Here is a 72,089-nt window from a genome sequence, read left to right on the forward strand (position 1 = left end):
CAGTAGCAAACATAGATTTCTTACACTCTCCATTTTGGGTTCAGGTATGGGGCTTACCTTTTGAAAATATGTCTGAGGAAACTGGGAAGGATATTGGAAGTAAAATAGGTAACTACATTGAAATTGATATGAGAGCATGGCAGTCTGATCAAGCCAAGTCTATGAGAATTAGAGTAGAATTGCAGGTGGACAAACCTCTTTGGAGGGGAGGACGAGTAGCAAACTTGGATGGTGAAAGGTCATGAGTTACATTTAAATATGAAAGGCTCCCAACAATTTGTTTTCTCTGTGGAAGAATTGGACACGATGATAGACATTTTCCAACATATTCTAATGGGCAACAAAGGAAGCACCAGTATGGGGATTGGATCAGAGCAAACGGAAACTATAAAGGAAGTGCAGAAAAAGTAAAACCCAGGAATGAGAGTAGCAACCAATCAAATGATGGAAAGGAAAAGACAAGGTCTCAAACACCATCGGAAGATACAAGTGGTCCAATGGTGGAGTACAGCGGAGGAACCCAGAAATCCGATGGCCAATATGGAGTTGGGAATAGTGAAAAGTGGGGGGCTAGAGGCAAGGAAGCGGGGTCAGGTGGTCAGGTGGCTTGTTAGTTGCCAAGATGGGACAATTCTGAAAAGGCGACATCAAGTACACAAAGCGAAGAATATGCACGTGACTTCCGGAAAGCTCTTAGGTTTGACTTGACAAAAGAGAAGGATATGATATAGGCTGATGAAAGTTCAAAAGTGGGCCAACCAAAGAAAAAACAAGGGGATGAGCCAGAGATAACAAGCCCAATGAAGCCTAATACAGCCATACAGAAGTCTGAAGATATAGGGTATTTGGATGTGGCCCAAAACAAAGAAAGGAAGCAAAAAGTAAAAGGGAGTTTGAAGAAAATGGCAAGAGAGCAAGGCCAGCAGGAGATACTATTATGAAGGTCCAAGAATATGATGTTGGGTCTAAAAGAACAAATAAAGAGGAAAGCTAGGAGATAGAAGAAGAAAAAAGGTAGAAGAGAGCCAGAGAAGGACCTTACACAGGTAATACCTTTCTGACTAATGAAACGGCGGTGGCTACTGGCCAGCACCGCAGAGCGCCATGAATCTCTTAAGATGGAACTGCCAGAAAATTGGGAACCCCCAGACAGTTGGAGCGCTGCGTGAATATGTGCGGCGGTGGGATCCTAAAGTTGTCTTCTTATCTGAGACAAAGATGAAAATTAATAGAATGAAGAGAGTGAAGGAAAAAATTAATTTTGCAAATGGGTTTTATGTTCACATAATTAATGGAATGCTTATAATATCCCCCTTATTTACCTTGCCCGATAAAAGTATCTTGTCAGCATCGGTAGAAATGATATTTCCCTCGTGGTCAGCCTAGTAGCCGACTCACCTCTTTCAAATTGTTTCTCATTATTAAGAAAGTTTAACAAAGATAAAATACAAGCTTGCTTGATAGCAATAGTAATTAATCATTGTTGTTTTAAGTTTAATCGATTCACCCGTCTAGATAATATCTTTCCTTGTTCACTAATAAATCGACTAATTAAACTCATGTTTCCATAATCAATTCGATCCCTCGAGAGAAGGAAAGGGTGGGGGATTGGCAATGTTTTGGAGAAAGGAAATGAATTTGGAAATCAAAAGTTTTTCAAGGCACCATATTGATGCTATGGTAATAGAGGAAGGAACTGGCTTTAGGTCGAGAATAACTGGATTTTATGGGCATCCGAAAACTTATCGAAGAAAGGAGTCATGGGACTTTTTGGAAACTCTAAACTGGCAATACAAGCTTCCATAGTTATGTTTTGGAGACTTTAATGAGATTCTCTCAAGAAAGAAAAAATTGGGAGGTGCCTCAAAGCCTCAACAACAAATGGATAGTTTTCGCAATGCGGTTGACAAATGTATCTTTAAGAATATGAGTTATTGTGGTCTAGATTTTACTTTGTGTAACCAACAGGAAGGGGGCAATAGAATTTATTTGAGGATTGATCGAGCTTTTGCAACAGTCGACTAGCTTGACCACTTTAGCAGTATCAAGGTACGCCACCTACTTGACACAACATCTAATCACTGTCCACTTTTATTAACTGAGTCCATAACCAATGGACAACGTAGAGGACGTAGGTTCCATTTCGAAGCCATGTGGACTAGAAGAGCTAATTGTAAAGAGTTAATTGAAGAAAATTGGAATGAAAGTTTGGAACCAAGCACACCAGGAGGTATTGAAGCTAAGATTACGCAGTGTGCATCCACCCTAACAAATTAGAGCAACTCAGTTTTTGGCCACACTTCTAAACAGATTAAGGAGAAGAAGAAGAAGGTCCTTAGTAATTTGATTATCCAAGATAAGAAGGGACAGAATGGAGCAGAAATAAATCAACTAAGGCGCGAAATTAATGAACTTCTTGACAGGGAAGAGATTTGGTGGGCACAAAGGTCAAGAGTCCAATGGCTTAGTGAAGGAGAATGAAACACAAAGTATTTCCACCATCGTGCCTCAGAACGACGGAGAAAGAAAACTATCACTGGCTTATGGAGTGAAAATGGAACTTGGTGTGATGATAGAGCCAGCATAGCAACCACTACCATATCATACTTTAAGGACATCTACACCACCATACGTCCTAGTCGAGTTAAAGAAGTGACCAGCCTTATCCATCCTAAGGTAACCTATGATATGAATGAGAACCTCATCAAGGCATTCACAGCAGAAGAGGTCAAATCAGGTCTCCAACAGATGCATCCAACAAAAGCCCCTAGACCGGATGGTATGTCTGCTATAATTTTCCAAAAATTCTAGAATGTTGTTGGCTCAAATGTTACTAAATGGTGCTCAATGTGCTGAACTCTAATATGCATATGGATGAGATTAATAAAACAAATATAACCCTGGTGCAAAAAATTAAAAACCCGACTAGAATGAAGGAATTTCATCCTATTAGCCTTAGCAATGTTACTTACAAGTTGATTTCAAGGTGCTGGCTAATCGTCTCAAAGCAATGCTTCCTAAGATTATTTCAAAAAATCAGAGTGTCTTTTTGTCGGAACGGTTGATTACGGATAATATCCTTGTTGCTTTTGAAGTAATGCACTATCTAGAGCACAAGAAGGAAGGCAAAGAAAGCTATATGGTGATTAAACTGGACATGAGCAAAGCCTACGACAGAGTAGAGTGGGTTTTTGTGGAAAAAGTAATGAAGAAGGTGGGTTTGCATGAAAAATGGATTGCTTGGATCATGAAATGTATCTCAATTGTTTCCTACTCGGTCCTAATCAATGGGGAAGTACATGGCAACAGAATTCCATCTAGGGGACTACGGCAGGGTGACCCCCTATCATCCTATCTATTTCTCTTATGCACTAAAGCTTTTTCAGCTCTTATTGTGGATGCTAATAACAAAAATGGGCTCAGTGGTATCTCTATTTGCAAGGGCTGTCCAAAAGTCACTCATCTGTTCTTTGCAGATGATAGTCTTTTGTTCTGTAATGTAGATAGCCAAGAACGTCACAAGCTTGTAGAAATACTAGAGCACTATGAAGCGGCATCGGGGCAGAAAATTAATGCAGATAAATCATCAGTTTTCTTTAGCCAGAACACAACCAGTGAGAAAATGGGTGAAGTTCTTAGCATTCTTGGGCCTATGCAGGACTCCAGGCATGGTAAATACCTTGGCCTCCCATCTGTGATTGGAAAATCCAAGATTCAAGTTTTTGCAGAAATCAAAGAAAAGGTGGCTAAGAAACTATCGGGTTGGAAGGAAAAAATGTTGTCTTTGGGTGGTAAGGAAATCCTAATCAAGGCGGTTGCACAAGCGATCCTAACGTATACAATGAGTTGCTTCCTTTTACCAAAGGGATTATGTGAAGACTTGGAAAGGATGGCTAGAAATTTCTGGTGGGAGCAGAAAGGTGAAGAAGCAAAAATAACTTGGGTTGGGTGGAAAAGAATGTGTACGTCAAAGTTAGAGGGTGGTATGGGGTTCTGAAATCTACAAGCTTTCAATCATGCAATGTTAGCTAAACAAGGATGACGACTCCTCACAAATAAAATCTCACTTGTGGCTCGTATATACAAAGCCAAGTATTATCCTAATGGAGATGTCTTAGAAGCAAAATTAGGCAGCAACCCATCTTATGCTTGGCGAAGTATTCACAGCAGTTTGGAAGTCATTAGGAGAGTTACAAGATGGAATATGGGTAATGGAAAGTTAATCCACATTTGGGAGGACAAATGGCTACCCACACCAACCACATACAGAGTATGCTCACCCCCACAGACTTTTGATGATTTCCCCATGGTCTCCTCACTCATTGATGAAGATTAGGAAATTGATCTGGTGCAGGCCCTCTTTCTTCCCTTTGAGGCAGACACCATCCTCCAAATTCCATTAAGCTATTCCCTCCCGGATTATAAAATTGTTTCGGTTGGAAATAGGCGAGGTGTCTTCTCGGTCAAAAGTGCTTATTATGTCGCCATTCTGGCTAACTGACAAGATAGAGAGGGGTGAAAGCTCTGATGGGGACTACAGAACCCTGTTATGGAAAAAAAATGTGGCAACTTAAGATTCCCCCCAAAGTCAAAAAATTTTCATGGAGAGCATGTATAAATGGCCTACCAACATGTGTAAACCTGAGCAATTGGGGAATCGGGACTAATGCTTTGTGCCCCTTATGTGGAAAAGCCCCTAAAAGCACCCAACATGCCTTGATTTTATGTGAAAAAATTTGGGAAGTATGGTGGCATTGGCAAGCCTATCCTATAAGCTTGTTGGTTGAAAACCATGCTTTCATAGATGTTGCAATGCAAATCTTGGAGAAGGGCACCTCTCATGACTTGGAGTTATTTTTTGTCACTGCTTGGTCCATATGGTACAACCTTAACTAGGTAGTTCATGAGGCTGTGGAGCTTCCATCAGCGCAAATTTAGGGATATGCTCAAAGATTAATGAGTGATTTCAGGGGGGCCATCTCAGCAACTCTTCTTAGTCAACAGTCTCTTGAGGTGGGATGGGCAGCTCCTCCTCCAAATATATATATATATATATATATAAGATTAATGGAGATGGAGAAACATTAGAGAATGGAAAGCCTTCTAGTGTTGGAGTTGTAATTAGGGACTGCAGAGGTTGTGTGGTTGCAGCAAGAGGGAAATTTCTACCTGCTACCTACTCAGCGGAAGTAACTAAAGCTTTTGCCATTAAAGAAGGGGTTGTGTTGGCTTGTGAATTGAAGCTGTCAAATGTAATTTTAGAATCTAACTCTACTATTGTTGTCCAAGCCTTAGTTTCAAAATCAGGCTTTGGAGACATTGGCCCCATTATACAAGGCTCTCTCGCCACGTTAGATTCCTTCAGTAGTTGGAATGCAAGACATCTGAAAAGAGACTACAACAGAGTTGTGCACGATTTAGCCAAGGTAACCAGATCTGCAGAAACCTCTCAAACTTGGTTCGGGATAGACTCTCCTTTTCTGCAGCAAACTCTTCTGCTTGATCGGTCTAAGTGTTAAAGGCCCTTTTGGGATTTCTTGTTTCTTTGGCTTTCTCTCTGCTTGTATTTCATTTTCATTTTCTTTGGTGAAATATATCAAAGTTTCCTTTCAAAAAAAAAAAAAAAAATATATATATATATATATATATAGGGACAATACGCAGGCAATTATTGTTCAATCTGCTAGGGACAATACATGGGCAATTTTGGTTTTTCAAAACTTTGATTGATTCAACCCCATCAATGTCAAGAGTCAATGTTGGGGTCAATGGCAGTGGAGTAATGCTAGGAATACATAATTTTTCACATATTTGTGCCACAATTCGTTACGTGGCAAATTATAATTGGTAAAGGTGTGATGGTGAGCCATGTGAGGACACACATCTATCCATCAGAACACACACGTGATGAGTTGTGGCACAAAATTATGAAAAATTATGTATTCCTAACATTTCTCCACCATCATTGACCCCAACATTGACTCCTAACATTGACGGGGATGAATCAATCAAAGTTTTGAAAAACCAAATAAGCAAAAAATAAAAATAAAAATATTTTTTGGAACTTTTAATTTAAAAATGCTAGATTAGTGGTGCCACCATGACACATTTTTAAGAAACTTGATTGGTTAGAACTCGAATTACATGTAAAATTTGAGTTTTATGAACTCGAGTTATAAGAGAGTAATGAATTGTTAAATATTTCATTAGGGTTTATTTGGGATTCACTTATTTTGCTGAAACTAAAAACTTTTTGCTAAAAGTACCATAGATAAAAGTAAAAGTTAATTAAAATAGTATAGTGTGATCCATAAATAGTACAAAAAAGTGCAGTAGGGTCATGAATAGTAGCAAAAATAAGCTGAATAGTAAAATGGTCATTCTAACGAGTACCTTTAGGGCAATGGTTAACAATCTATTTTAGGAAAGTTTTGACACCACTTTTATGGAAAATGAAAAAAATTGTCAAAATATTGATTGTTTTTTTTTCTTATAAAAAATTTCTTTAAATAAATTATTAACTATTGATCTGAGAGCAACCTTTAGTATTTTTTATAGTAAAATAAGTTCGTCTTTTAATGTAGAATCAAACGTATACTATTTAATTAGCTGTAAGTTCGTAGCTTTACCTTTTTACGAAAAATAGGTACATATAAGTTATTACTTCACCACACCTCCCAAAATATTGCGTAACTAACAACCAAAATATGTGACCCTTTGTTGAACAATACTAAAGATAGAAATTCTTTTATAAACTGTTGATGTGGTGACTAGTTTTTTATAAGCAAAAAAAATAAACCACTCACATCAATAGATTATGAAAATATTTAAATATAGTTTATAGATCTAAGTACCTAACATTACTCTTTGTTGTTTTTTTTATTCTCTTCATGTCACATAGGAAAACAACATTTTTAGTTTTTAACCTTAAATGTACTATTTCAAAAATTTTAGAAAAACTACTCTTAATAATCAAAGATCTCTAGGAGTTTAATAGAAATTTTGAGTATTATTTTTTAATCGTATATTAGCATAAGTAATGTTGTTATAATAATAAAAGTTGGCGGCTTCAAAAAAAAAAAAAAATACTCCCTCCGTCCCAATTTATTTGTCATGTTTGAAAAGTCAAATTTTTTAAGGGAACATCATTTATTGTCTTGTCAACCTTATAAATATGTATAAGTTTACAAAACCACCCTGAAATAAATTTATCAGTTTTTTTTAAAAAAAGAGTTATTCTTAATGAGGCAATTAAAAAGATGCCCCAATTAGATTATTTTTTAAATATTTGTTAGTTTTTTTTTTTCAAATAGTTTTGAAATAAAGTAGGGGTATAATAGGAACATTAGTAAACTAATAACTTTTATTTTTAGAAATAGGACAATATTTTGAAACATCCCAAAATGGAATAAAGGACAAACAAACTAAAACGGATGGAGTAATAATAATAAAAGTTGGCTAATAAACGTGCTTGTACAACATAGCTCAATGTTTTTAACACGTACCTAATACTATTAAAAATATAACTTATTTTTTAGAAATTGTTTCTCACTAAGATTTCTAGAAAATAACTCTATCTCATGCCACTCTAAATAAAGAAAGTTAAGAGGCAATTCAGAAACTATTAAAAACAACTCAATTTCATTTTTAAGGACATTACCAAACAAAGGAAAATGAAATAATTTTCCATAAATATATATATATATATAATAAATGACTCATTTTTTAGAAAATGTTAATTTCTTTGATATTTATATTATTTTAATGTGTTGTATGTTAAAATAGAACATTTGATATTGGGTGTATTGTAAAGTGAGATAGTAAAATAAATAAAAAATAACTCTTTGTATTTTTAAAAGATAAAATTTTAGCACCATCACTATAAATTCTCATTATATACTTTTATTTTTTTAATTGCAACTTAGTATATGCTTAATCAGTTATTTCTTATACTTATCATTTGATTTTTTATATTAAAAGAATTGTGGTTCAATTAAGAAGTATTTCATTTATTTTTTTTGTACAGAGTATTGATTATTCCTAGAAGACCATTATGGGTATTGCTAGAGGTGGCAAACTTAGACACAACCCATGACACGACATAACACAAAATCAACAGGTTATAGGTTGAGGCTTAATGCGTTAGTGTCATATTCTAGTTGACATGACTGACCCGTTTAATAAACAGGTTGGATTATTGTCTAATCCATGGAAACTGTTCCGTTTAATTAAATAAAAATTTACCAATATACCCTTCAAATTCTAGGTATATAAACTTATTAGTTGTTATGTTTTATTTTCTTTGACATATTATGATTGATTATTTGTGATATTGAGATATGCCTTAATTTTGAATTATTATTTTTGATGTAGTTACTTGTTAGTTTTGAATTTTATAAAAAAAAAAATTATTTCATAATTCAATTTGGTTAATACTATTTTTCTTATTTTAATAAAATCTAATAAATAGGTCGACTCGATTGACTCATTTAATAAATTAGTCATGTTAGGGTTGAGGAATCTTGACCGGTTTAATAAATATGTCAAGTTAGTGTTGACCTATACAATTGCCACGATACGATACGAATTGCCACCCCTAAGTATTACCATGTCTTTCAAAAAAATAAAAATGCAACTTGGGTGGGATTCTTGAAAACAATGCATAGTTTCCATTTTATTTCTTTCTAGATAAAACTTCTAAATTTTTTTTGTGGTTCTTGTTTATAAAATAGCAATTAAATTATTGTAACCTAAGTTTTGTTCTAAATTCATTCAAAAATATTATACAAGTTATAATTGTGCTTTGTTTTTTTTTTTATCCCCGAGTGTAATTGTGATAATTATATGCAACTATTGCAATACTTTTACTTTTGCAATAAATAGATTTTTCCAATGGGAGAGTGCTTTCTGCTTAATGTGAAAAGTCATTGTAAATTGTATTGGTATATAATCTAGGTGGAAATGCATTTTTCGTCCCTATATTTTGCCCCGGTTCTCATTTTGGTCCTTACATTTTATTTTTATCACATTTAGTACTTTTTAGAAAAACGCCGTCCATTATAGTCATTTCTGTCAGTGCCCTAACGGTAAATTCCTATGTGGCAAATGGAACTATCAAAATAATAATAATAAATTTTATTTTAGCATTAAAAAATACGATGTCAGCATTTAATTTTTAAAAAATTAATTTATTAATTTTAACTAAATAAAAAAATTAAAAAAGAAAAATCATATGAATTGAGATTTAAGTGTGTCTTGAAAAAGAACAACAAGAACACAAATTTAATTTTAACTCACAAAGTTAAAACTTTTCTTGGCAAATTAAAACTTTCTTGGCGAACAAACACATTAAAAAAATAGACATTGAATATAGACACAAATTTGAAACCCACAAACCCAAATCAAAATCCCAACCCAGTTTTATCAACCAAAAAAAAAAAATATCCCAAACCAGTTCAGACTCTCTCAAGCTATCTTTCTTCAAAATGCAATTTCAGACTCTCTCTCTCTCTCTCTCTCTCTCTCTCTCATTGGTGAACGAAAATGGGCATTAATGGTGGAGTCATCCCACAACGAGGAGATGAAGGAGTAGCGGCGAACGGGGTTGTAGTCGACGGACTGGACCTTGCGAGAGTGTTCGTGGAGGGAGTGGATTGGGTTGGAGATTGTGGGAAGAGATAGATTGTAGATCTAGAGAGAGCCATTAGCTATGGCAGCGAAAAAGAGAAAATTGTTGTAGACAATGTCAAAGAAGGCGAGTTCTACAAAAGGGGAGGAAGGAGTGGGAGTAAGGTCGAGGATGTAGACGCGGTTGGGTTTTTTTGGGTTGTTGCTCAAATTAGATTAGGTTTTTTTGGGTTTTTTTTATTCTTCGGGTTTTCTGTATATATATTATATGTTTGATTTCAATTTTACAGATTTGGATAACTACTGTATATAGAGAGAGAAGAAAATAGAAGAAAAGAAAGAGTCTAAGTAGTTAAGAGAGAGAGAGGGAGAGAGAGAGAGAGAGATATATATATATATAAAGAATTTACACGAGAGAGAGAGAGAGAGAGAGAGAGAGAGAGAGAAGGAGTGTTGTGTTGGTTTTATTTTAATTTTTTGGGTTCGTGAATGATTAATTTTGTGTTTTTTCTAAGAAAAAATGTCAAATAAAGGAAAATGTTCTTCTTGTTCTTAAATTTGGGTTTGTGTTCTTGTTGTTCTTGTTCAAGACACACTTAGATTTCATTTCATGTGATTTTTTGTTTTTAATTCTTTTTTTTTATTTAGTTAAAATTAATAAATTAATTTTTTAAATTTAGATGATGATGTGCCATTTTTTAATACCAAAATAATTTTTTATTATTATTTTAATAGTTTCGTTTGCCACCTAAGATTTTGCTGTTAGGGCATTGACAGAAATGACTAAAATGGACGGTTTTTTTCTAAAAATGGAATAATGTAGTAAAAATAAAATGTAAGGACCAAAATGGGAATCGGGGAAAAATGTAGAGACGAAAAGTACATTTCCACCTATAATTTATAATCTATAACGTGAGTTTTTATTAGTTCAATTGGTAAAGTTGTTTGTCATCAAATAAGAAATTTTAGGGTTCGCTCCCCATCTATACTAAAACCAATTGGTGTCTTGGTTTGATTATAAAAAACAATCATTAGAAGTACTGGATGTCATAAATTTAAAATTATCTCGTAAAAAATACTATAATCTATAATTTATGTAAAAACAAATTTCATATTTAGATTTTAAAAAAAAGTTAAGAAATCTTGTGTTAAACTTTTCAGTGCAATGCATGGTTTCTCACTAATTTATAATTTAAATGCATCCATGAACCTTATTACTTTTTTATTTAATAATTTCTTTGTGGCCTTTTTGTTGACTATTTTCTTGGGTGGTATTTGAAAAATGACAACTTGGTAATACTATTTATCCATATATGATAAATTGTTTCAAAATTATCGTTAATTCCATATTAATAATAAGAATACAATTTTTTAAAAATAAATTTAATACTATTGTATTAGTATAATTTGTATAGTTTATTATAATATAGTATTTATATATAGAAAAATGTTTAAAAATTTTCGTAAAAATATTAATTTAGAAATTTTTTTAAAATTATTTTTATGTGAAATTGTGATATATACTCTATTGTACTTTTTTTTTTTTTTGTATTATAAAGATCAGAATTGTACTATTACCAAGTTAAAGGAAAAAAATATACCCCACAGGCCACGTGAGTCGGTGACCATTTGAATGGGTGAAAAGTGAACGTACGTAAAGCCTTGTCCTTTACACTTCCATAACTGACCACAAGTTTCAAAATTTGTATTGAGATTCACAGGCTGATTAAATAAAGAGAAGAGCAAAAAGTGAGGTAGTAGGTTAAAAAAAAAAGTTAAATTACATGTTTTTTATATTTTTAAAAAATTATTATGTCAAATTTTATGTTAATTGGTTGTTATTTATTATTCAATTTATAAACTTATTTTTATGTATAATTTTAAATTACAAAAACTCAAAATTTAAATATTTGATTGATAACATAGCTATTAATTTTTTATCTTATTGAAATTTTGCAACCATGAAGGATATAAGAAAAAAATATAATGCAATGGTAAATTTATCAAAATTCACGTCCAATAAAAATAGCTTTAGTCTATAACCAAGTCTACAACTATTTTTGTTATCAAATTTTGTCTAAAGTTTAATTATGTTGGGCCCAAAATATTTAGAGTGGTCATAATTTTTCTTAATGTAAAAAAATAAAAATTAAAAATTTATATATAATAATTATTTTTTTCTAGGTCAGAAGGGTCCTATGACCATCCTGACTTCAATGTGAAATTGACTCCATTAAAACAAATACTTTTTTTTGTGTATATATGGTCCTACTAAGTCATTTTTATTTCTATGCTTTGCATTTTGAAAATATAAATAAATAAATAACAGTTCAAACAAATCAATCAAACAAAATAATTAAACCTACTCGAGTTATAGGAACATTAGAAGAACCATATCCCTTAGACATATTGTTTTGAAACCGCATTTTATCAATGTACAATTTTTTAAAATAGCTCTTTAAAATCTCGTTTTTTTCAATGCATGATATTTTAAAACATCACATCTTTTTAAAATTGAAAAAAATAAGACATCATCAATTTTATAAATCAACCTAAGATACAAAATATATACCATCAAGCTTTAGCTGGTAAGTTGAGCATTTACCAACTTTCAGCGGTAAGTACCATTGAAATTATAATGTAGAAAATGTACATATATTGATCTACTAGGGAACTTCAAAATCCGCAATGAAAGTCACAATTTAATGTTCAATGGCGTGTGTCACTTAAAGAGACCTTGAACAACTTATTTATTCTTCCCAGTCAGGCATACATTCTAAAATCTCCCAAAGAAAGTGCTTCACATAACTTACTGTTTTCCCTTACCTTTTGTCACCATTCCTTCAAGAATCGGATAACTCAGAATTAGAATGAAGAATGAAAGGAAAACTTGTCCAAACATCTCCTCCAAACTCTTCTCAATTACCACTCTTCTTAGCCCACAGAAGAAGCAAACAATGTTTAATATGATCAGTATTAACAAGGGGACCATGAACATGGCAGCCCCTTCAAAATCAAATTTACCTTTTTCATATTTCTCAAACTTTTCTTTGTCAACGGCTTTATTTGTTAAGCTTAAACTCACCTTCTTTTTTCCTAAACACTTCATGATGGCATCCAGAACTCCAAATAAGCTCCCAGAAATTGACTTGATCATCCAAATTCTTTGTTCATTCCACCAAGTCTTAATTGAGCCATCACTTGAGAGGACCTCATATAAGTGCTGGAAAAGGGAGGACATGTAAATTGCCACAAACACAGCAAACCATGGGTCTGAAACCTGTAATAAGAATCAAGAAGAATATGTTAGATTCAAGAGGCACACTTTAGGACTCGTACCGTATAAGAGAAGAATTATACAATTTTATCCCTTATGGATAATCTTAGAGATAGTGGCTATTTCCTATTGGCCTTTAGTCTAGAGGCCTGTGGTAAGGGTATATTGAAAACCTTCAATTTACCAGGCTAGGGTTTCTTTGGAGGACCATATAGTCATTGCAAACCCTTTATTTCTTACAGGATTAGGGTCTCTTTTGGGGTACCATAGAGCCATTGTAAACCTTTTATTTTCCAATAGTAAAAATTTTCCTCATTCACTCTTATGGATGTAGGTGAACTGCTAAGATTTGAAATTTAAAAGTAATAATCCATTGGCAACCCTAGTTAACATTACTTGATGTCTTTGGTATGAAAATGTATATACATCTTGTAAAAAATTACAACACAAATCCTAATAATATAATTTCAAAACAAACTTTAACATGTCAAAGGACCTATGTATATATATGGAACAGAAGTTTGATACTATATATAGTTTACCTTAGGGTACAAAGGAATGCCATTCAAGAGGCACACTTGAGGAACCGTGCCATATAAGAGAAGAGCGACAGAGAGAAGGGATGAGAAAGTGAAGTATCCATAACACATGCTTTGAAGAACGGACATTCTTGAAACCCCATATGTAAGAGGACTGAATTTCGAGAGCCCAACCTGCACCAAATTGGAGCTCCACTTCATAAGCTGAACCATGCCATCCTTCATATCAATGGTGGTGCACCCTAAGAAACATGGTCTCTTAGGGTAAAGATACACTGATATCCACCCCTTGCAGTGCAAAAGATACCCTGTGAATGTACTCTCCAACAAACAATCATACGAGAAGCCTATCTGTATCCAAGGGAAACCAAACCACATTAATGTCATATATATATGTACAACTCGAATAGACTTTGAGAAACATATAATTAATAATTCATTAGTTCATTAATTATTGTATGATACTAGCCTCTTTTCCCCATTCTGTGTTTGCTTCAAACGCACAATTAGCTAAGAGTCTGGACTCGTCTAAAATTTCATCCCTTGAATCGTCCTTCTTGGCTACAAATTGTTCATTATTGCCCTTTAGCGAGTGTATGAACTTGCTGGATGTACCAAAATTCTTTTCAGGCTCAGAGAGAAACATATCTGCCATTAGAAGCGAAAATAAATAAATAAATAAATAAACATGCAAAATGAGTGTTATTCAAAATTTCAATACAACTAAGCTACCTCAAGAAAACTTTACCATACCTTCTTGATTAGGTTTCCCATATAATGCCTTCCTTTTCAAGTAAAAGCCAGTTCCAGAGAGTAATGGCCCTTTTAGCCCATCCATGCCTTGCCACTTTGTCTAAGTTGGATAAAAAACAAGTAATATATATGTTAACATGAGGAGTGAAATTAGGGATAATACAAACCTTACTACACAACTTTTATATATTAATTATATGTCATCAATCACAAAACTAATTCAATACTCATTCATTTTGAGATCTATCAATCATATATATTGTCACATCAATTTGTAAAGGTTATATATATAATAAATTTGTAGTATTTTTATTTTCCTAATGTGAAATAATAAGTCTTAATGACATAATAAATTTCACAATTCTTTTTTTACAACAACTAAAATGTTAAGTTGTGATTAATGTAAAGCAAAAATAAAGTCAATGATAATCTCCTGTAAAAGTGATGTTATACTAAGTGTAAGTTGTCACCTTAATAAATCATAGAAAATTTCTTGTAAAATTTTTTATTTCTATAACATTGCCTAATAGGAAAACCTATTTCTCAATAATTTGAATTGGCTTAAGACACACATGCAAAACATAGTGGTTTTTCATTTACCTTGTAAGCAGATCTTGCTTGACCATCATATATGTCATTCTTGCTAATATTGTAGAAAATTTGAGGGTATTGAACAAAGGCAAGTGAGTGAGATAACTGGGAGTCAAGATGGAAGCACATTGCTTGGCGAGCAGATGTAGGATCATTGCAGTACATGTCACAGTCTAGCACCAATAAGTAAGGGCCATTGCTGATTACTCCAGAAACTCGAAGCTGCAGTTGTACTATTATTTGGTGCTATTATTTGTATTTAACTAAATGCTTTCATGCCAATGCAATAGAGATAGTTTACTTACCAAGGTGTTGAGGGCTCCGGCTTTAAAACGATGAGGACATGATGGTCTTCTTTCCCGAGAGACATAGACAAGAAGAGGCATCTGAGTTTGATCCTCAACGTCCTCTTCGTTGTTTTTGTTGTCATGTATTATCTAAAAAAATAAACCAATTCCCAAAGTTAACTTATCCTATATTTAAAATTGAAGCATTGCTACTTTTGAAGATAATTTTGGTTTAATTTTCATAATGTTTAAATTAACCGTAATTTTTGTCCTTGTCTTTTTTTTTTTAACACGTGTTAATGATATTAGTTATAGATAATCTTTTATTTTATACTAAGTTCATTAATTAACACATACATCACACAGATATATTCCCAATGATTAACATATTATAATTTATTAAGTTCATTGTCATATAATCATACATGAATCACACATATTTGTACGCTTTCCATTTCAAAGTAAAATGGAGAGTCTTCATTTAAAAGCACGATTCAAAGTGAAATAAATATAGGGTCTAAATTATGCCAAATCACTTGAAAGTTTATAATTTAAACTAATAGTAATTAAATGTAATGCCCTAATTTGATTGGATCTTGATAAAGTTTGCATTGGTTTGGTACATAGTTAGTCCCACATCGGAAATATATTAAGTTGATCTAGGCTTTATCAACTGTTAGGTTTTAAATCTATATAGTTTTTTTGGCAAACACATGAACACAAACTTTTCTAATTATAACTCATATTCTTTATAAGAATAGTTAGACAATACTTAAGGTATACTTCAAAGTGTAAGATTCATTTGTTACTAGACTAGTCCCTTTTTAGAAAATAGCACAGATGTAACTTACATTTTTCAATAGTATTTTATTTGTTTTGTTTATTTCTGGTAAGAAATTAACGTCATCTAATTTGTTGATCCTAACATTTACTGAAGGCAATAGTTAAAATGTGGAAGAGGTATAAAGATATTGGGGGATGTGTATTCTTTTTACGTGTCAATTTACAGGAAATCCATGACTACTTCTTTCCTTAATTTTGTTTCATTTTCTTAGATATGAGATGTATGAGAAAATTTGAATGAACATTGAAAATTTATTTCACAAGAGAGTTAGTAAAAAGGTAACCTACTTGATTATTGTTAGGACATATGTGGATATTGTTAGAAACATATGTTATGTAAATTGACTTATCCTTTGATAAAACGCACTTTACTTGTAATTAGGTAGATCTAGGATAGGTTTAGTACTTTAAGGAATAAGAGTTTAAGTTTAGTATTGAAGCCATGCAAATCTGTTCAAAAAATAAATAAAGAAGTGTTGTTCATTAAAACTCGACAGATAGCTCGACAAATAGATATCTATCGAGGTTTAATAACGAATCTAGACAGCTGCTCGACAGAAACAATATCTATGGAAAATTACGAAATTTAGATTTCCAGATCTGATTTCACGCATATCCAAGTGTATTTGTGTAGGGTTTTTTTTCTCACAACCCTAGACATATATAAAGATTATTTTAAAGGCTGCCAAACAAGGAATCAGAGCATCCCTTCATGCGTTATGTGACCGGAGACAAAAGTTGACCTAGTTCATCATATTCTCTATAGAAGCTACTACGTCTTTGTGCCATGGGTTTTGTAACCAAAGAGTTTCTTGATCTTCATCGTTTAGATAAACTGAAGAACTTTGCAGCCAACATCTTTCTCAAGTTGGTGTGTTAGTCATGTATTTGGATCCGTACATCAATTGGTTAATCACATACTGTAAGCCGTGCATTGAAAGGAGATATTTTCACTACATTACAAGTCTAATTGGGTATTGTGGTAAGGGTTCAACTGTAGGTTGGTATAAGGTACTAAGATTTCTTTACTTGTAACCATTTGTTTTAATAATAATGGATTCTCAGAAGTGATGACCTTAAATTTATCCAGTGAGGTTTTGCCTCGGTGGTTTTCCCCATTCGTAAACAAATCACCCGTGTCACACTTACTGCATTTAATTTAATCTAATTAATTTATTTAGCTAATTAACTGATTAATTTACCAAATGAGTCAATACATTCTTTACCTATCAATTATTATTGTCGTTCAAGCCATATATATATATAGCAACCTCAAGGACTTCATAAAATTGCAAGACATAGATTACTTATTATAGCAATTTTTGGGGCTTTGGCCAAACTTCTAGAGATCCTCTGCCTAGTACCCTAGTACAGTTTGAAAAGATTGCTGGATCGTCCACCAAGTATGTTTCACTAGTCACAAATCATAACCTAGGAATAGATAACACACTAAGCAAGGATCAGAATTTGGAAATCTAGTACAAAACCGGAAAATGACCTAAATATAATTGATCCTCTTTTTTATCTTTTGAATTTCTTGTGTTAATTTTGAATGTTTTGTTACATACCTCGACGTGTGGAGGGCGGTCTGGCACAACTTTGTTGTTTTCATCTTCGCCACCAACTTTCTCAACTTTTCCCTTGAATTCATCATATTTGGCCTGCATAGGTGATAATGTCATTTAACACTACTACTTTTTCTGAAATTTTGATAATATGTCTTACAGAAATTAGAACATATTATTAAAGTTTAACACTATTTGGCCTGCATAGATTATATATATGTGATCTTATGAGATTAGTATTGCACAAAAAGTTTTGGAGAGCAAAAACAGATTAGCAACATACAAGTACACAAAAAGAACTTAGGGGAGACTAAATGCATCTAGGAGACTAAATGCGATCATATGATCTGCCTACAAGTACACTATCTTTTATTATTAAGGCTTCATTCTATATCTTGTACTTTGCTCAGTTGTGTCAATGTGCCTTATCATGGAGAGGAAAAGAACTAAAAAAAAAACCCTCACAATACGCAGGGACCCTGGTGAGCATAAAATATCTATCACCAACATAAGTACCCAAATAGGGGGCTAAAAAAAAGGAATAATCAACAAAATATATATGCACTGCAACCAAATTTGCACCCACCTTAATTTTCTCCTCCTCTATCCTGAACTCATCACTCCAAAGAAGCCGCTCATCATCAGCAAATGATGAGAAATAAGCCCCAGGGCACCTTGACTTAATCCCATATTTCTTGCAAAATGGTAGCCATGACTTAGCAAAAGAACATGCTTCTTTGATAGCATACAGTGTAATGTAAGAACCCCCATCATCTGAAAGATACACTGAGAGCTTCTCGGGCGGGTAGTCTAGTGCCAAGGCCGATAAAACAGTGTTCATCACTTCTATTGTAGGCTCCTTTTTTGGGTCCAGTGTGCATACAAACACATCAAGCCCCGGTAATTCAATGCCTCCAGGTATATTCTCTGGGATAGCAGAACGCGACACTGGGCGCCACCTGAAGGCTTGAATGAGAATCCAAATGATGGTGAGGATGAGCTCGGAGGTGGAGATGAGGGACCATGCTAATGTGGGAACATTTTTTCCATGGAAGAGACGGGTGGTCCTGTAGTAAAGTAGGAATAGTATGGCTGTGAAGTGGAGGAAAATGTGAATTCTGTTAATGGTTGCATGGGGTTGCTGAACTCTGCAGGTGTGGAGAGAAAGGGTAGCCATTTTCTTAATTCTTGTTCAGCACTTGTGTATTAGTTTACGAAGGCATAAATTGGCTGCTACTTATTGGCTTGTTGATGTTGACAATTTTTTTTTTTTTTTTTTAATGCCAAGTTGGGGAAGGGAGATTTAAACCTGAATGTTATTTGTATTATTATTCTATTGTAGTTTTTTTTGGTACTTAAAAATAGCTTGGGTTCATACAAATTAACAACAAAAAAATATTTTAAATTATTGGACAAATTACACATTTTCATCATAATTTTCATCCGAATTGCAATGTCTCCCAAACTTTAAAAATGCACGATGATGCTCCAATTTTAAAACTTTGTTTTAATGTCTCTACTGTTAGACTATGTGAAGCCTAGTATGTGTTATTCGGATTATAACTCAACTTTATATAAAATTATTACTGTTTCTAATGAATTCTTTTCTGAGACTTTGTCCATTGTGAATCCACTACGTGGGATATAAATACTATTACTCTGTATGCCAGTTTGGTGTGTTGGTTTAGAGAGAAAAACTATACTATCATAATTTGTATAATTTTCTTGAAAATAATAAAATCACTGTAATTTCGTAAATGAAGGTAAATTGTTAAACTACGTAATTCTATATATCGTGTGTTTACCTTCGTGTATGTGTTATTTCGTTTTGTTTTTCACATCTCATATATTTAGGAATTCGTGTATATTCTCAACAGCCATATTATCTAAGTTGATGTTAAGTAACAGAAAAGTCTTGCATGTGTAGGGATGAGTGACTTCTAGACAATTATCGTTGTTTCACCTATATCCTAGGTAGGGCTGAGATCAAGTTGGATTGGGTTTATAGCCACCCCCAAACTCTAACCCAATAAAAATTGGGTTTGACAAGAAGGAAACTGATCCAACTCTCTCTCTCTCTCTTTCTTTTATTGTTATTTTCAAACTTCCATATCTTGGAAGGATCTCCACCCATTATGGTAATAAATATTAATGCATTTTTCTTTACTAAGTTAATGTGTGATTAGACTTTTTTGTGGCTACTTTTGTGTTAAAAACCTAACTTTTTTATTGAATCTTATTTAATAAATAAATACAGAGAACATTCAGGTTTAAATCTCCAAAATAATTGGCCAAATGTCTCTCTCTCTCTCTCTCTCTCTCTCTCTCTCTCTCTCTCTCTCTTGTTTTGTTTTAAAATATTTTTCTAATATGCTCTTTTTTTTAAAAAAAATTTGAAATATCAGGCAAGCATGGGTTGGATCCTAAACTAACCCGATACCCAAAACAAACCCAATAGTTTTTGTATTGTGGTAGTAGTAGGCTTTTCAAATTTGATTAAGAGGATAAGTTACAATTTTTATTTGACTTCTCAAAGTATTACAAAAATGCTACGAGCCAATTTTGGTAAAGAGCTGATTTTTTGTAGGTGTAAATAAAGATTTAGTATTCAAATTTTTTTTTATAAATTTATTTAAGTGTAGTTTTGAAAACTTATACTTTTTTATAAGGGAGACAAGACATTAAACAACATTCAATTAAAAAGTTAGATTTTTTAAACAAAAATAGCCGCACACAATAGTCTAATCACACATTAACTTAGAAAAGAAAAAATTCATTAATATTTCTTACCATAATGGGTGGAGATCCTTCCAAGAAATGGAAGTTTGAAAATAATAATAATAAAAGAATGATAAATTTTAAAGGGCAAGTTACAAAATAAATGCCTAAATATACCTAAATTTAAATTTTGAGAGAGAGAGAAGACCAGACCAATACCCAATGGCCCCACCTGACCCAATACTTGAATATTTTGGTTGGGTCAGTTTCCTTCCTGTCAAACCTGATTTTTATCTGGTCAGAGTTAGATAACTATAAACCCAACTCGACCCAACCCAATCTCAGCCCTAGTCAAGAGCATCTAAAAGTTCCTTCCATCTCTACTATATTACTCATGAATTTTTGCAATCTCCATCTAAAAGAAATTGTAAAATTCAATTCAAAATTCAGATTTTCATCCACTTGTCTATCTAATTTCCATTTTTATAAATAAATTCTATAATATATTATTATCTAAGTGAATGAAAATTTACTTTTCTATGGACATGAACCTTGTAACCAAATCACATAAAATTCATATATTTTCTCTATCGTAAATTTCTACACGTATTGACGATTATCAAATTACTCTTTCATTCCATCATTGATCTTATTTTAAGCAGTGTTTGCACAAATTTTTTTGTCAAATAATTTTTGACCCATCAATTTTCATCAATTGCTAAGAGCCTTTTACTTCATTTAATTGGTCCTTATGATGTCCTAAAGACATTCAGATTCAAATTCTATATCCCTGTTATAACTATTGAAGTATAAAAAATAAAAAATAAGATTGTATACTTTATTAATAATCACAAATGTGCACAATGAGTGTTAGGAAAATTTAGGGAGACTCCAATTGAATGGTTAATATAATATATAAGGACACTACTTTTTTATATATATAATAAGGACACTACTTAACTCTATAGCTTAAGTCTATATTTTCATAGTATGATTATTTTATATTAACTACTTCCTCATTTCTCAAAAAAAAAAACAAAAAAACAAAAAACTACTTCCTCATATCATTCTTATTTAATATAAAATCCTTCTTATTCAACGTGTGATTTTACTAACACATTTATACTAACAATGAGGCAATTCATGAAATCATGTCTTTTTTATTCTTTTTCTTTTTTACTCCTCATATCTTGATTCTTATCCCGCAAAAATGAATGGCTTAAATATTTTTTCTTCTTCTCCTTCCTTCCTCTTTTTTTTTTTTCCTTATTCTATTTTTACAATTATGAATGACTAATGTGCAATTTTTTTTTTTTTTAGTTAACGGGAAATACAAACAGAGCTACCTCACAGTAGTAGTGAGGACATTTCAGACAACCTATCAACATACATGCCAGCAGCATCCATATTAACAAAATACATAATAATATCGGGATTAGGGGAGAAATCAAAAACAACAAAATCTTCAGTCATGGTGCCTCCCCATCTTGCAAGCGCATCCTAAACACATGCAACACTTGGACCTGGAGGAATCTAACGTGCATTTGTTTTGCAAACTGCAATCCCCCACACGAGGTTTCATCGAAGATATGACATAATATTAAAATCTTCCACAAATGGAATCTCGTCAAGTCTTAGTTCAACAGCTTCATCTTGAACTTGAAGTCATTACCAAGAAAGCGGTGGCTATTTGTCTCATCCTCATAAATGGCTCCTTGTGGTCCGTAACATTCAGAATTGCTGACTCAGCTTAAACAATTAATGGCTTGGTTCCGAGATCATCAATCAAATCTGTCGCTTTCTTGGACAAATCACCACGTGAATTCATAATTAACATAATAAATGAACTAATATATTGGATGCTTTTTCCAAGAAATATTAATTAATCTCTTAAATTCCCTTTACGTACTCAACCCCAAAAGAAATTACCTATTCTTATAATAATGATATAGATATGACAAATTTCATTAGTGTTTAAAGTAACACGTAATTAGCTTAAAATTAATTTCATGTAAAGTCACACACAGGGCGGCGCCACCTTGAGATTGGGTGGTCCAGATCACCCTGATTTGAATTTTTTTTATATATAATAATTTTAAAAAAATTTATTTGTTTACCCTTAAAAAAAATTTGGGAATACTTCGTTAATGCCAATAAAATTAAATTTTGTTCTATAATTTGTTCTACATATAGTAAATGAATGATTGCTTAGTTGTGTATATTAAAAGAAATGTAGCTTGTAGCATTGATAATGAGACTATCATGTAACGATTTTAAAATATGAAAACTCGTAGAAAGTAATTGTAAACTTTATGTATTTGTATGTTTTTTTTTATTGTTGTTATCAATATATGAATTTCTCTTTTTATTAGATTGTATAATTTATGTTTCTTAAGGATCACGCTGAGAAAAATTCTTGGAGCTGCCACTGGTCACACATCACTCTTGTTACACACTGATAACAATTTGTTACCTCTAATTTTCAAAAAATAAAAACATGTCACCTCAACGTGAACATTTTTTTTTTTTTTTGTTACCACCAAATACAATCACATCCAGGTAAGCCTCGTAAAACATATTGTCACTATGTTTGCCAGTCCCTATACTTCTTGAAGCACTAGCTAAGGAGCAACTTGGACGTGAATATGTTTAATCATCTTTTTTAATGTCGCAATATCATCCATGATGGGTGCATTCTCCAAGCTAGTCAAGCGATGTGTCTGAATTAGCTTCACTCCTTGGTTTGATTCTAGAAAAAGGATTACCTCCCTAAAGCCTTGCTTCCATGCTTCATATAATGCTTCTCTAGTTGTGTATAGCAGGTTGCTCTCCTCATTGCAGGAATGCCATGAATAACAACCTTTTCGAACGGACTAGCCTAAACGATTTTTGATCATAAAGGCACCTCCATTCCAATTAGTTTCGCACCAACGTGAAATTTTTTGGCTTAAGAATTATTGTTCTTTTTTACATCATTTAATTTTTTTAATCATGCTTATGTTGAAAGTGGGAAATGCATTACCTAAACACGTGCGCGCACACACACACACAAATAGATATTTATATATATATATATATATATATATATATATATAATCTTTTTACAGCATGTGAACTCTGTACAATTATAGAAATCTACGTACTGTGACAAAAATTGTTTTGAAAGAAAGTTTTCCTCCGAATCAAATCGAGGATAAACTATTCAAATAACCATGCAATATTTTTGTTGTTTTAAAATATAGAATCTATTACAACTTGACCTCTTTCTTGCACAAAACATCTAGTGCATCTATCCAATTTTTTAAGAACAAGATAAGTTACTTTAAATGACCTTGTTCCCCCAGAAGGCCAGAACCCAAAAAATAAAAGAAAGATCATGTTTGTATCCATCATTTTTTAGTAAATCAAACTCAAGTTAAAAATAAATACCAAGTGTGCATTTGGGATTTACTCTTTTTTAGAAAAAATTGATTTTTCTTTTTCTTTTTTTTTGTGTGTAAATAATCCAACTTCTTTTTTATTATAAATATGTTATATTTTAGACCTCTAAAAAACACAATTTGTTTAACCTAATATATTAGCCAAGTTGTTACTTGGGTTTATTATTCAGATCTAGGCTAAACAATAATAAATCATATAATGCAAAGCATAAAAGTAAATAATACAACGATATGATGATCCAAGAAAACTAATGAAATTGTTCAATTTCAAGGTAAAAAACCTGAGGAGGATTTAACCTAAATAATCCACAAAATAATAATTCACTAATAGAATAGAAGTTTTTACAATAGATTTAACCATAAATCTAATGCTCTCTTATAGTACTTACTCACGTGACCGCAGATAACTCCAAATCTACAGACTCTTATATTATGAATCTGTTGCACACAAACACTCTAGTTTGTGACTCTAAGAACTCCACTCAAGGGTTTAGATCTCTAGCACATTTGATGACTAGTGATGGCAGCAACTTTTATAGCATCAGATCTTAAGTTTCTTCAAAAAAACATTCCCGGTAGAAGATTTTAGAGAGTTTTGGGTACAAAAACCCCAGATCTACAATAGGAGGCACAAGATACACTCTTCTCTCTCAGTTTAAAATGTGCCTTAGGGTTCCTTTAAATACTATGCGAATTAGATCTAAAACTATAATCACTTATTGGGCTTAATGAGCTATTAGGTCTTAATTAAATTCTGCAGATCCATGTCTCAATCGGTCGAGCCTTCTTCTCGATCAGTCGAACTTGGCATGGTTCGAATTTCCTGAACCTGCAACTTCCTTGTTTTTGTATTCTAACTTGCAACACATTGAGCATTGTCTAATCATACCTATAGACTTAAGAATTTATATCTAGACAAGTTTGTTCTCACATTTGTCAATTATTTTAAACTTTTAGAGCCTAATAAAATAAATAAATTAGCTTGCTTTTTGTAACACATTTAACATAAAATATTTCAAAAACAATGTCTTCTAATAAATGCTATGCAAATAAGCTAATGAAATAAACAAAAGCCAAACATACACAGTAACAGACCTTGTAAGAGACCTTCAACAAGGCCTCCCACAACCCTACACAAGATCAATACAAAAGATATAGTCCATTACAAGTTTATATGCTAATATAAGACTAAAAAAAAAAAAAGTTTAGTTTCAAACCAGTTGGCAACTATCTTCCTCCAATTCACTATTTGGCAATTAAAGAAACTATTCAAATATAATTTTAGTCACATAACTTTTTTAATGAGTATTGTGACTTGTTTGAAAATACACATAGATATTCTTATAAATCTCCACGCAGGGTTTGGAGTTAAACTTTTGTTCAAGATTGAATAAATTAAATTTTGAAAAAAAAATTTAGCTTCAAACTGGTTTGAAGTTACCTTCCTCCAACTCATTATGTGGTGATTAAAGAGATCATCCATGAGTAGTTTTAGTCACATAACTTTTTTAATGAATCATGTGACATGTTTAAATAATATAAATAAATAGCCTCACAAATCACCATTTATATGTTGAAGAAGATTCCTCCAAGCAAGTTTGGAACTAATCTCTGTCCTAAAATTTTTCTCTAAACCAAGATAGAGAAGTGGCAGCTCAAATAATCATGCATGTGTATTTTGTTTAGAGAGCAATTCAAATCATCGATTGTGATATATTATGTGTTTAATTTTTTTTTTTAATTTTGATTATTTAATAATAAAAATAAAAAGAATATATGACAAGGTATAATTAAGAATATCAAACAAAAAAAATTTGTATAGTTGATGATAGCATGAAATGAAGCTCTATTATTAAATCTTCTCAGTATCCAAGACTTTTTAGAAGGACACGGCCTATATCCAGTGTCTAGTTCCACTGGTGACTGGATACAAGCTCTCCCCTTTCTAGAAAGTTCTTAAAATTTCCAACCCCAGTGGGAGGGAGAAAAGGTTATATGAGGTTATTGATATACTTGTGTGGTGTAACGGTACTTAGTAATGTAAATTAGAATATGGGAGAATGAGAGAATGGTAAGAACTTGATTATGAAATATTAATTCATATTACAGGCTTTACTCACCAAAAACAAAAACAAACAAAAAAAAAAAACTCAGACACTCAAATAGCATTCTGTCCAACTACTTTTTCCATTAATCAATAAACTAAAATTGGATTTCATCTGACAGTGGGAACAACACAAATCTCTTATCATTTGCAATATGCACCCACAGCAGCCCAAAGTAACAAAATTTTGCATCAGTCTAGGCTGAGCAAATAGGTAATGACTAAATAAGGTCTACAATTTCTATACTCTACAAAGCATTTCTGGTTGACTCTGCCATTTTGCTAAACACTAAGCCAGATCTAATAACAAGCATATATCAGGTAGATCCTAATCTTTCATTGGAACTTTCAACCTTACGTGTAAGCATTTTAAAACAAGTCCCACATGGATTTCGTATGAAGTTGTTTACTTCTTATATAGAATAACCTGAAGAGATTTTTGCATGTTTACTTTAGATTATGTTGCCGATAGTAAGACAATTCCATCAATTATTATTGATTTCCTTTTCCTATTACGGAAAACGAGAGGTTATATAATTCAGCTACAATGTCTGGTAAGTTTAAATATTTTGATTCACATCATCTAAATTTCTTAGGTTATTCTGTCAAATAGATTTCCTTAAATTTTAATCACTCTTTTATAATTTAAGGGTTTAAATAATTTTAATGTTTTGTTTATAACATTATTTTATTATTTTAAGAATATTATTAGTGAAATGCTGACATAGCATAATCTAAACTCTTAAATCATAAAAGACTTATTAGGATTTAAATAAATATATTGGTAAAATACTCTTAAAAATTTAGAGAATTTGAATCCCTAGTAAGTTTAAATAATTTAGTGTCGCTTATTGGTAAAGTCAGTCGGTTGGTTTTAGAAATCATTGATACAAACTGGACTGTTAAGCAAAGTAATTGGAGGCCAAGTCCATAGGAGAGAAAGTCAGCGTACAGCCTCAAATGGTATATTTTGGAATTGTCATGTTAACCGGTGAATTTATGGCAATTATTAATAAATTATATTTAAAAAATTGACATTATTTTTAAGAAAAATATAAAAAGCTGATAACAAAATTAATTATTTTTTCATTTTTTTCATAAAAATTTCTAAAAATAGTTTTTAATGTAATGCCCTTAGGACATTCTTTAATATTTCCCATTTTGAAATGGATACTTTCTTATTTTTTATCAACAACTCATGAAATAACTTTTTGAGTTTCTGACATTCTATTCATAAAACATGATCCGCAACATCATTTGGCCAAGAAAAGGGGGATAGAACTAGAAATATAAACTTTTACATGATAATTCATCGGTGAATATCTTGTATACATCCTGTGTATTAGGGTTGTGCCCCTATTTTCCTTTTAATATAAAATTTTACTTATCAGTTATCAAAAAGTACTGAAATGTATAAATTGGTACTTCTCTTCATTCAACAGGAACTGTGGCTAATGAAGATCGCACATGGTCTTATTGCATACACTTTGGATTTAGTTTAAAAAGCATAGGGATTTTGATGCGGGGTTATATTTCCCCTGTGCGTGCGGTATCAAAAAAGAAATGCCGATGCACCACCTGTGAACTCTTCCCACGTTGACAAAAATACCCATGAGAGGTTTTGGAAGTATAGCTGCTATGCCTGACAGGTGTCTCAACTCTCACGGTTATTGGTCATCACTCGCCTCTCAACCACCCCCAATTTTTTCTCTTATGTTCTGGATTTCTGGATTTTATTTATTTATTTTCTCCTCAGGTTAAGTCTTCAATAAAAATTAAAAAAAATAATATATATATATATACACATACTGGATAGACAACACTTTTTTTTTACATCTCATTCTTTTCCTCTTTTTTCCATTGATGCATCTCATTCTTGAATCTATTACAAATTTAGAAAGGAATGATTAATTAGTTATTTCAATGCAAAGTGTGCAATAAACTGTGTATTAGTATTAATCCTGTAAAGTAAAAAGGTTTATATTCAAGCACGTGAGTACTTGATGCAAGTACTCATGTGGGGAAACTTTTTTAGTGTCTTTAATTAGGTGAAGATGAAGGAAAATAAATGGTAGGATCTAGATGTTTTCTCCATAGTCTTACCAAAAAGTTCTCTCTCCAAAATGAAGAGAAAACTGGGAAGAGAAAGCTCTTTCAAAAGTACCCTTAAAATTCACCTCTAAATCTCCAATGTGTTGCCTTCTTCTTCTTTTTTTCCTTTAATTTTTTCTTTCTCTGTAATAATGTCTTAGCTTCCTCTTTTTTTTCTTTTCCTTTTTTTCCTTTGATTTTTTCTTTCTCTGGGTTGGCTTTTTTTTTTTTTGCATGGATGTGTTGGCTTCTTCTTTTTTTTTTGGACGTGTAGCTTTCTTCTTCTTCTTTTAGGTGCTCATATGTTTATTTTCTCATTAATTTTGGTGGTTTTTTTTTTTTAGAAAACAGTTTTGAGTTAATTTCTTATGCTATTTTTTTTTACTTTAATAAAGTGTCTGTCTATACACAATTTTTTTTTTTTAATTATAATGTGTTATTTTTTGTTTTATTTAATAGAGAAGTGATGGTAAATTTATACAAACTTTATTTTCAACCAAACAAAAATGTTTTTCATCCCTCCACTTTTCTACCCTCTCAACCAAACACAAATGAGAGAAACTAAAATATTTTCTATTCTCCCACTTTTCCATTCTCTCTCCATTTTCTATCCTCCTACTTTTCCATCCTCCCAGTCAAATGGACCCTTAAGTTATGGATTTCTGAATTTTAGTTATTTATTTTCTCCTTAGGTTAAGTCTTCAATAAAAAAATACTAGATAGACAACACTTTTTTTTTACATCTGATTCTTTTCTTCTTTTTTCTAGAAATACATTTCATTCTTGAATCTATTAAAAATTTAGAATGGAATGATTATTTAGTGATTTCAATGCAAAGTGTGCAATAAACTATGTATTAGTATTTATCCTATAAAGTAACGGGGTATGGTTTATATTCAAGAACATGAGAACTTGATGCAATATTGGATTAACACGTGATTATTTTAGCACAGATGTCATACCTTTGTTGATACCCAAGGGCAGCTCAAGGCCTAGGCAAGTTAGGCCCCAATTTTGAAAATATTTTACCCTTAAAAACAGGCTACACTTTATTTATAAAAATGCCCAAAATTATAGAATAATGTTAAAGATATTATAAATTTTTTGTGCCACCAATTAGAGGAAAAAAATTAAACATTCATTATTAAGTGGTTGAAACTCGATTCCCAAAAAAAAAAAGAGGTTGAAACTCACCAATATCATCCATTACCACATCAAATCACATTTATTGTTACATCTATTTGTGTGTTTTATGTAGTAAATTTGACAAAAAAATCCAATCTTTCGATCAAGATAAATTTATGTTCATTTTAAAGATCATGAAATTCTATTTAAAATGATAGTTCACAGAAAAAAACCGTAGTTAAAATAGATGAGATGTCATGAAAATATCAAAATTCTGATTAAAAATACTTTTTCATTATTTTTCAATTTAAAAGTCTCTTTTTTTGGGCGTTTTACCAAATAATTATACAAATCCAACCACAACAAGTACAAAGGGCCTAAAACACATTAATGTATGACAGATTAGCTAGACTACAAAAACTTCAAATTAGGAGGAACTAATTTTTCAAGATAAATGCTACATGATTTTCAACGCTACGTCCCCTCCCTTTCAAGCGCAAGGTCTTAGTGATAGTCTCATGTGTTGGACCTCACTTATTAAAGGGGGGGGAGTGGTTTAGCCCCATACGTGAGGGTAGTGTTAGAATTATAATTAAATGAAGAGATTCACCATTTCCTAACATCTTAAATTTTTGGAACAATCGGTAATCTATCAATTATTACTGTCACACATGTCAAAGGGGTTGTGTCTGTTAGGAGTCCAAGTACAGTTGTATTGATAAATGGTAATTAGTTATTGATATGGTTGTATTGTTGATTGGTGATTAGTTACTGATATGGACTGATGTATGGATAATTGGTGTATGTTAGGTTTGTTAGTTAATGAGCTGGCATGTTAGTTAGGAAGTTAGTTAGCTTGTGAGTTTTGGAGGGAACATAGAGTCATTTTTGTATATAAGCTAGAGGGACACTTCAATAAGGATAAGTAGAAAACTTAACCAATGCTCTCTCTCTCTCTCTCTCTCTCTCTCTCTCTCTCTCTCTCTCTCTCTCTCTCTCTCTCAATTCCCCAATTCTCTCAACTCAGGAGGTTAGTTACCCTCGAAGTAACTACTTTTTCCTCTCAATAGTTCTTGATTGACCAAGAACTTAACAATTGGTATCAGAGATTGCTTTCCTGTAACCATGGCTGAAACTAGATCCTTTTCTTACATCAATTTATCCTTGTCCCTTCTTAAAACTACCGTAGACCACCGTGCCCATTCTTTACAAAAGATCAACTAACAGTTGAATGCTAACACTCAACAATTGAATGCCAATACTCAACAAGTGAATGCCATTAGTTTGGCTCTGCAAAAGCTCCCTGAAGCCGAAGAACAAAGACAAAAAAAAAAGTTATGTCTCCAAAGTTTGTATCTCACACCCCAAAATCTCCAATCTCACAAGCTCTCTCTACCCCTCTCGAATCTATCAAAGAGTGTGAGACTTGATTTCCCTCAATTCAAAGGTGATGATCGTACATCTTGGGTATACAAAGCCAATCAATATTTTAGTTTCTACCAAACACCATTCAATGAGAGGTTGTTAATGGCTTCTTTCCACATGGATGTAGATGCCCTGGTATGGTTTCAAGATAGTGATGAGAATGGAATGTTTACAACTTGGGTTGGATTTTTGGAAGCATTGTTGACAAGGTTTGGGAATACTGCCTATGAGGATCCTATGGAATCATTCACATGATTGAGGCAGACCACCAATGTTATGATTTACAAGGGGCAATTTGAAGCCTTATCAAACAGAATTAAGGGGTTGTTTGATAGCCGCAAAATAAGTTGTTTCCTTAATAGTCTCAAGGATGAGGTGAGGTTACCCATGAAGATGCGCAATCTCAAAAACCTCAATGAAGTTTTTGGATTAGCAAAAATCCAAGAAGAGTACCTTAATAGCAACCGCAAAAGTCAGAGGTCTTCAATTTTGAATGCCAAGCCTTCAATTTTGGGTCTCAAGCCTTAGTTGAAATTGGAATCCAGATTTAGGTTACCCCTGTAGAGATTGTCACCTGCTCAGATAGAGGAAAGAAGAAGGAAGGGCCTTTGTTTCAATTGTGATGAGAAGTTCCAACTTGGTCATCAATGTAAGTTTGCTAAGCTTTTCTTGTTAGAAAGTCTTTATCCTTTCCAAGAATCTAGTTCCAATGTCCTTTTACTGGAACTTGATGACTTTAAGGCTACCTTGTTACAATTAGATGTGGATAAATCTGATGAGAGTAGGTCTGAACCTAAAATGGTAGATGCTGAGATTACACGTTATGCTCTTTTGTGTAGCCCCTCACCTGGTACAATGAGAATTAAAAGAAAGATTAATAGACATTGGCTTATTATTTTGATTGACACTGGGAGTACTCACAACTTTATAGATGCTACTATAGTTTCTATTTTACAATTGCCCTTAGATTATTCTACAACCTTTGAGGTGAAGGTGGCTAATGGTGCTTCCATTAGGACACAAGGTGTTTTTTCTAATTTCAAGGTCATTATGCAAGGTCAGGTTTCTGCAGTTAACTTGAATGGATTGGCTTTAGGTGATTGTGAACTAGTCTTAGGTACTCAATGGCTCAGAACCCTTGGTTTAATCCAATGGGACTTTTTGGAAATGTTTATGGTGTTCCACCATCTTAATTCCACTATGAACATAGTAAGGTTGCAACCAACGGGTCTAACCATTCAAGAGGGAACTAAATTCTTTAGGCCACCTGTGAAGTATTGAGGCGATGATCCGTAAATTTTGGTGGGATAACCAAGATAAATCAAGGAAAATGCAGTGGGTGAAGTGGAGTACTTTATACTCTCCAAAGTCTTTAGGAGGTCTGGGGTTCTGGGATCTTAGACAATTTAATGATGCTCTTCTTGGAAAACAGGTGTGGAGATTACACCATGAGAAGAATGCGTTGCTGTATAAAGTGTTTAAACCAAAATATTTCCCTTCGGGTAGCATCCTGGATGCAGATTTCAATCCGCGAAGTTCCTTTGCTTGGAAAAGTATTTTACAAGCAAGGGAGGTCATTTGCAAAGGTGCACGGTGGAGAATAGGAGATGGATCTGTCATCAATATATGGAAGCATCGATGGCTGAATTCTTCAGGAGGAGGTCTGATTGTAACTCCTCAACTTGATTCGTCATTGATAACAGTAAAGGATCTCTTCATCCCTGACACTAAAGTGTGGAACACGGAGCTCATTGGGCAGAATTTCTTACCATGGGAAGCTGAGAGTATTCAAAGTATTCCGATCAGCCACTACCCGATGGAAGACTTACTTATTTGGCCGTTCACCACAGATGGGAGTTACTCGGTCAAGAGTGCATATCAGATGTTGTCTACTGAGATCAGATCTGCCTAGCCTAGTTCGTCCAATACAGAGGGATGTAAGCCTTTTTGGAATGGAATTTGGAAGTTGCAGGTACCAAACAAAGTCAAGCATTTCATGTGGAGGGCGTCAAATGCGTCATTACCCACCAAATTCAATCTGTTTACACGGCACATACTCCCTGACAAATTCTGCAGCCTCTGTGAAGAACACCCCGAAGATACTATCCACTGCCTTTGGTTGTGTGACCGGGTAAAATGTATTTGGCTCTCGGATCCTATATTTAGCCTTTCTCGATCAAAAATCTTTAGAAGTTTTGGCGATCTTGAATCAGTAGTGCTGACCAATACAAGTCCAGCCACTGCTGCTCTGTTTTCAATGGTTGCTTGGAGCATTTGGACTAGGCGTAATAAATTAAGGGAAAAGCAAAATGTTTGGGAAGTAGGGGAGACGGTGCAGCGGGCTCGTGAACTGTTGCAAGAATTCTGGGATGTTAAGGATCGCCCATCTCGGTCTCTAGTCCGGCGCACAACACAGAAGTGGATGCCTCCAGGTGTGGGAGTTTATAAGATCAATTTTGATGGTGCTATCTTTGAAAGTTCAGCAAGAGCAGGTTTGGGGGTGGTGGTGGTGAGAGATGCAGAAGGAATGGTCATTGCCGCACTTAGTCAAAACATTCAGCTCCCCAGCACCGTGGACTTGGTAGAAGCCTTGGTTGCTCGGCGTGCTCTCATTTTTGCTCAGGAGATTAGTCTTGCACATGTGGTGGCGGAGGGTGATTCGCTGAAGGTTATCACAGCTATCAATAGTCCAAAGCAGAATAGGACTCAGTGGGGCCACATTATAGAAGACATCAAAGTAGCCAACGCTTGTTTGCAAGTTTGTAGTTTTTGTCACATAAGTAGGGTTAATAGTTTAGCCCACTTCCTTGCTAGAAGAGTAGTTCTAATTGCTGATATTGACGTGTGGTTAGAAGAATTACCACTGGATTTGGATGATGTTTTTCAGTCTGATTTATCTTAATAAAAATGACTTACCCATTTCTCAAAAAAAAAAAAAAAAACTTAGGTCTTATTGATTCAATTGAAAGTTTATAAATCATGACCATGCGTGCATTGGAAAAATCCAACAAATAATGGTAGAATTACTAATTATCAAAAAATCGATTTCTTTTGATAAAAAAACAAAAAATAATTACATTGATAATGTTAGATTTTAAAGATTTAGAATTAAATTTTTAGAATTCTATTTTGTTTGTGTTCGCAAACTAAGAACAAAACATGTCTAGTCTATATGGAAGGCATTGTTCAAAGGTGTATGTTTCAAGCTTCAAGTTCGAGTTGACTACAAAAAAGAAGAGTCATTGCCAAGCTCTATTGATCGAAAATTAGATTCGACCGATCGAGAATTGCAGAAATCAGATTCTGTAGAATTTTTAAACAAGGCCCAAGCCCATGAAAATGTTTAGGGTTTCAATCTAATTTGTCCACATAGGGAAACCCTAGCTACATTTTGGAGACATTTGGAAGATTTGTATGTTACTCTTTGTGAGATTTGACAGGTATTATACCTTCCAACTACACAAGTGCCTACTAGAGCAAGATCTACAATCAAGTGTTGGTAGAACCTAGTTGCTGCTATAGAGATCAACAAGTGAAGCTGATCTGAAACTTTTGAGTGAGATCTTAAAGTCACAAGCATGGGTGCTTGTGTTGCAGTAAGTCCAAGAAGAGAAGGAGTTCGTGGATTCGGAGCTTGCATGTAGTCATGTCAGTAAGTTACTACTTGATGTAGCAATAGATTTATGGTTAAATCTGATTGTAAAAACTTCAATTCTTTTATAGTAGATTTGTTTTACCTTGATTATAGGTAGGTCAAATCCTCTACAGGTTTTTACTTTAAAACGGTTTGTTTTATTGGTTTTCCTGGATTATCATATCGTGGAGTCAAAACAATCTGATTTAAGGGGGTCTAAACAAACAAACAAATAATACGAAAAACCTTATCCAAATTAGAATCATCCTAGTCCAAAGAAGAGTCTATTCAGATAAAAAAATTGTGGATTTATATCCTTTTAAACAATTAGAAATAAAATCAGATAAGCCGTAAGAAATTAGAAATTTAGAAGATTTTTTTAGAGTATCCATTGGTATTTTGACCAGGCCTTAAAGTAGCTGGCTCTTACATATATTGATTGACACTTGGAGAGGCCAGATTAATAATCAATTTTCCCAACTTTAAATGGTATTCATTTTCCTACTTTTTTCTTGTAGAATTTTTCCCTAACCTTTTTTTGGTTAAATACATCAATTTTTTTCACTTCAAATGAGGTTTCCCAAAGTTTTTAGAACTCCAATATTTTTTTTTTACAAAAAAAGGGGAAATTTTAACAAAATTGCTCCCGACCTGCCCCTTTTCCTTCCATCATTTAACTACTTATTAGAAAATTATTTTCTTCACTCGGGCCCTTTTGCAAAACCAGGAAATTTCTTTTAAACAATGTGGCACTCTACAAAACATAGACCTTCCCACCTGAGAGGGTATATTATGTTTCGGATATATACACCTAGCTCTCTCACAACATGTGGGACCCACACCCACCACTAAAGGAGAAAAAAAGAAGAAGTAAGAAATGCATTAAAGCTACTGCCATATACAAATATTGGGCATTTTAAACATAATGACGAACTGGGTTTTTTTTTTTTTTTTTTTTCATCAATCGGATTCACAGAATAGTGTCCTAGCAATAGAAGAGTACTCTTTAGTTAGAATCTACAGATTTATACCTATGGATTAATATTAATCCAATGTTACCAATTAACAAACAATCCGAAGAAACACGAGTTAGCATATACGCTAAAAACCAAGACTTGTGCGCCAATACATCTCTCTCATCTTTTATGAATTAGAAATTTCATTAAGAACTGCACTTCCTACAAATACAGCTTGAAAAGAAAAGAAAAGAAAATGATAATATGATAATAATGATAGACTCAAGCCCTTGTATGATTTTTTAACAAACTAAATAATTATCTCCCATCATCAAGTACCGATATTTTAACCTGGCCATTTACGCTGTCGTAACATGCAGAATCACTATTAACACCACTGAGACAATCATCATCTGGTTTACTGAGTAAGTACTCAGTCTCTTCTGCACCCATATTGCCTTTAACACGTGGAGGTTTCTCCATTGCTTTCAAGCCCTCAAGTTCCAATGCAACTTCTTTCATGGTAGGCCTCTCTTCTCCCTTCAAGCTTAAGCATGTCTTCACTAACATGGCAACCTCCGTAACTTGCTCAGCATTTCCCTCATTCAACACTCTGCGGTCAAGAATTTCAAACAAGCGGTTCTCTTTCATTGCTAAGACAAAATGCATGGCTAAGTTTCTCTCTGCTTCTGGCCTATCAAAAGAAAGTGCTTTCTTTCCGGTTAGTAACTCTGCAAGGAGAACTCCAAAACTATAAACATCACTCTTTTCAGTTAACTGGCTTGATTGAAAGTATTCAGGATCCAAGTATCCAAGTGTTCCTTGCACCAATGTGGTTAACTGAGTTTGATCTAGAGGAACCAGCCTCGAAGCTCCAAAATCAGATACTTTAGCTATGTAATTATCATCTAAGAGTACATTAGTGCTCTTGATATCTCTATGAATGATCGTAGTGGAAGCAGCAGAATGCAAATAAGAAAGTGCCCCTGCAGTCTCTATAGCTAGTTGCAATCGTAATTGCCATTGAAGCGTGGAAGAATGGTCTGTGTGGTGTATATGGTTGAAAAGGGTACCATTGGTAACAAATTCGTATACCAACATAGGAACTTGAGTCTCCAAACAACATCCCAATAATTTTACCACATTCCTATGGTTCACTTGGGAAAGCACAATCACTTCATTAATGAATTGTTCAATTTGACTTTGATCTATTGTTCTGGACTTCTTAATGGCAACTATTCTATTCTCTGATAATATTCCTTTGTACACAGTTCCTTGGCCTCCCTGGCCTAGGATTCTATTTTCATGGTAATTGTTTGTTGCCTTCATGAGTTCTTCAGCTGTAAATATTCGAGTTGTTTCCACAGATCCTTTGTGCCTGGAAAGTTGTTGCTGTAGCATAAAGCCACCATTTTGTTCAAAAAACTTATGTTTGAGTTGGGTATGCTTTCTTTGCCGAAGTCCCAAGTATAACCAAGAAATGCCCAAAAGTAGCAATAAGAGGCTAACACTTACACCTACACACACATGTAACGAATTGAAGCTTCTCAACCAGCAAACTATAGTTTTGTGAAGGTTATTTTAAATAAAGATGCTATGTTCACAACATTTTTACGACATGTTCACAACAAATCCTAAATGATAAGTTGTTATTAGCTGTAATTGGTTAATAAAAAAAATAAAAAAGTAGTTTAAGTGGTGGATTCAAATTAAAACTAGTAATAAGTAACAATTTAATACCTATGATTTATTATGAAAATATTGTAGATGTAACACTTTTCTTTTAAATAACAAAATATAGGGAAAAAAGAAGAAAAAACATATGGATATTCTAGGGAGCATTCAAAATATTGGCTTTTATTTGCATTGATCCCAGGGACATCACAACCGTAGAAAAAATATGCAAATTTATATATGTAACGTATATATATATATATATATATATATATATATATATATATATATATAAAACATATGATTATGAAGCAATCAATATTTCTTGTAGCCGAATTTGGTAAGAACGGGGTGTAAAACTCATGTTTTTCACCATTCAATAAGAGCTTGCTACATCATCATTTTACTTAAAATTTAATACATTCTACCACACCTAATAACATCTCAATAAATTCTTAATTTGGTTGGATTTATGTATAGGTATTAGATTTGATTGGGTGTAATTGTACATATTCTTAAATATGTGATTAGATGATGTGACATGTTGGGATTGGAAAGGTAAAACATGAGTTTTACACCACATCCTTACCAAATTTAATCTCATATTTCTTACCTAGTGCAATCCTATTCACCAAGGGAAAAGAACTCTGAGACTTTGGTATGGGTGGTGGTATGGGTTTGCAGCCCGATCCATCGGGTTCTTTGCCATCATCTTCATATCCTGGCAGACAGGAACAATTATGTGCACCAATTAAATTGATGCATGTTGAATTTTTGTGGCAAAGGTTGGGGTTTCGCTCACATTCATTAATATCTGTAAAAATATGTAGAGACGGATTTTAAAAATCAGGATAAAAAAAGTCAGCAATCCATTGGAAGAAGACAATGGTATTCTATAGTCAATATATATAACATTGTATATTGAAATTGGTATTGTAACCTTGGCAGCCATGTGGAAGGTAAGGGTTGCCTTCGAAACCCTTAGAACAACTGCACCAATACCCTGGACCGTTGTCTGAATCATGACAAACACTGTTATTTTTGCATGCGAACTTTTGAGGATGATCTTTTTTAGCTTCACTACAAATTTGATTCCCTATTGCCCAGTCGAGCACCACCTGGGTCGTCTTATGTCTTTCTGCTAAATCTTTCAGATCTTTTGAAGAAAAATTGTAAGTTTTTTCTTCTGCTACAAAAGCATAGCTGCAAGGATTGAATTCACTTACATTTGTGTGGTTGAAATAGCTACTGATTTCGATTCTGTAATCTATGACTCCCTTCGGAATAGCAGTCTGGCAACAACCAATGCCAGAGCAAGACCCCTCAACCACGTCACTGATTTTAGAGCATAGAGACATGCACCCAGTTGTGTATGCTGTCCCACTAGATCCTTTTATCAAAGCATTTGTGTCACAACCAATGGCCGTGAACTTGTTTTTAGTGCTGGAGATGGGGAATTTCAACAAATTGACCCCACCGTATTGACTGTAATTATGAACTCTTCTCGCACCACCTTTCTCGTAGCAATCCTTGGAAACGCGGAAAATGACACGCAATTCACCCGAAAGCGATATGTTCGTCACATTTATATAGCTCTTACGCAAGAATGCCAATGGAGGGTCGTAGATGCGATTGCAATTGATGAGGAAATCGTCATTCATGTAACATCCTGCCCTTGTGCCAAATGGGTATGGAATATTAAGGCTGCCACATGTCTGGTCAATATTACTGCAATTTTTCGAAGGCGGCTCATCATAATCAACTGCTGCTTCTGTTGCCCATAGTAACATCAATGCAAAGAGTAGTGCCTTATGCCAGTTGCCAGTGGCAATAGTACCACCTTGTGCATTACGGCCATAACACATTTTAAATAACTTTATACTCTTTTTGTAGGTTTTTCTTAGCTAGGGAGTCGAGTGATGAGTGGGCGAAGTTACAAGAATGGAAATGAAATTTCTATATTTCGAAACATGGGGCAATGAGGCATGTAGTCTTGGGCAACTATGTTTCTCAACAGAGATTTATTCTGTTGTGTTGGGATGTGCTTCAAGATCTTGCTCGGTTGCTCCTTTTGTACTAGTATTAGGATCATGATCCTATGCACCATGCACAGGGATTAAAGACCCAAGTCAATGGTTAGGTTACTTGGAAGTTTCCTCTTGGGACCCCCCCCACTACGCACAGGGATTAAAGACTCAAGTCAATGCTTAGGTTACTTAGAAGTTTCCTCTGGGACCCCCCTCTCTGCCCTATACATAGGAATTAAAAACCCAAGTCAATGCTTAGGTTACTTAGAAGTTTCCTCTGGGACCCCCCCACTACGCACAGGGATTAAAGACCCAAGTCAATGCTTAGGTTGCTTAGAAGTTTCCTTTGGGACCCCCCTCCCTGCCCTATACATAGGGATTAAAAACCCAAGTCAATGCTTAGGTTACTTAGAAGTTTCCTCTGGGACCCCCTTGGCCTATGCACAGGGATTAAAGACACAAGTCAATGCTTAGGTTACTTATAAGTTTCCTCCCCCCCCCCCCCCCCCAAGCTAATTAAATAATGTTTACGACACAACTACATAATAGAAAGCAACAGATATAATAATAGATAGATGAACCATCTTATGTACAACTAGTCACTAACTTGTGCAATGTACAAGATAGTTAAATTTAAAATAACATATATTTAAAAAAACAAATAGAGAATCTTATATGGAAAAACTATTAATTAAAAGTTAATAGAAAAATTATTTTATAATTTAAAATAGTTTTACATAGGTATTGTATAGATATCAACTAAGTAGATGCATATTTTAGATAATAATAAAAGTCCGTGATGGTGGGCGGTGACTGCTTTTGTTTTATTATTTATCCAAAAAGAAGAAGAAGAATTGGATAGGATATGAACAAATAAATTATAGTAGAAGAATTTGGATTGTAATCAAATTAAGATTTTTATCAACTTAGAAATTATAGGAGAAAAAAATAAGACTAAAAAAATTATAAAATGATAATAATGTGGCAAGCTCTGGAGAGGTCAACAAAAAGTCAAAGATTTTGATTTATATATATATATATATATATATATATATATATATATATATACACACACTACTAAACACATTAACCAGTAAACACATTATTTATGTAAATTATCCCAAATAGTTGAATACTGAATAGTTTAATATTTAACAAAGCAATATTAAAAATAATAATGTAAAATATTATTAAAAAAAAAAGTGTGAATCTATCGGTGGCTTTAGACCACTGTTTGGGTGTGAGACTAGTATTTTACATTACTTTTTAAGTTTAGTAAGTTTAGAGTAGTAGACTTACTCGTAGGTTTAATAGATGGACATAATTGATAAAAAAAAAGAGATGGACATCAACTTCCATAAAAAGTCAAAAAAATGTCAATTGAATTTAGAAATTTGCGATCTCTTGATCTATACATACTATACTCCACTGGGGTTGTGATTTAACCACCAGACAAACAATAATATAACTTTTCGTGGTTTTATACTGGATGATGTCGTATAAATGCTTAGAGAAAGAGAGTGATAGAGGTGGAGGCTTTCAGCTTGAAGAGAGACAATCAGATTTGAGAGACTAAAAAGAGGAGAGGAAGAAAAAGAATCGGACACCATCGGCTAAAAATAAGCATAAATTAATAAATAAAAAAGGAAAAGAAAATATGCATAAAAAACAACACATAATTAGATGATGTGTAAAATTACCATCGGCTAAAAATAAGCATAAATTAATAAATAAAAAAGGAAAAGAAAATATGCATAAAAAACAACACATAATTAGATGATGTGTAAAATTAGGAGAATTCTAATAGTAGAGTTTGTTATGGTCTGAAATTCTCAAAAGTAAGTAGTGTGTTCTAATTGGAATTGGTTATATATATATATATATGAACAAGCTGGCCATTTGTTTTGACAGAGAAAGGTGAGGTTTCAGAATAGTATTCACGAGAGAGAGAGAGAGAGAGAGAGAGAGAGAGAAGAATATTGACTTCGACTTTATGATATCAGCTATAGCGTGAGAAATTTTTGGTTGAATGACAAAGCAGGCGAAAGACACAACGAAACTGCCAAAGCTATCAAAACAAAACAACAAAGTTTCCTAGCCATTTCAGAACTACAATTAAACTATTGTTTCGTCGAAATTACCAATTTTATTAAACTTTTCTATAAGTTGATGTGACGTATTTGAAGGAGAAAATGGGTTATCGCTCTTTTTTTTTTTTTTTTTTTTAAATATCCAGCAAAATGCTCCAGGTCTGAAACTAATTATGGGGTTGGCCCCGTTTTGAAACTTGATTTAAATCGAGTTTCAAATGTATAACTCGATTTTTGGAATATCGAGTTATAGCGAACGTGGACTTAGAATTTTTTTTGGGAACTTGAGTTCCATGTAATGTACGTGAGTTCATGGAATTCGAGTACTTCACATGGAACTCGAGTTCATAAAACTTGAGTTCCAAAAAATTTATTTCTGTTTTTCAGTTCGCTATAATTCGATTATCCAAAACTCGAGTTTTAAATTGAAACTCGATTTTTAGAAAATCGAGGGGCATTTTCCTAAATAGTTTTAGATTTGAGACATTTTGCTGGATATTTTTTTTAAAAAAAGAGCAAAAGCCCATTTTCTCCCGTGTTTGAATGTCTGGTATTCTATTTCTATCACTTTCATTTAAGTTTCAAAACATATAAAAATGAAAACAAAAGGTAGGGAAGAAAAGAAAAGAAAAGAAACAACTATGTTTAATCTAAGAGAAGGAAAATAAAATATAAAAGAACATTAATTACCATACTATTTAAAATTGATAAAATTTGTTCTTTATGCAATAATTTATTCTAGCTAATTCATGAAATTTTATGTTTCAACTGCTAATTAAATTTGTTTTGCTACTTTATGTTTTTATTAGTTTAGTTCGTTTTTGTTTCTATATATGAATTCTTGTTGAATTTAACACATATATATACATTTCCCTTGAGGTGTGAATCTTATGAATTTTGATACGTCCAAATCCAAATTGTGTCTATTTGGTATCATTTCCTTTAAGCCTTTTGCTTTATAAATTCACTTAAAAAAAAATAAAGTGAACTTATTTTAATTTATCTCACATTTCAACAAAAAAATCATTGCAAAATACGAGACATCAAACTTACTCCAAATATTGTCCCTTTTTTCTTCTTTTTTTGAGGTTATTATAAAACAATAAGTCTAAAAATACAAAGTTTTTCACAATATTTTTTGTAACCATTGAAAATATTTAGATCAATGTCAATAAAAATATTGTTTTATAACTAGTGGCGGTTTCAAGAAGTTTTCTTAGGGTGGTCATTAAAAAACTTAAATTAAAAAAATTTAATAAAATAAAATTTGTATATATCAATATCACAAAAAATCACAAATACATCAATCTCTAAAATTTTATTCTACAACTTTTCATATTTTGAAATTGATGTATGATAGTTTCATTATCAATTCTATTAACTACATCGTTTTCAATGTATATAACCAAACAATCATTAAACTACTGATATCTCATACAATTACGAACATCTTGCCTAATAAGTAACAATATAAACAAAATAAATCATTCTTTTTTATGATCTATTCCAACCAATTTTTGTATTCTTTAAACTAATTAGTATTATATCAACACAATGCTCCATTAATTTCTTTTTTAGGAAAATCATGGCCAAGAAGTTGACAAAAACTTCTTTGTAAATATGCTCTTCTTATTTCAACCTGATCATTAGGATGAAAAAATGAGACATTTTCTCATAGCCTATGATCTGAAAGAAAATTATTAAAGTCAATACAATTTTGCTTAGAATATTAATTTTGCAGTACAAGCGATCTCTTTACAAGAAATTTATTCATGGTGCAAAATAATAAAGGGTAAACTCTAAGTTCATTCAATATATTCAATTTAGGCATTCAACTGTTATATTAATCATATTCAATAAAGTATTCAAGCATTAGTTAATTTAGTGCATATGCGTATGTACAAAATATATCACATAAATCCAACAAATTTAGCTAAAGGCTAAAATAAACACTAATAGACTAGCCATTTGAAAATATGTGTTTTTTGAGAACACAATTTAAAAATCACAATTAGGGTCTGTTTGGGATCCGCTTATTTTACTGAAAGTATTGTAGATAGAGGGAAAAGTTGGCTAATGAGACCCATGAATAGTAGTAAAAAGTGCAATAGGGCTCACGAATAGTAATAAAAATAAACTGAATAGTAAAATAAACTGACTTTTAAAGTTGGAGCCAAACGCATGCTTAGATGAAATATCTTCCCTTGCAAATAGTAGAGCGAGCAAGTTTGCAAGACTAGAAACAGTGGCATTATAAATATTTTTGATGTAAAATTGATGGGTAATGGTAAAGTCAGTGAGTGGTTGGGATAGATAATGAAATGAACTGGATTTTATCACTTGATTTTATTTTGGCACAAGGCACAAAGCACATCCATCCATAATACATGGTTCAAGCGTGGACGAAGTTTGTGCTCTTGAAACAACAATTTTATTATTATTTTTTCAATTTTTATTAATTTTTTTAATATAAAAGTATTAAAAACCTCATAGATTCACTTCAAAAAAAAAAAAAAATTTGTTTGGTCACTTGATGTGACACTGATTACAAGTCTTTTGTAGTTTGTACTACAATTATTGATACACTATCAACTGCTTCATAGCATTATTTGAACAACGGGGACAAACTGTGATTCTTAAAACATTTTCCTTCTTTCAATTATTATGCTCTGCATAGATATTAAAAGCGTTAGTTTGTCGAATGGATTCAAAACATTTTCTTAAAAAGAACCACAAAAAAACAAAAAGGGCACTAAATGTTCGTTTGGGAACAATTTAGGGTCTGTTTAAGATAAATGTACAGTAGATAAAGGTAAAAGTTTTTACTGAGAGTACTATAGATAAAAGTAAAAGTTAGCTGAAATAGTACATTGAGAACCATGAATAGTATTGAAAAGTGTCGTGGGATCTATGAATAGAAGGAAAAATAAACTGAATAATAAAATAAGCTGACTTTTTAATTTGGAGCCAAACACACACTTAAACATTTTATTTGGGCTTTTGGGCTAAATTGTATTTGTTTGGGCAATTTTTTAGAAGTGTTACGTTCGCAATATTTTCACGATACTTTTACAACAAATCCTAGATGAGCAATTTTTACTAGTTCTAATTTTAAACTACCACAGAAATCACTTTTTTGTCCACCAATAATAGCTAGTAATAACTTACTACTTAAGATTTATTTGTGAAACTATTGTGAAAATGTTGTAAAAATTACATTTTCTGAAATTCTTTGGTTCAACCTTCAACAGACCAAAATTTTGGAGAGATCAAATTTTATTTTTATTGGAATCAAATTTTTATTTAGGGTGTTCAAGTTTTTTTAGGGTGGTCAAGATTTTTTTCTAGGGTGGTCAACAACCCATATTAATTTAAAATTCAAAAAATTTAAGGTATTAAAAATGAAAAAAAAAAAAAAACCAATTCAGGGTGGTCATGTGACCACCCTAAGTAACATGTAGAGCCAGTGAGTATTAGGATCATGATCCTTTGCACTATGCGCAAGGATTAAGACCCAAGTCAATGCTTAGGTTACTTAGAAATTTCCTCTTGGGACCCTCCAACTAGAAAGCACCAATGTGCCTACAGGGGTGCCGCACTGGCGTCCGACGCAGGTGTGATGGGTGACGCCGCTGTCCGCATGTCAGTGCCGCATTGGCTTTTTTTTTTTTTTCCAGATATGCATTAATTCGCACCGACTTGGACCGATTCTCTCCGATTTGCGTTGAATCGGATCATATCGACCGGCCGAAACCGATTGATTCCGACTGTACCGGCCGATACCGACTTTGAATCAGGTTGAAATTCAAGTAAAAATTATATATAAAAAAAAAGTGAACTTTAAGCCTTTTGCTTTATAAATTCACTTAAAAATAAATAAGTGAACTTATTCTAATTTATCTCACATTTCAACAAAATAAATCATTGCAAAATGCGAGACATCAAACTTACTCCAAATATTGTCCCTTTTTTTCTTCATTTTTTGAGGTTGTTATAAAACAATAAGATTAAAAATACAAAGTTTTTTTTATAATTTTCTTTATAACCATTGAAATGATATATTTAGATCAATGTCAATAAAAATATTTTTTTTATAACAATAGGTTATATATATATATATAAGTCCATGCAAAAATTAACAATAAAAGATTATGTAACCAAACTGATGTAATCAGTTCCGGAAAGTTTTTCCACCTGGAAAATTATTGCAGTACACCATTTCCTTTTTCCTTTTTGACGGATCTCTCTTCCTTTTTCTCTTTCTCCTTCCTTGTGTCTTCCTCCCTAGTCCTTTTATCTCTTTTTATTTTATTTTTTATTTTTAATTTTTAATTTTTTAATTATCTACTTTCCTCTTTTTTGTCCCCCATGAATTCATCTTTTTCTCATCTCCTTTTACTTTTTTACTGACCTTTGCCCTCTCTTGTCTCCCTCTTCTTTAGTTCTTATCTGATAGGCTAAAAATGTATTGACCCCTTGTGATGAATTAACCAATTAATTAACTAAGTGAATCAATTAGGTTCAATTACATGCAATGAGTCTGGCAGCACAAACAAATCACCAATTAACTAAATATGCTGCGAAAATTAAATGATATGGTGATTTGTTTACGAATGGATAAAACTTACATTTCAAAAACCCCACCGGGTGATTTTAAGGTCACCACTCCCAAGAATCCACTATTATCAAAACAAGCGGTTACAAGTAAAGGAATCTTAGTACCTTATACCAACCTACAGTTGAACTCTTACCCCAATACCCAATTGGACTTGTTCTGTAATGATAATATCTCCTTTTATTGCACGGTTTCCAGTACGTGACTAACCAAAAGCTACGCGGATCCTAGTACGCATCTTGATCACCAACTTGAGAATGATGTTAGTTGCAAAGTTCTTTAGTTCATCACACGATGAAGATCACGAAGTTGCTTGGTCACAAAACCCTATGGTGTACAAACACAACAGCTTCTTCAAGAATTAGGGCAAACTAGGTTTCCGGTTACACTTGAGGAATTATGCTCTTTTGCAATTGTGCTCTTGGCTGTGCAATTTGAGGCTCTTAAAATAATCCTTATATATGTTTAGGGTTGTGAGAAAGGAAAGCCCAAACACATATTCACAGATTAGATGAAAAACAGTCCATAAATACTCATGGATGGCTATCTATCAAGCTAGCTGTCAAGCTTTAAAATCCAGCACTTCATTACTTGGTTCTTGGATAGACTTGCATGGTTTCAATACTTGGACTTGAACTCTTGTTCCTTAAAATATTAAACACATTCTAGATCTATCCAGATACAAGTAAAGTGTGTTTTGTCAAAGGATTAGCCAATACATAAAATGTTGACATATGTTCCCAACATCCAATCACATATGTCCTAACATTATCTATTCCCGTTTTACCTAACAAAGTTTCTTGGAGGGTTGCATGGGAAAGAGAACTCGCTTAGAACTTTCTCTCTTGATAGGCTATACATAGCAAATGAAAAGGAAAAAAAAAGTCTCTTTTCTATTTTATTTATCTTCGTACTCTTGGTTTCAAGTTGACCGAATGTATGTTATATACTTATATATACGTATTCCGCATGTAACCATAACTTCTTTTGTAGTCATAACATAATAAAATTAATAAACTCCCTGATTCATACTCTACGAAATTTTGATAATTACTAAAAGAATGTTTATTCCTATACAAACTCATATTAATGGTATATTTATCACTTTTACTACCTTCCTTTTTAAGAGAGTTTCATAACTTATGACATTCGCTTCTGATAATAGCTCTTTATCATCAGATCAAGATAACAATTAGTTTTTGGTGTAAGTAGAAATTGAACCCTAGATTTTTTATTCAACCATCAGAGACTATACTGATTAAGCTAACTGAACCCACTTATCACTTTTGCCTTTATTGTAAAGTTGGCTTGTGTTGGTACGGGTATTGATTTTTACATGTAGTGCTCAAGTGAAACTTTAAATTTAGAAAGATGTCTTGGCAAGCTTCAAATTGATGCTTTCCAAGAGGAAGGGGGACTAGTCATATAAGGGCTTGTTAGGATTGAGGGATTGATCGCATTAAGCCATATAGGCTAGGCCTTCAGGTTGCATATATAAATGAAGTCATCAAGATAATCTATATCTATATATTACTAAAAGCTAAAGTGTAGTATTTAATATTGCTACGCTCATATTGAGCTACATCAACAGCCATGTCATTCTCATTTTATTTTCTGAATTTTTAATTCGATTTTAAAATAATTTTACCAATTTTAAAATACTAATAAAATTAAAATTATTTTCAGCCCTATCTCTACTTTAAAGTCCACTTTTTATATATTTAATTCCACTATAAAGCCCAAGCCCACACCCAAAACCTTTTCGACTAACTCCCTTTGTCAAACCTGATTGCTTTTCACGGTTACAACTTTGCTATTCCCTTCTCTTACATGGATTCAAATTCCTGTCTCCCACGTTTTGTTTTATCGTTTCAGGTTTAGTCCCTTCCCCTTCCCCACCTTTTGATTCTCACGGTTTCAGCTTTTGTTCTATTGTTTCACTCACGATTTCATCTTCCTATTCTGCGGTTTCAACTTCTGTTTTGGCTTTTAACGGCAGCCTCTCTTTCTTCTTTCCTCTCCTCATATCTATATAAATACTGACGTAAGCTGTTTGGTTCAGTTGAGGTATCCCTACTTCCCAATTTCTTTTGTGCTCTATTCTTTTGCTTGATGGTTTTTTTTTCCCCTTCTACGTTTGTTTCTGCCTATTTCTTGCTGTGGTGTGGATGGTTGTTAGGGTGTTGAATTTGTTACTGCTGGGTTATTTAATTGGAGCACTGCTTTTTTGGGTATGTTCATTCGGAGTTCTTTTGGGGATTTTCTAGTTTGGGAAAACCCAGAAATAGTGTGACAATCATGTAGCAAGGCAAAGTTGACAAAAGCTCAATGTGTGACAATTTGTGACAATCACGTTGCCTTTGTTTTGTTCACAGATTTAAATTTGTCACCTTTTAGTTAATGAGACAAAAGCTTATCAAATGGCTGTCCTATGTATGTGTCAAATGGGGGAGTTTTTGTGTAGTGGCTCTGCTGATAAGAGTATTGGTATATGGAAAAGAGAGGCTTATGGTAAGCTTAGTAAAGTTGGAGTCATAAGTTTCCATGAAGGTCCCGTCAGATGCTTGTATGCATCACCGAGTAATTTTGGTAGTGGGTTCTTGCTCTATAGTGGAAGCCTTGATAGTTTTTTTTCCACTAATTTTTTTCTAATTATTGTGCATTGGTTTAGTTTTTATCTAATAGATGGTTTTTCTATTTGGTAATCTTTTTTGGTTCAGGGTGTTTTGGCTAGATTATGGTTCTTTTGTGGGTCCATGGTTATCTATCTTGGTTCATAGGTTAATCCTTAGATTATTTTGATGGTTATGAAACTTGATTGAGGATTTGAAACATTGCTATAGGATCAGTTTGCAAGTTAGGTGTTGTGGGATTGTTTACAGAAATGTCAAGCACTATATGAGTATCTTTTTGTTTGGATGGATCATATTTGTGAGATGAAATAATTTTGTGGGGTTTGATGTATTATGTTGAGAGACTCATATGAGATTCTTTAAGCTACATAGGATTTTGAGAGGTAAATTCTTGATGGAAATATTGCAGTACTTGAACATTCACATGTAACAGATACAAGTGCTTTGCAGATAGAATTTCAGTGTTCAGGAGGGTGTGATATGGAATTTTTTGGTTATAAGATATATTCTATTCTCATTCTGCTTTGTATTTTCTAATGACATTGCCTTCATTTTCATTTTGTAATTGGTTGTTACCATTGGTGTAAGTTGTGACTTGAGATTGGTTAGCCTAAAAGTGAAACCAACTGGATTATCTTAGGGTGGTTTGTTTGGTTCTCGGCTGAACACATGAACCAATAAAGGATAGTTTATTTTTGGGTTGTAGGAGCTGGATTATGTGACCCAAACAATGAACCAAACATTTATAAAATGGCAATTAAGTGGGTTACATGGGTCTCCTCTTTGTTCAATCTTTCTTTAATTGTTTTTAGTCTCAAGACCTCTTTCCCTCTTTCAAGTACCTTCATTATTCATCTGTAAGAGATTATCATACCTTCTCTTTCCCCACATTATACTTAATTAAATTTCAAAAGTGACGGGCTTGTGCATCATGTCCTTGTCTAGGGGATTAGCATTTTGTGTTGGTCTTTTAGTACCTTTCATCTAATTGTATGTTTTCTTTTCATGTAAAACAAGGTTTGTTACTTTTTCTCAGTTTTAATTTTACCACATTATTGGACTAAGTTGGTAGTATGACACAAAATTATAGCAGTTTGGAGCAATAGGTTGTCATGAGATACTTGCCCCATCATCTTCTCTTCTTCCACATATAGGTTAGTACCTCCATCACTCCATGTCTTGAGTTATCAGTCATTTGCTTATTTGTCTTGTATTACATTTAAGATACAATTCTTGCTGCAAAATATGTATTTGCATTTAACTTTTAGTTTTAATTTTTATTAGTTGTCTTGTAATTTTTATTAATTTTTACAAGACAATGGTTGTATGGAAGATAAACTACAGTCCAGTCCAACGACATTCTGGCTGCACATACTAATAAATAAATTAAACTTTTGTATTAATTTTTATTACAACTAATATATATTTAGTTTTTCATTTTGTTGTTTTATTGTAATTACCTTTCTTTGGAAGGAAAATGTATAACCTTTTGGTGAAAAAATAAGACTAAAATAATATGTATTTATTGTGACTTTATATACTTATTACTATTATTTGAAAAAACTATAGCAAAGTTTTACTGGTAAGACTAACTGTATGATACATCAGTAATGAGAAGAGACGCAGTACAAGATGGGGGGGGGTACTCCTCTATAGTCTACCCAATATACTTTGTATGACTTGGGGGTATTTACAAATCTAAGAAACATTTAGAACACAAAATATCCTTACAAGGCATCCCAATACATATGGGAATCTTCGGCTATCTTTTTTCCTACTGGATATTGTTTTTTATTATCTGCATTGAACAACTTGCTAAATACAGGTTTTGTTGCAAAGCATAGTTTAATGCATCACGAAAATTGAGTATATTGTCTTTGAAGGAAATCGAGTACTTAACTTAAACTTGACTTTAACGGAGTCCACTTCAGAGATGTATTCACGAAAATAGTATGCTTAAATGGCCATAAATATTTGAAGTCAAAACGTTTGCATCACCTTTGTGATTGTGGGATTAGAGTTTTCACTTTGTTGTTTGTCTCCACTTCTATCAAGTGTTCTGTGTTAGTACAAATTGGTACCCACGGTAATTGGATTAAAGTTTGGGATTTGTTGCCTATCAGCCCTATGTAGCCATATGTCTCCATCAAAGTCGCTCAAACGGTGCCTTGAGCAGTAAACTGTTTGTCTTAGTCATTTTTAGCTTTGAGATGTATCCCAAATTATTTATTGAGTTGTTTGGAAAATTCTTTGGATCTTTTGTGATATTTTTTCCTAATGGGCACGTCCTAAACTATTGTAGGTGCGATGTTTTCCTCAAATTGAGAAGTTTTAATTAACTGTAGACTTTTTTTAAATCTATGCCTTTTATGTAATGTCACTACTATTTAAGCACGATGAGCTAAGGAAAAAGAAATCAACATTGAGATCAGTCTCTAGGACATTTTTTAGCAACCATGTCAATGCCTTAGAACATGGTTAATTAATTATTTCCTGAATGTAGCCTTATATACCTCATCAAGTTCAATAATTTAGTTGATTCTCAAAACAAGTTCAGTAATTTAGTTTTCTTGTGAGGTCCATTCTATGAAATTAAAAAATAAAGGCTATGGTTAAGAGCCTACCAAATTGAAATGAAAAAAAGAATAGTTGTATCCTTTCCGCGTCTAATTCCAAGACCAATACCTCCTATCATCATGAATCCTACAATATATTGGTCATATATATATATATATATATATATATATATATATAATGTAGCATAAGTAGTAATACATTGAAAAATATTCAAAATAATAATACAATCATAAAAAAAATTAGCATACACAACGCGCGGGTCCGCGACTAGTTTTGTATTAATGGTTAAGCTTATTACTCTACTTCCACCTTATATTGACAATATAGATGCTATAATACAAGGGAAAATTATTGAATACTCCAGCAATACTATAAATTCGTACTCCCCCTCTCTCATATGAATTGTGAGTCTCTTCATAAATTTAATTAGTAAGATCTACAATTATGTGTGAGAGAGGAATATGTATTTATGGTACTTCGAGAGTATTTTATAATTACCCTTATACAAGATACTCAAAGGGATGAGTTGTTGATAGCAGGGGTTGAAAGATTGAAGGTATAAATACTTATCTCTTATAAATATACTTTTGTCCTACTCTATAGGACATTAAAAAGTGTTTACAACTTACAAGGCACACTCTAGAGAAACAGAGAGATGTTTATATTTGTTAGGGTTGCTTCATTAAGAAGAGGCAATTTATACTGTCAGCCATTTGGAGTATGTGAAACCTTTAAAAGTAAAATAAACATTCTTACACTTCACTTCCGCTATAATCTAGAATAGAGCTTTAAGTATTACTCTTTGCTCATTGCTTATATAAAGTAAGAATTGCTAGGACTAGATTTTAATTCATTAATTTGTAAACAGATCCAGCAACATGAAATGCTTGTTTTTATGATCAATGCATCTTTATTCATAATAGATCAGTTTTAGTACTGCTACATACACTAAAAAAACGTGGTTTTAAGCTGTGTTTTTTTAAGCTGCGTTTACAAAAACGCTGCTATAGAGTGGCTTCAAGCTACATTTTCCAAAAACAAAGCTACACCTAGCCGTGTGTACTAAGCGCAGCTCAAAAGCTGCGTTTCTTGACCACTTGTGATAAATTAACCAATTAATTAGTCAAGTGAATTAATTAGGTTCAATTATATGCAACAAGCATGTCAGCACAAACAAATCACCAAATAACTAAATATGCAGCGGAAAATAAATGCACGGTGATTTGTTTACGAATGGAAAAAACCCACTATTATCAAAATAAGTGGTTACAAGTAAAGGCCAACAGTTTAAGGCCAACATTCTTGAGAATCCACTATTATCAAAACAAGCGGTTACAAGTAAAAGAATTCCAATACCTTATACCAACTTACAGTTGAATCCTTACCTTAATACCCAATTGGACTTGTTCTGTAGTGATAATTTCTCCTTGTATTGCGTGGCTCTCAGTACGTGACTAAGCAATAGATGCGCAGATCCTAGTATGCGACTTGATCATCAACTTGAAAAGGATGTTGGCTGCAAAGTTCTTCTGTTCTTCAACACATAAAGATCATGAAGTTGCTTGGTCACAAAACCCTACGGTGTACAAACACAGCAGCTTCTTCAAAAACTAGGGCAAACTAGGTTTTTGGTCACACTTGAGGAATTATACTCTTGTACAATTGTGCTTTTGGTTGTGCAACTTGATACGACCCTTAAAATAATTCTTATATATGTTTAAGATTGTGAGAAAAGAAAGCCTAAACACATAATCACAGATTGGATGAAAATCAGAATTGAAAATTTGAATTTCATAAACCTCGACAGATACCCTAGCTGTCGAGCCTCGTGCTTACACAGCTCTTTTAAACCTCGATAGATGATAGCTGTCGAGCTTTAATGAACAGCACTTCTTCACTTGTTTCTTGGATAGGCTTGTTTGGGTTTAACACTTGAACTTGAAACCTTGTTTCTTGAAGCAATAAGCACATCTTAGATCTACCCAATTACAAGTAAAGTGCGTTTTGTAAAAGGATTAGCCAATACATAAAATGTTGACATATGTTCCTATTATCCAATCACATATGTCCTAACAAAAATGTCATAAATTGAGAAGAATAGAACATTTATGACACTAAACCAAAAATAAAATCTAATAGCACGCGCGAATTCGCGCGTGTGATGAGGCTAGTGTGTGTGTGTGTGTGTGTGTGTGTGTGTGTATATTGTGAAATTTAGTATGGTTTCTATTGGTGTTAGATTTGTTAGGCTTCTATGTATTTCTTTGATTTGAGGTTAGATTTTTTAGGGCTTTTTTGTATTTTTCTTATTTTTGGTGGATTTCAACTGTTTGGTAGGTGAGAAAGTGTAGGAAAGTGCAAGAAATTTGTTTAATATTTTTATGGATCTTGAGTTGTTTGTTTGGTGAGAAAGGGGAAGAAAATGACAAAAAAATTGTTTAATTATTTAAAAGGGTATTTTTGGAAGTTTATTGAAAAATTGTTAATTATTTTTGGAATACTAAAAACCAATCAACTTATGAAAACAATACATTAATGAGATGTGATGGAAGTGCACCTTTTCAACCAAACATAATGTTACATTGCTGTAATGTGATACCATAATCTAGCATTACAATAATGTAGCATTACACATTGATTCTACATCAAACAAACCAAACGCACCCTTAATGTAGTTCATCTATTGAATATCATCTACACATCTTGATGCAGTGGCATTGATTAATACATCTGGACAAATAGAATAATCAGATACTATTGAGATACAATCTGGTGGTAAATTTTACTTTTTGTACTTTTTCTTCATAATTTGGATTGATAAGTTGGTGTTTAATGTTGCAGAAGTAAGAAAGCACAATCGTGAGACAGTTTTTACTTCAAGTTCAAGAACCCATTTCCAACGAAAACTCTAAAAAGACTCACAACAAAATCACTAGTAATTTTTTTTTGAAAGCAAAACCAATATTCATTCATTCATGTTTAAACAATCCCGATACAAGGCTTCTATAATCGAGGGAGGAGAGTCCTCTAGCCAATACAATTCATTATCAACATTTCTAGCTTATTTGGCCAAAATATAGGCACTTGGTTTCCCCCTCTTCTAATACAACTTATGTCAGTATATTGCAAACCATGAATGCTGCATTTGATATCCTCATACACATGTCCCAGCAAAGAATGATCGCCTGAAGTGCTTGCTACTGCCTTCATGACAGCAACGTTATCACCCTCTATGATCAACTTAGCAAAACCTGACTCCACAGTGAATTCAAGAGCTTTTCAACACGCCAACGCCTCTGCTTCTTCACTGCAACTAACCGAGGGTCCTTTGACAGACATTGCCACCATTAATTCACCTGCAGAATTTTTGATTACAGCTCCAAATCCCGATCCCTGAATTCCAGCACATACCGCGACATCAAAGTTAAGCTTGTACAACTGTGAAAGGGGTGGTTTCCATCTCTGTCCGGTCTGTGGCTTTGTGTGTGAAATATTTATATGAGTTTGAGCATTTTGATACTCATCTAAATACTCCACTGCTCTCTGATTCAGCCACTTTGGGTCCCTCATTTGTCCTCCATGTACAATGGCAATTTCTCTGATTCCAATAAACCAGGCTTGAATAAGGAACTCTTCCATCTCAGCTGCTGAAAACCTGTCCAAAATATACTTAAACAAAGCCATAATGTTAGGGAAATCAGTGGTACACTTCTGCAACCTTATAGCACAGCCAGCCCACATGTCTTGCGCAACTCCACACTCCAAGATTGCGTGTATTGCAGATTCAGGCACCCCTGTGCAGCATTGGCATCCCATCTTAGATATTATTTTCCGTCGAGCAAGATTCATTTGGGTTGGTAGAATATTTTGGCAAGCTTTCCACCCGAATATTTTAATTTTGTTTGGCACATGTAGCTGCCAAAGTTTCTTCCATATTTGTTGACCACCAGCCCCTACCGAGCTGCCAACTCCATCATCATTCCTTATCACTTTCCTTGCCAGATGATACCCAGACTTAACAAAGTATTTCCCATGCTTGGTATGCATCCATACCATTGAATCAACAAAGTTCCTTCGGCTCAATGGGATTTTGCAGATAGCAGTAGCCTTCTCCTCACAAAATTTTTCCAGAATAGTATCACATCTCCACCCATTTAATTCAGTATCAATAAGCTCCGACACTAGCATCTCTCTATCAGCATCTTGTCCCCAGTGCAGAATCCTATTTGCTGAGCATTTAGGTATCCATTTATCCAAGTATACTTTGATGGATTCACCATTTCCCACTCGCCAACCACACCTGTTCTTAAGAACAGGTAATGCAACAACCATACTCTTCCATGCATAAGAACAATTTGGTGATTCAGTCGCTTCCAAAAAATTACAGCGAGGAAAGTACCTTGCCTTAAAGCATTGAAATAATAGAGAACTTCGATCATGCAGCAACCTCCACCCCTGTTTTGCTAGCATGGCAAGGTTAAAATATCTTAAATCTCTAAATCCCATCCCCCCTTCATTTTTTGGCCGAGACAAAACATTCCAATTCTTCTAATGTATTTTCCTCTCATTGCCAACCTGACCCCACCAAAATTTTGCACACATAGCATTCAACTCATCACATAATTTCACCGGTAATAGAAATACCCCTATAGTATATGTTTGTATGGATTAAGCAACCGCTTTTATAAGCACTTCCTTCTTAGCCCTTGATAGCATCCTAGTTTTCCACCCTTGTAATTTTTTCCAAACCCTATCCTTTAAATAAGAAAAGGTTTGATATTTGGCCTTTCCCACCAACGTAGGCAACCCTAAATATGCTTCAAACTTCTCCACCTATTTAACACCCAAAGCAGCCACAATCTCCTCCCTTTGTTGAATAGGAGTATTACTACTAAAATATACCGATGACTTGTCCATATTTATGCATTAACCAGATGCACGAGCATATACCTGCAAAACCTCATTAATCACTTCCACCTCACCCTATGTAGCTCTACAAAAAAGTAAGGAATCATCAGCAAACATTAAATTTGTAATTTTTGGCACTCTTCTACAGATATCCCCATGAATTCGTCCATCATTCTCAACCTTTGATAGTAGTGAAGTCAACCCCTCTGCACATAGTAGGAACAAATATGGTGATAGTGGGTCACCCTGACGAATCCCTCTAGAAGGGTTGATATTCCCATAAGGCTTACCATTAATTATAATGGAGAAAGAGGGTGTGGTAAAACAACCCATCACCCAACCAATCCACCTGTCAGGAAACCCCATCCTTTGCACCACACTTGGCCTCATCCAATTGGTTTTATTATTCTCCATGTGCATTAATAATTCCAACATGTGCTAACTAACTAACTAATTAAATCTCAATACAACAATTATTATCCATATGCTTATAGCATTCCTAACATTTCCCTCCCCTTGAAAACACCTTGCCCATAAGGTGTTGTTATGAAATAGTATCTTCATCAAAGGAGATCTTCCAATAGACCAATACCGTAGTGACATTTTGGTCACCATATTCATGTATTGCTCTTTGACAAGAGGCCTTGTGCACATGAAGGTTTATTCTTCGTAGATTTGCAAACTTTGCTCAAATTCTTGAGCCTTCAATGGTTCTTCAATCTTTAAGGTCTCATTGGTTCTTTGAACCTTGAAATGTTCTTGTATCCTCAAGACCTTATTTGATTCTAGAACTATTAATATTCTTGGCGCTTGTATCTTGGATTCTTGGATCACTGATACTTAGATTGCCAATTCTTGAATTATAAACTCTTGAATGGAAGCCTCCATTGATGCATCAAGAATTGGTTCTTGGAAGATCATCATCACCTTCTTTGTTGGTTCTTTCAACTAAACTTCAAGGGTAACACGTACATGTATATCATCACCCACTTTGACACAAAAATCAACATCCCGGCTTGTAACAATAGTAGTAGATTCTTGGAACTTGATTTGTTCTTCGAATTTTATTGAATCAAGAGATTGTAACCCCTCTTCCGTCATTTTCTCGAGATCCTCTTGCAATCTTGAGAGCTCTTCATTCATGGCATTGTTAGACTCAGCCAAGGTCTTGACCTTCTCTAGAACGACATTGTGAGATTCATACAAAGTCTTGACATCCTTTGAAACTTTGTTCATTTGCCGTAATTCTTTCCAAAGTTCTTTTCGGTCACATTCGTTTGTATCAAGATTGATAGCTCTAATATCAATTGTTAGGAATCCGGTAGTTCCTAATGGGGATGGATATGTATTATAGGGTGCTTGATGGGAATTATAGGGAAATTGACTTAATTTTAGGTAGTCACCCTCCATAGAGAAAGAGAGATGTTAGGACATATGTGAATTATGTTGGGGACATATGTCAATTTTATGTATTGGCTAATCTTTTGACAAAATGCACTTTACTTGTAATTGGGTAGATCTAGGATGTGTTTAATATTTCAAGAAACAAGGTTTCAAGTTCAAGTGTTAAAGTCATGCAAGTCTGTCCAAGAAATAAGTGAAGAAGTGCTGATTCATTAAATCTCGATAGCTCCTCGATAGCTCTCGACAGCTAGGCTATCTATCAAGACTTTTCAGCTTTTCTTTATTGCAATCTCAATAGCTCTCGATAGCTACTTCGATCGATTGAGAAACCTTCTGGATGCTCGATAGCTTCTCGATAGCTTACAACAGATAGCTCGATAGCTCTTGATAGCCATCAAGAATTACGAAAATGAAATTTTTCAAATCTGATTTTTGGTCTATGCTTATGTATTTGTGTAGGGTTTCTTTTCTCACAACTCTAGACATATATAAGGCTTATTTTAGAGGTTGTCGCATAAGAGAAAAAAAGGAGAATAGATGCAAAAGGTGACCGAAGCCTTATTCTCTCTAAAAGAAGCTACTGCATCCTTGTGCCTTAGGATTTTGTAACTAAGTGCTTCTTGATCTTCATTGTTGATGAAGTGAAGAACTTTACGGCCAACATTCTTCTTCCTCAAGTTGGTGAGTGAGTCACGTATTGGGATTCACGCAAATGAGTTAGTCACGTACTGAGATCCGTGCATCAAAAGGGTGACGCTCATATATTGAAGAGTTTAGAGGTTCTGAAGCAGTAGAAGGTTTCTGCTGTAAGTTCATCTACGGAGATTGTAGAGTCTAGGGACAAATATTTTGTATTTGATCTGAAACTTTTCTTTACTCTAATGGATTGCTTTTCAGGAAGGTTTCCCCTCAGGCTTTTTATTGTGAAATTAGTTTGTTTCATTGGTTTTTCTAGGTCATCATATCTTGTCTTATTTATTTTTCCACTGCATATAATTTTGACATGATATTGATGTTTGTTTGTTTTAACAAATTTTATTCATAATGAATCTATTTAACAACTTGGGTTTAAAACTTGATAATTTTAGCAACCGGGGTCTAAATTTTCCAACAAGAGAGATTAAGAGAGAGAGAGAGAGATATGCACTAATGCACTAAAAAGTTGGTTTAGTCTTCAATTCACATCTCATATTGGATTACAATCATGTATTTATAGAAGACTAGCTCTAATCTCATTGGCCCACATGGCCTCATTCTATTGGTTCTATTATTCCCCATATGCATTAATAATTCCAACATGTGCTAAATGTGATTAACATGCTTGGAATTGTAACTAACTAACTAACTAACTAACTAAATCTCATTATAACAATTATTATCCATACGCTTATAGCATTCCTAACACTTTGTGTGAGATGAAAGACGAAAGGCATGAAAAATTGTGCCTCATACCAAACAATATTACACATCATCTGAGTTTTGAATGTACCATATTTAAGATGTGGCAGCAAGAACACAAATAATCTACGTTTGTGCTTATTTGCTCATGCATCTCTAGCCTCTACTATTATATTTGAGCATATTCCCAGCTTAGCTGTAATTATAAATTATTTTAGCATTCCCTCAGCCATGTGACTTTTATTTATTGAATCTTGCACTTTATATATATAGGCACTTATACACAATGAAAATGAAAGCTATTGGCTGATTTGAATGAGAGATTTGAATAATCATGTAGAGACAAAACTTTTGGTCTAATATAGGTTACTTCCTGTTATGTTGATGGACACGAGTTCTTGATTATATATGATATCCCAAGCCTAAATTGGCATGTACATAATTGATACAAGTAATGCATTTATGTAACGTATTATGCACGTATCGGAGCAAAGTGAAAATTTGAGCAGTCTAGTAGTTCAAGCACAGAAGACAATGAAAATCTGGCGTAGTAATGTAAAACCTTAATTACATTCAATTGCATAAATTCTGGTAAAAAAAATGCATAGGTTTGCAACCAAAGCCCATCACTGCAGTGCATTTTTCCATTGTATAAGAACAAGCATATTACTATAAATCGACAACATCGATCAAGGCTGTCATTTTGGTTACTAATGTACTATAAATCCTACTCATTCAAAAAACAATATATTCTAGTTGTGGCTAGTGACTTTTTGTTATTATCATTTTTTTTTTTCTTAAGAACAATCTATGAATCTCTCCAGGTTATATTTGCTACTGGAACTGATACTTCATCAACCACAATAGAGTGGGCTATGTCAGAAATGATGAGACAACCTAAAGTGCCGGAGAAGGCACAAGCAAGACAAGCCTTTAGGGGAAAGAAAAAAATCCATGAGAAAGATATTCAGAATCTGAGTTACTTAAAGTCAGTAATCAAAGAAACTCTAAGGTTACACCCTCCTCGTCCTTTTATACTCCCAAGATAATGCAGAGAATCATGTGAAATTGATGGATATGAGATACCCCTCGAAACCAAAGTTATTGTTAATGCATGGGCAATTGGAATAGATTCTGCATGTCGGCACGATGCTGAGAGTTTCATACCAGAGAGGTTTGCCTGTAGTTCAATTGAATTCAATGGGACTCACCTTGAATATATCCCTTTTGGGCAGGAAGGAGGATGTGTCCAGGAGTAGCATTTAATCTACAACCAATATTTAACTTCCTCTCGCTCAACTACTGTACTATTTTTTTTTTTTATAGGAAAAATACTACTGCATATTAATAATAGTCGTCAGGTACAAACCACAACAATAAGAGTCCAATACAAACTACAACATCAGAGGCAACAACAGGTTCTAAAAACCTGGTGGTATCCTCAACCCATGCCTCAACATCATGAACAAACTTAACATGTTGAGCTAACAGATGGGCAGGCTTATTACCATCCCTTTTAACATGAGAAAAAAGAAAAGAACGAAAAGATTGAAGGTGAAGAAAGATGCCCTCTAAAACATTAGCAATAGCAGGGAGAGCTAACGAGTTTCCATTCATAGCATTGCAGACTTGTAGAGAGTCCCCTTCAAAAATAACATCTTGAATTCCAATGTCCCTTGCAAAAATAACAGCAGCTTCCATAGCTTTCGCCTCAGCCTCAAGAGGGCCCAAAGGAGCATAGATCTGCTGGCTCAAGGCTCCAACTACCTGTCCTTTATCATCTCGAAGAAGCACACCTACACTAGTAGTAGACTGATCTCTAAAAACAGCACCGTCAACATTAGCCTTATACACACCTGTTGTGGGGGGAGTCCATCTAGTAGGGAGTGAGTGTGCTGATGGGATGGGGTAGTCTTGGAGAGATTGGTAGTCAGCAACGAACCTGGTTGCTTCAAGGATTAGAGAGGCCATAGTCTTAGGCTTCTCACCATGTCAAATACCATTTCGGTTATTCCAAATATTCTAGAAAACTGCCATGAAATGAGTAAGGTCAATAGCTGACGGTCTCGAGTCATTACTTAATTTCCAAAACATATCTTCAAAAGTACACTCATTGCCTATCACCAAACCACAAGCCTCCCATATTGATGTAGCAAAATCACAATGAAGAAGAACATGGCTTGTTGTCTCACAACTCTTATCACATAGCTCACAAACTTCACTGTTAATCACTTGTCTGAGGTAAAGGTTGGATTTTGTAGGGAGGATGTTTTGACAAGCCCTCCAAACAAAATTTTTGATTTTATTTGGCACATCAGCACCCCAAACAGACTTCTATAGTTGCTGCTGTCCACTGGCTTCCGAGGTTCCTTCTTGTTTTGCATTGTGCATATTCATGGCTAACCAATAGGGACTCTTGACAGTGAACTTTCCATTTGGTGTAGCTGCCCAAACCAATCTATCTAGAGACATACTAATACTCAAAGGGATGCTTAGAATAGTTTCTGCTTCAAAATTAATAAACAGTTCCCTTACAAAATCAGCTCTCCAACAGCCATGTTCTGCATCAATAAGAAAATCAGCTTTTACATCTTTTGGTAGCAATGTTCTGAGTGAGATTACTTGATAAGTGGACTGGGTTGGTAACCATTTATCTTTCCAAACACAAATACTCTGTCCATTACCAACTTGCCAACTCATTCCTTGCCTAATAATAGGCTGTGCTGCTAGAATACTTCGCCAAACATAGGATGGGTTTCTACCTTTTTGAGCATTCACAAAGGAAGTGTCAGGGAAATATTTGCTCTTGAAAACCTGATAGAACAAAGAATTAGAGTTTTGTTGTAGTTGCCACCCTTACTTAGCAAGAAGGGCAAGATTAAATGCTCTCAGGTCCCTAAAACCCATACCACCATAAGCTTTTGGAGTACACAACTTATCCCATTTCATCCAAGCCATTTTGCGCTCATCATTTTTCTGCCCCCACCAAAACTTGCTTACCATACTATTTAGGTCATCACAAACAGATTTTGGAAGTAGAAAGCAACTTATAGCATGTGAAGGGATTGCTTGAACAACTGCCCTGATCAGAATCTCTTTCCCTGTCATAGACAAAAAAATTTCCTTCCACCCTGACAGTTTGTTGTCTACTTTCTCCTTTAATTGCTTGAAAGTATTTTTCTTGTTTTTCCCCACCAAAGACGGCAAACCCAGGTACTTCTCATGTTGACAAATATTATTTGCTCCAAATTTTTGCTTAATATCATGTTGGATCTCCTCAGATGTATTAGGGCTGAAAAAAAAATGAGCTCTTTTGTCTATTTACCTGCTGCCCCGTTACTTTTTCATAAGCTAGAAGCAATCTTTGAACTTCTGCACAATCAGCAATTGTAGCATTACAAAAAAAGTAAGCTATCATTCGCAAAGAAAAGATGGGTGACATGAGGACTCCGTTTGCAAACTTGAAGACCTCGGAGGGTGCTAACCTCAGAAACTCTATGTATTACGGTTGAAAGACTTTCTGCACACAACAAAAACAAATAAGGAGATAGATGATCACCTTGGCGTAAACCTCTAGATGGGGTAATATACCCTTGAGGAACACCATTAATACGGATGGAATACGTAACAGAGGTGACACAATTCATAACCATAGTGATCCACCTAGGATGAAATCCCATCTTTGTCATGATTTTTTCAAAACAAATCCATTCAACCCTATCAAAAGCTTTGCTCATATCAAGCTTTAAAGTCATAGACCCTGTTTTTCCAATTTTCTTTTAATTGATAGTATTCATAACCTCAAAAGCAACAAGCACATTATCTGTAACCAGCCTCTCTGACAGAAATGCACTTTGATTTTTAGTGATAAATGTTGGGATTAGAGACTTAAACCTATTTGTAAGAACCTTGGAGGCCAGTTTATAGATGACATTAGATAGACTAATGGGTCGATATTCTGAAACCTTTGTGGGGTTCTTAACCTTAGGAATAAGAACAATATGTGTTTCATGGAAGTTAGGAGGAGCCATACCAGTATTGAAGAAGTCAATAACACATTTAACCACACTATCACCCACATTAGACAAAAAATGCTAGTAAAAGAGAGGGGGCATACCATAGGGACCTGAAGATTTGAGTGGATACATTTGGTCTAGAGCTTTTTTAACTTCTCCAACATTGAATTCTTTGATGAGCATATTATTCATTTGATTGGTCACATTCGGTTGTATGGCATCAATAAATTCTGTGGAGATATCTGGTTGGGATGTGGTGAATAGATTTTGATAATAAGCTGTGATTACCTTAGTTATCTTGTCCCCATCATCCTGCCAAATTTTAGATTCATCCATGACTCCCATAATTCTATTGCGTTGTTTACGATTTGAGGCTTTCGCATGAAAAAATCTTATATTTTTGTCACCTTCCTTTAACCAAGAGTTACAAGACCGTTGTTTCCACATTGTCTCCTCCAAATCCAATAAACGGTTTACCTTTGTTCTCTATTGACACACTTCAAGTGTATTGGATAGCCCCATTGATCTTGCCTCCAAGGCTTGAAGCAAATCTTGAGCCTTTGCTAACTTTCTTCCAACATGGCCAAACTCTTGCAAATTCCACTTTAACAAAGGCTCACGACATTTATCCATACAAATTGAAAAACTATTCTCCACACCCATGAGCATTCCTTCAGCCCAAGTTTGCCTAACAATGTCACCACACTTTTCGTCCTTAAGCCACATTGATTCGAATCTAAACTGTTTTTTATGTTTACTATGATGTAACCATTGGTTTGTCCTCAACATTAAATAGCAGTGATCAGAAGCAGAGGAAGCGATGAAGCCTAGCATTTGGAAACATATTCAGCCACTCTGTTGTTGCAAACAAACAACAATGCGTTCCCTTATCCAACCCAAATCAGTTTGAAACATACTCCACGTAAACCAAGAACCAACATATCCAATATCTTTCAATCCACATGTATTGATACATTGCCTAAAGTTTTCTATCTGCCTAAAAAATGGCCTGTCCAACCCACCTTGCTTTTCTGTCACACTGAGTACCTCATTAAAGTCTCCCACACATATCCAAGGGAGATTATTTGTTTTAGCAAGTTGGTGTAAACGAGCCCATGATTCTGGCCTTCCTTGGGTATCAATATTACCATAAAATCCAGTTAAACACCACTTCCCAATAGAATCACCAGAATCAATAATTGCATCAATATGCCAACAAGAGAAAGTCTGAGTATCCACTTTAACTTTGAGTTGCCAAAGTAGAGCAAGACCACCACTCTTCCCTTCGCTTGGAACAACCAAACCCTGTGTCAAACCTAAAGAGTTTTTGATATTGGACATTCGCTTCATGGCCTTCAAAGGAAGCTTGGTTTCCATGAGGAAGACCAAACTAGGATCTTCAGCTTGCACTATCTTCTTAAGGGATTCAGATCCTCTAGAGTTCCTAGGGTACTCTACCAAGTAGAGTTCATTAAATCCTAACCACTCTTTAATGATTTAATGGTTTAGATTCTGCCATGTCAGCATTTCATTAATAATATTCTTAAAATAATAAAATAATGTTGTAAACAAAACAATTAAAATGATTGTTAATGAAATGCTGACATGGCAGAATCTAGACCATTAAATCATTAAAGAGTGGTTAGGATTTAATGAACTCTACTTGGTAGAGTACCCTAGGAACTCTAGAGGATCTGAATCCCTTCTTAAGTACATTAATTGTGTGGGGGTTCCCAAGCCCCTGACAGTTCCAACTTAATGTATTCATTGTTTCCGGCGGGGTTGCTCAGCAACCTCCGCTGATCCAGACTGATCTTCATAAGCCTTACCCAAGGACACTACATCAACCAACTTAATCTTCTTTCCATCAATTGTATCCACCGTAGAGCTATTAATGACACAAAGTTTCCTTTTAGGATCTTCTTGATGATCACTCCTTACCAATTCCTTATTTGCTTCTGTTTTTTTATATAGTGACAACCCTTTATATCCCCGACTACCTCTCTTGCCTTTTGCAGAGATATGGGATTTTGGTGCCAATAGAACAGTTTTCCCACTTGAGTTAGTCACTTGATTACTATCATTAGCAGGGCCCAATACAATGGCAGATGAGGCCTTATTATCCTCAAGTACAGGCCCAGTGAGCTTTGGCACATGTACAGGCCCAACAGGAGTTATCACATTTGAGTGAGCAGTAGCAGCAGTAGAGTTAGAGTTAGTTTTATTTAAAAGTGGAGGCAAAGAATCAGAGATACCTGTCCCAGTTTGACCCTTGTCAGATACTTGCATTTCCAATGCCTTGTCGATCTCCCTAGTTTGCGCCTCAAAATCAGCTTGACCGTTTGAACTTTTTTGAATTGAAGGGAACTTCGGAATTTGAGGGATAATTGAAGTAGAAGAGAAGTTAATTCTGGTGAACTAAGGATACAAACTACCTGTCTACCGCAATGTAATTGTGGTTGCCATCTGGGCCTCCGCTGCCCGGCGTGAAGTACCACCACTAAGTGCATTCTGGTTAACTTGAGGCAAATCTTGTCCATTAACTCGAACTAACTGTGGCTTCTGTAAACAATTAGGACTTGCTTTGAGCCATGGGACATACTGCTGTTCCTCTCTGCTTAGAGAACCATTACTCTAAATCCATAGACGACAATCCTTTTCGTCATGATCAAGTTTTCCACACCAGTAATAGTAGATCGGTAGGCGCTCATACTGAAAAGAAACCCAACGTCGATCTGAACCACTCAATCGAACCATCCTACCTTGGCATAGTGGCTTGGTAATGTTAATTTTGACTCGGATTGTAACACAGGTACCCCATGCTCGACCACTTTTAGGAGCATCAACGGAGATAACCTCTCCCAAAGTGCTTCCAATTAGAGCCCCATTCTCCTTTGTCATATGCCTACTGGGTAAATTTGAGATATGTACCCAGAAATAGGCTTTGTCACAGCACATAGCACTGACGCATTCGTTTTCACCACGTCGATGAAGAACCATCAGATATTTATCAAAGGACCAAGGACTTTGTAATAGAATCCTATTCATATCAATCTCATCGGTGAAGACAATAAGGACTTTATTATTCCCCAAATCACGAAACTCAAAATCACCATCAACCTTCCAAATACTTCGAAAAGTCCGTGCAACTGCCTCAAGATTAAACTTTCTTTTTGTTAAAAACTTGGCCAGAATAGCGAAGGAATCATCAATCATTCCACCAATGAGAGTGAACTCAGCGCCCTCTTTATTAGTCAGGGAAAGCTTTTCCCAAAGCTTTGTAACGTCATCCATGGAACATGAGAGAAAGAAGAGAAACAATAGATATAGAGAGGAAGAGGTGGAATGTGAGAGAGAGAATAGGAAAAAGAGTAGAGAGGAAGAAAGGTTTTCACCAGCAAGACTGAGAAAAAGGCACTTGAGGACAAGTGAGGAAGTTCCACTGCCAAGGGTTTTGTACGAGACCCAGGAACCCTGGATATGACTGACAAAATTTGGTTCGGTTGTCCGAAGGAAAAAAAAAGCTTGTATTTGGTTGCTAAGTCTTATACTCCTTTGCTCAACGACCAAATATAATAGAACATCTCAGAATAATGGAGATTCAAAATCAGAAATCCTTTCAGATGGTCCTGGAATTCTCGCTTGATTATGTCAACCATTGTACTGATAGTGTTAGTCTACTCCATGAAGTATTTTCTTGAAGTATTCAACAAGTAACAAATGGCAACTCTTAACTCCGAAGTCTGAACCGTCACCCTCTGCAATTCCTCACATTCACCAAGAGCGAAACTCCCAAAAAAAAAATTCTATTCTTTTGAGAGTGGAACCGAAGAGGGAGAAAAAGAGAGAGTGAGAGAGAGTGTGTGTGTGTGTGTGTGTTTTGGCTTGTGGGAATGAAATTAGAGACAAGTTTTCTCTTGCCAATGCCCCAAATACCTTCAATTTTTATTAGAAGGGGTGAGAAGGAAATTTAAAATCAGATCATGTTAAAAGAAATTAGAGCCTAAAAGCCAGACTTTTTGAAGAATTAACCAATAATAACAAAAAACCATCCTCATGGCCAACTCAGAGGACTGGAGTGGAGGCTATATTCAAAGCCGCATAAGAAAGAGGCTCTCACAACAAATCTAACGGGGTGCTGTACATGTTCAGTACCATACCACCAAAATCCAAATAGAAGGAAAATTTTAAGGTGGCTGGAGTAACATACAGCAGGTACAATATAAAGAGAGAAAGAACAAGAACCTACCATAGTGTGATTAAGCATCAATTCTAAGATTCTTTGGATCACTCTTAGGAAAAAATGCAACAGACATCAAGCAATAGCAATTTTTCAGATAATTTATCCTATACCTTCAAATATATGTCAATCCTGTATAAAGAGCAAATACCAAGGAAACTTGGAAGCAAGCAAAACTTGCTAGGAAAGCCAACAAGAAACTTCAACCAGTCATGACCTACCGTAAATGATTAGGCAGTATTGTGACCTACCAAACAAATTTTCTTTTATAAGTAATGTAATTTTTTATTGCCCTAAAAAAATAGTCACCTAAGTATACTGGGAGTATACAACTGGGGACCATATGATTAATCACACAAATTACATGAATTTATCTAAACACTAACAGACCACAAGGACTGACTAAGCAAATTTGAGATCCAACTTATCAAAAAAAAAAATTGCAAAATTGACATCCAATCCAACAAAATCTTGACTCAACTAAACACAACTCATAAAGCAAATCTATATAAGACTGCCTTAAACAACAAAATTACAATATTTTCAATTGGTTTTGAACCTAAAGAAAGTCAGAAACTATCTTATTTAAAAAAAAAAAATTGGGACCAGTGAAGCCGATCTCGTACTGTATCGGCCGGTACGGCTGGTATATATCGTACCGGCCAATGCACCGGTACAAGTACACCCCCTATTTCATATCCAAAAAATATCGGCCGTACTGGACATGTACCGGCGAAATCCAACTGTTTCGACCGGTAAAGAGATACCGAGCCAAAACACATCCAGCTTTTTTTTTTTTTTTTTTTTTTACAAGTTTTCAAGGGCAATATGGTAATTTTTCTAAATCCTAATTCTAACCCTAAGGTCCCAGCCGCACAGCCCTCTTTCTTTCTCTCACGCTCTTTCTCGGTTGCTCTATGTCTCTCACTCTATCAGCTTCTTTGTCTCAATGTCTCTAGTTGCTATGTCTCTCACTCACTCTCTTGGCTTCTCATTCTCTTCTCTCTGTCTCTCAAGTCTCGGCTGCTATCTCTCACTCTTAGGTAAAATTTTACCTTAATTTTGGCTGTGTGGAATTATATTTCATGTGAAATTAGAACCTGAAGACATTTGTAACTATGAGCACTTGTTTGTGTGTGTTGTGTAATTAGTAATTAGTATTAATATTAGTGAGTGAGTGAGTATTGAGGTAGTGGTGGTGGGTGCAGTAGTGGAGGTTAGAGGGTCAAGACGTGTGTACTGTGTAGATTTGAACAAAAGAGTCAAAAGAGAAGAAGGAAGTTGCGAGAATTGGGCTTTGGCTCTGGGTTGTGATTGGTGCAAAGTTAAAACTTAAAAGTACTTAACTCATTATTGGGCCTTGCAATTCATTTCTATTACTGCGTTCTATGATATTTTAGGCTAAAACTGTAGTGTAGTCTAAAGTATAATAAAAAGTCAGAATTTTTTTTTCACTCTCACTCTCAGATGATGTGATAAATAACAAATTGATTACTGTGTTCATGATTTGATAGCAAAATAGATTATTGTGTTGATATATATTGTTGTTTGAGCCATATTATTTTGTTATTGGGTTAATGTGTTTCATTATATATTTTTGGGTTACTGACTTACTGTGTTCATGAATTGATAGCAAAATTGATTATTGTGTTGATATATATTATTGTTTTAGCCACATTATTTTTTTTTTTGGGTTAATGTGTTTCATTATCTATTGTTGGGTTACTGACTTACTGTGTTCATGAATTGATAGCAAAATTGATTATTGTGCTGATATATATTGTTGTTTCAGCCATATTATTTTGTTGTTGGGTTACTGTGTTTCATAATAAACTTTAGTTGATGCTAAAGTTTAAAACTATGAACAATTTGTTCTTAATTGAAGTAATGCTTTATGGTAAATAGGAATTTTTGAGGTAATTGATAGGCTAAGAATATATTGACCCCTTGTGATTAATCAATTGATTAATTATCAAAGTTTATTAATTAATCAAATTATCACGTAATGTATGTGGCAGCACATACAAATCACCAACTAAAGTATAATGCAGTGGAAAATAAAGTTGACAAGGCGATTTGTTTACAAATAGGGAAAACCTCCGACGCAAAAATCTCATCGGGTGATTCTAAGGTCACCACTCCCGAGAATCTGCTATTATCAAAACAAGCGGTTATAAGTAAAGGAATCTCAGTACCTTATACCAACCTACAGTTGAACCCTTACCCCAATACCCAATTAGACTTGTTCTATGTGACAATTTCTCCTTGTATTGTACGGCTCCTAGTATGCAACTAATCAATAGATGTGCAGATCTCAATACGCGATTTTATCACCAACTTGAGAAGGATGTTGGCTGCAAAGTTCTTCAGTTCATCACAGGATGAAGATCATGAAGTTTTTTGGTCACAAAACCCTACAGTGTATAAGCACAGTAGCTTCTTCAAGATGAACTAGGGCAAACTAGGTTCCGGTTACACTTTTCTTGACACTTGTGTAATAGTGCTCTTGTGCAACTGTGCTACCTGTAACGGTCCTTAAAATAATCCTTATATATGTTTAGGGTTGTGAGAAAAGAAATCCCAAACATACATTCACAGATTGGACGAAAATTAGAACTGAAAATCTGTTTTTCATAAACCTTAACAGATACCCTATCTATCGAGCAATTGTCGAGCCTCGGGCTGAAACAGCTCTTTAACCCTCGATAGATACTAGCTGTTGAGTTAGTTGTCGAGTTTTAATGAATAACACTTCTTCACTTGATTTTTGGACAGACTTGCATGGCTTTAACACTTGAACTTGAAACCTTATTTCTTGAAGCATTAAATACATCCTAGATCTACCCAATTATAAGTAAAGTGTGTTTTCTTAAAGGATTAGCCAATTACATAAAATGTTGACATATATTCTTAACATAAATCACATATGTCCTCATAATCTCCCCCCTTTGGCAATTCATGACAAAACCACAACAAACAAATGAACATATGAGAGAAGTTATAAATCACTTAACTCATATTCACTTGTTAAGTACAATAAAATCTATCCTAACACAAACTCTTGAAAAAAATTTCAAGAAAAGAGTTCATGGCAAGGAAGACTTTGACAACCTGTATTTCTGAAACACTTTAAATAAAACTCATTAAGGCAACTTAGTGTGAAACAGAAATAAGAGATTGCATACAAGTATATAAGAAGCATGTGCATAAAGAGAGAAAAGAAACAACACATGAAGTGATAGGTGAAAGAACTATAATAACAATCTCAATGTATATATATCATCAACAAGTACAAGGTTTTTTATCACAAAGTGATCACAAGATCAAAGGTACAAGAACAATGTATCTTAAAGAGAAAGAAAAGAAAAAGATACATAAAGTCCTCACTATATCCCTCAAAATATGTACACTCCCCCTAACAAAAATCTCCTATACTAATCCTCCCCCTATGAGTATGACTACTCTCATATCTAAAACTACTTCCCCTTTTTGTCACGAGTGATAAACGGTAAGTACATCAAGTAGACATCTCATCATCGTTGGAAGAGCTAGCACCATCATCCTCATTAGCATCAATAGCGTCACCATCACCATCATCGTCCTCATCCTCAGAAGTCTCTGGAGATGGAGAAGGAGAAGCAATGAAGCCACCAAGGCGAGCCTATCGTTGTGCAATATGACCAACACAAGTGGTCGCTTGACACAACTCATCACTAAGAGTGTTAAGGCGAGCATTCATGAGCACAAGCTATGTCATGATATCCCTAAGAGACACACTGCCTGTAGAAGAAGAGGGAGTGGATGTGGATGAAGCTGTAGAAGCTGGAGGAATTGCCGTCCCGGGCAGCCTTGATCGTAGCCGCGCCTCGCTCCGTTTAACGGTAGCGACATCTATGGCACACATAACAAAGAAGTGATCGAAAATGGGAAAAGAGACAAAAAAATGGGGAAGAATCCTCGTGATAGCCGAAGGAAAAATGAGCTTATCACGGGTTGCCGCATCCCTATAGACATCTATGAGGGATAGAATGAAATGAGAGAGGAAGTCTATAGTGAGATGCTCTAAGAGGGAAAGCAAAAATCGAGCACGAGGCTCTGTAATGAAGTTATAGTGAGACAGAGGATGCAAAAAAAAAGTCATTATCATGTTAATGAACCACGGACCTTTAGCAAAGGCCGAGCAAGGGGTGTACTGACGATCACTCCAATCAGAAGGTCGCTCACAAAAAGAAGACATGAGCTCATCTTTGGACATAGTCCTCAGACGATCACAGCTAGGGTAGTCAGGATGCGCTACCCTCGGGACATGGAGCACCTCGGATACAATATCCAGTGTGACCACAGTGCTCGTACCTCGAACGCGAGTGACAAAGAGAGGTACTGAATAATCAAAACCATGCATATTGGAGTAAAATTCCAGTATGATCACGGATGGACAAGTGACCGGGACGCCAAACAATGACTCCCAACCTTTACTGTGAATAGCAATGGATAGGTCCGTATCGAAGAAGTCCAATAGAATGACTTGGTATTCCGAATGAATGCCTCATTGAAAAAAGTTCTCCGAAAAGTCCTGTCAAGCTTTATCATCACTGAACCAAATGTGGGAGGGAGTAGAATCAAAAGAGGAAGCCCCAGAACGAAGAGGGTTTTGGGACAGGGTAGATTTTCGTTTAGGTGTCGTAGAGCAACTAACCGAAAGAAGGAGAGAGAGAGAGACATGTAGAAAAGCACCAATCACAATCAATAAATAAGAATATAGAGACTTGAAGGTACATATGCATGGAAATGCATGAACATGTGACATGCAAAATTAAAAATATCATAGGCTCAGCCTAATCCAAACCTACCAGCACACAACATTGTAACAAAGTAAGCACACATCTAAAATGCATGAAACATTATAATGCAAATGTGATGCAATGCATGATAATTTAAAGCCATTTAAGCAAGACCCATCCCAAAAATTTCACAAAAACTTCATCAGTTTTGAAAAGCCCCAAAATTTTCAAAAATCCCAAAAAGTTAGGTCAAATGCATAAAGAATGAAGGATTTAGGACCAGTGTGGGTGATACCGTACCGTACCGGCCGGTACGGCCGGTATATACCGTGCCGGCCAATGAACCGGTACAAGTACACCCCTGTTTCGTACCGGAGAAAATACCGGCCGTACCGGCCGCATACCGGCTGTACCGGCGAAATTCGGCTGTTTCGGCCGGTAAATGGATACCGGACCGAAACACAAAAATTCTCATTTGCAAGGATAGAAAACAGAGGAGAAGGAGAAAATGAAGAACAAAACTCACTATTTGCTTCTCATCAGAAAATAACGGTGAAGCACAAAATTGACGAAGCTCTCAATCAAAATATAAACTCCAATCACAATTTTAAAACTAATCAAATTAGAACAAAAAAAAAGAAAAGAAAGAACAAAACTGACCCATCTGAGCCTCGGTGGGGAGGAGGACCTGCGGTGGTGTAGACGAAAAGAGCTGGAGATGAAGTGGAAGAGAAGAAAAGAAAAAAGAAAA

The 72,089-nt window shown here is 34.3% G+C and overlaps 6 protein-coding genes across 6 annotated transcripts; 1 reads left to right on the plus strand and 5 right to left on the minus strand.

Moving 5' to 3' along the window:
* Window positions 1-12,387: 12,387 nt before the first annotated feature.
* Window positions 12,388-17,599, minus strand: LOC142620727 (quillaic acid 3-O-glycosyltransferase CSL1-like). Its single transcript, XM_075794051.1, has 7 exons — window positions 17,486-17,599; window positions 15,093-15,224; window positions 14,797-15,009; window positions 14,197-14,296; window positions 13,913-14,091; window positions 13,447-13,794; window positions 12,388-12,907 (listed from the first exon to the last, which is right to left on the minus strand). Exons 1-7 carry the CDS (start codon window positions 17,597-17,599, stop codon window positions 12,437-12,439), a joined length of 1,557 nt encoding a protein of 518 aa, XP_075650166.1. The 3' UTR covers window positions 12,388-12,436.
* Window positions 17,600-17,608: 9 nt separating this feature from the next.
* Window positions 17,609-18,659, minus strand: LOC142620728 (quillaic acid 3-O-glycosyltransferase CSL1-like). Its single transcript, XM_075794053.1, has 2 exons — window positions 18,069-18,659; window positions 17,609-17,617 (listed from the first exon to the last, which is right to left on the minus strand). Exons 1-2 carry the CDS (start codon window positions 18,657-18,659, stop codon window positions 17,609-17,611), a joined length of 600 nt encoding a protein of 199 aa, XP_075650168.1.
* A 13,011-nt stretch (window positions 18,660-31,670) lies between these two features.
* Window positions 31,671-32,297, plus strand: LOC142620729 (putative mitochondrial protein AtMg00310). Its single transcript, XM_075794054.1, has one exon. The coding sequence runs from the start codon at window positions 31,671-31,673 to the stop codon at window positions 32,295-32,297; it is 627 nt and encodes a 208-aa protein (XP_075650169.1).
* Window positions 32,298-35,244: 2,947 nt separating this feature from the next.
* Window positions 35,245-38,545, minus strand: LOC142620864 (wall-associated receptor kinase 2-like). Its single transcript, XM_075794166.1, has 3 exons — window positions 37,590-38,545; window positions 37,263-37,463; window positions 35,245-36,492 (listed from the first exon to the last, which is right to left on the minus strand). The coding sequence occupies exons 1-3, from the start codon at window positions 38,512-38,514 to the stop codon at window positions 35,294-35,296; spliced, it is 2,325 nt and encodes a 774-aa protein (XP_075650281.1). The 5' UTR covers window positions 38,515-38,545; the 3' UTR covers window positions 35,245-35,293.
* A 14,726-nt stretch (window positions 38,546-53,271) lies between these two features.
* On the minus strand, window positions 53,272-56,735 carry LOC142620730 (uncharacterized). Its single transcript, XM_075794055.1, has 4 exons — window positions 56,472-56,735; window positions 53,948-54,995; window positions 53,723-53,842; window positions 53,272-53,321 (listed from the first exon to the last, which is right to left on the minus strand). Exons 1-4 carry the CDS (start codon window positions 56,733-56,735, stop codon window positions 53,272-53,274), a joined length of 1,482 nt encoding a protein of 493 aa, XP_075650170.1.
* Window positions 56,736-59,645: 2,910 nt separating this feature from the next.
* On the minus strand, window positions 59,646-60,272 carry LOC142620731 (uncharacterized). The gene has a single exon (XM_075794056.1). It carries the CDS (start codon window positions 60,270-60,272, stop codon window positions 59,646-59,648), a length of 627 nt encoding a protein of 208 aa, XP_075650171.1.
* Between the last annotated feature and the right edge of the window lie 11,817 nt (window positions 60,273-72,089).

Source organism: Castanea sativa, chromosome 12, assembly GCF_040712315.1.
Source record: "Castanea sativa cultivar Marrone di Chiusa Pesio chromosome 12, ASM4071231v1".
Lineage (NCBI taxonomy): Eukaryota > Viridiplantae > Streptophyta > Magnoliopsida > Fagales > Fagaceae > Castanea > Castanea sativa.

What these genes read in the sequence shown, in the direction of transcription:
- LOC142620727 (XM_075794051.1), bottom strand. Translation starts at nt 17,599, where the DNA reads ATGACATTATCACCTATGCAGGCCAAATATGATGAATTCAAGGGAAAA. An exon ending in TGGGAAACCTAATCAAGAAG is followed by an intron (nt 14,092 to 14,196) that starts GTATGGTAAAGT and finishes TTCTAATGGCAG; the next exon opens with ATATGTTTCTCTCTGAGCCT. An exon ending in ACACAGAATGGGGAAAAGAG is followed by an intron (nt 13,795 to 13,912) that starts GCTAGTATCATA and finishes CCTTGGATACAG; the next exon opens with ATAGGCTTCTCGTATGATTG.
- LOC142620728 (XM_075794053.1), bottom strand. Translation starts at nt 18,659, where the DNA reads ATGGCTACCCTTTCTCTCCACACCTGCAGAGTTCAGCAACCCCATGCA.
- LOC142620729 (XM_075794054.1), top strand. Translation starts at nt 31,671, where the DNA reads ATGATCCGTAAATTTTGGTGGGATAACCAAGATAAATCAAGGAAAATG.
- LOC142620864 (XM_075794166.1), bottom strand. Translation starts at nt 38,514, where the DNA reads ATGTGTTATGGCCGTAATGCACAAGGTGGTACTATTGCCACTGGCAAC. An exon ending in CCTTCCACATGGCTGCCAAG is followed by an intron (nt 37,464 to 37,589) that starts GTTACAATACCA and finishes ATATTTTTACAG; the next exon opens with ATATTAATGAATGTGAGCGA. An exon ending in GGTGAATAGGATTGCACTAG is followed by an intron (nt 36,493 to 37,262) that starts GTAAGAAATATG and finishes ATGTGTGTGTAG; the next exon opens with GTGTAAGTGTTAGCCTCTTA.
- LOC142620730 (XM_075794055.1), bottom strand. Translation starts at nt 56,735, where the DNA reads ATGAACAAAGTTTCAAAGGATGTCAAGACTTTGTATGAATCTCACAAT. An exon ending in TGTAATCAAAAATTCTGCAG is followed by an intron (nt 53,843 to 53,947) that starts GTGAATTAATGG and finishes CTGTGGAGTCAG; the next exon opens with GTTTTGCTAAGTTGATCATA. An exon ending in TATCAAATGCAGCATTCATG is followed by an intron (nt 53,322 to 53,722) that starts GTTTGCAATATA and finishes CTATTTGTCCAG; the next exon opens with ATGTATTAATCAATGCCACT.
- LOC142620731 (XM_075794056.1), bottom strand. Translation starts at nt 60,272, where the DNA reads ATGGCCTCTCTAATCCTTGAAGCAACCAGGTTCGTTGCTGACTACCAA.